Below are 72089 nucleotides of genomic sequence, written 5' to 3'. Positions count from 1 at the left end.
TATTTGAACAATACTACTTTTAATCAACATTTAATCAAGCATTCCCTTATCATTAAAATGGATTTAATATATCATTTATAAGGTTGTTTTAATAGATATCAAAGTTAATCTAGGTTAAACACAAAAAAGCTTATATCTATCTCAACCGTAATGTCTGAATCACAAAAAGACAAATCTAATATAACATAAAGTTCATATAAAATAGCCAAAAAGATGACTCGTCATTTAAGAGAAATATCAGAGAAGATACTGATGAATGCCCTTTGAAATATTGCAAGGAGATAAGTTAAACTACATAGTGACAGAAAAGAAAATGCTAATGCCTTAAACAAATTCAGGCATTATATCACTGGGTATCTAGTGTTTGTCCATATTGATCATGCAACCATCAAATATCTCATGAACAAACCTTTGGTAGCAGGCAGGTTAGTTAGGTGGTTATTATTACTACAAGATTTTGACATTACAATAATGGACAAGCCAGGAAAGGCCAATGTGGTAGCAGATTTTCTTTCAAGGCTTACATCAAACTCTGAACCTATCATTGATGATTCATTTCTTGATGAGCGCCTATTTTCTATTATCACTTATACCCCATGGTATGCAAATAGAAAACTATCCAGTTTCAAGCAAAGTTCCTCCCTATTTTTCCCCAAAGGAGAAAAGGTTGCTGGTTGAAAAGAGTTTTCCATATTCTTGGATTGCAGGATGTCTATACTATACTAGGCCAGACTATGTGATGCGCAAATGTGTTAGAGAAAATGAAACCTATGATATTATGCATGCATGTTATTATGAGCCCTATGGAGGACATTTTGCTGGAAAACGGACCTCCATGAAGATCCTCAACACTGGTTGTTATTGGCCAACCCTTCACAAGGATGCCACTAAATATACCAAGAAGTGTGACCGCTATCAACATATAGGGAGACCAACTAAATCTGATGAGATGCCTCTACAATAACAAGTAGTTATCACTCCATTTGTTAAGTGGGGAATGGATTTTATTGGTCCTATTGATCCTCCATCTAATGGTAATTCTTATATCCTTGTTTGTATTGATTATGTTACCAAATAGGTGGAAGTTAGAGCTATAAAACATGCTAGGGATAATAAAGTTGTAGAGTTCCTTTATGAAGAAATTTTTACTAGGTATGGAGTCCCCAAGGAGTTAGTAATTGATCAAGGGCCACAATTCAATTCTACTTTAATAACAACCCTGATGAATGACTATAAAATTTGTCATAAATAGTCAACTTCGTACCATCCCCAAGCCAATGGCTAGGCAGAGGTCACAAACATGGAGATTGAGGCCATTCTCAAAAAAACAGTAGGTCTCCATAAGAAGTCCTAGGCATCTAGGCTACCTGAGGCAGTTTGGGCTTATAGAATAACATGGAAGGAAACTAATGGCTTCACACCATTTGAGTTGCTTTATGGAAAAATAAATGTTCTTCCAATAGAATTGGAATACAAGACTCTACAGACTACCCTTAACTTGGATATAGATATTGCTAAAGCACAAGAATGTATCAGGCAACTTAATGCCCTTGATGAATATAGAAAGCAAGCTCTTCATCGTACAGAGCTCATCGAGCAGAAAAGGGCCCAATGGCATGATAAACATATCAGAAATAATAAATTCTCCCCTAGAGATTGGGAATTGTTATATGACTCCAAATACCAAGCTACTCAGGGCAATTTACAGACATGTTGGATGGGCCCGAACGAAGTTGTTGAGGTCTTTGACAATGGTGTTGTGCGACTCACCACGATAGATCCAGTTCATTTCAAGTTGTTGGTAAATGGCCATAGGCTTCGCCTTTATCACGAACCTAGTTCTAAACAGGAGTTTCTACAACAATTCACAGATAATCCAAATTTCAAATTTTCTATAGGAAACTTTGGCAGGCTTCCTAGTTTACCATGTGCTGAATAAGGTTCTATTTTCCTCCTTCCTAATAAAGTTTTCATGTCCACATGGAAACACTTTCTTCTTTCTTCCATTGTCATTCCACCTCATCTCTATCTTTCACTTTTTCATTCATCGTCATTTTGTTTCATTCTTTGGCTTTGTTGTTACATTGCATGCTTATCGCCAATCACATCAACACAGGTAATTATTACTTATCATGCATCACAACTTCAGACCTACGTGTGCAAGTATTTTTCTACTTATTAATCTTAATTGCATTTAATTTGAGTTATTTCCTCATCATTACTTAATATCATTTATTTTCCAACCTGCTTGTTTTGACATCCCTAACCATGTGTGGACCCATGTGAAATTTTGGTTGGGGGGAGGGGCTATTTGATGATTTTTTATTTTTTTTGCAAAGTGTGAAGTAGAATTATGAAAATTCGCACATTAGTCACCTTGCAAAAAGATTTATTTTAAGCTATCCTAATCTTAGAGTCATGATTTTTCTTTGAAATATCCTTCTTGTCACCCTGTTGTCTTTAGCTTATACGTGTGATAAATGAAGCGCTATAATTAGCTCTGTAATATGTAAAGATTGGGGGTAGCAAGTTAAGAAAATTTTGTTAAGTTTCAGAAGGAAGACAAGAGTCACTTTGATAGAATATTGAGTCTGCAGAAATGGGAGGACAAACAATCAGACATGAACCGATAGACCATGAACTTCTTTCAAATGTAGACTATTTGCCATTATTTCAAACAAGTGGGTGGTTGGATTACTTTTTTAAGCTCGACAATCTTGAAAATGTCATGGCCTATGAGTTTGCATCCACATTTCAATATGGGGAAGCCATGGTATGAAGGGTCAAAGTAGTATCCATAGAAGAACACATAGTTGAGATAACCGGACTACCCGCAGTTGGAGAAAAATGCTTAGACACCTTTGATGCAAGAACAACAAGGGTTGAATTCACACTTCCAAGAGATCCTCCATTAATGGTTACCAGACAAGGTATAAGTAGGACATCTCTGCCAGTAGAATGGGCTCCTAGAGTAATATACATTATTAATTATCTTACCTGTGAGGGTCGTCAATCTCTTCTACATGTTGTACATTTTAAGCTTCTCTCTCATCTCCGCCATGGAAGACACATAAACGTTCTAAGTGTTTTGTACCACATGTTGAAGAAGATGTCTACAGAAACATAAAAAGGTAGGGAAAAATTTGTGTCCCACCATTGTTTGATTAAGTTATTAGTAGAGAGAAGTGTACAAGAAACAAACCCTGGTTTATCTTGGGATAGTTTTCTTAGAGGGAACAAATTCAAAATTTGGGGTCTGCATCTTGATCTAGTATTTCTAGAAAGAAAAAGTCGAGGACATTAGTATCATAAGCCTCCTCTTCAAAAGACCATAATGATTAATCTTTTTTTGAAAAAAATGCAGAGAAAACAGAAACCCTAGCACCCTCACCCCCTTCTAAAAAGCAGAAGGAGGAGTCTGTAAAAGTTAAAACACCATTAAAGGAAACATCTAGGGAGCCAGAAGAAATTTTTATGCAAAGGGTGTATAATGTTGAAAAGGATAGTCCTCCAAGACCTAAAGTCTAGAAAGCAAAACCCTCATCCATAGTTTCTCCTACTGCCAAAGCAAAAAAAATGCATTCCAAACCCACTGATTCACCTTTAAGGCGTAGTCATTAGAATTTAGGCAACTCTAACAGAAAAGTAAACATAATTCCCCAGCAATGACACCAAAAATGTTGGTTCCTAAATAATGCCCTACTAATTAAGACACATTTTCTTGACCGAAAGGTTCAATTCTCTGCATCATTCGACTACTAATTCATTAATCAGAAGCTCATTCACTTGTCTACCCAAGAATGTATACTTTAAACAGGTCTAAACTATATGTGCACTAAGAAACTTAATCTACTTAATATGAAACTAATAACTTTATGCAGAAAATGAACTAACCAACTAGTAACCATAAACTTTGTTTTTCTTTGGTTGCAGGAATAGTCATGGAATGGAGTTTCTGTGGCTGCAGGACAGTCAATTGAAAGATTCTAACCAACAAACATAAGCTTGCTAATGAACTTACACAGAATGAAATGAAAGTATATGAACATGGATGCTCCCCAAGTGGGCCCCCTTGGATGAGCCTCCAGAATCTTAACCAAATCTAAAGATTACAAAAGAATCATAAAACACATTGATACTTTTTTACAGTGAATATGGCATTACTAAAATCTCTTTATTATTTTCACCTCTGAGACAAAGTACACTTGGTGCTCAAGTAAGATAAAACTACATTCTTCATCTCTAATCGATGGATTTATAACATATTCTACAACTAACTAACTACATAGTCGATCCACTCCCAACATATTAGGAGGGTGACCTTTATTAGAAATAAAAGCATAGAAGAATGAATCATTCTAGTACTCAATCTCATGCACAAATATAGGCCAATGTTTCCTCTAGATTTCCTCAACAAACCGACACATGTTTTGAAGAAACAACTGCATCAATTGTAACTAGGAGTTTTGTGATAGTTATCACTTCTGGCTTGACTGGTTCAACAATTCTATTTGATCAGGACTGCAATTCTTCAAATCAGCAACAAATATACTTTGTTGACTTGGTCTCTCCTACAACTGTATACACAGAAGTTAGTACGCACAACATATATTTGAACAATACTACTTTCATTCAACATTTAATCAAGCATTCCCTTATCATTAAAATGGATTTAATATATCATTTATAATGTTGTTTAATAGATAGCAAAGTTAATAGGTTAAACACAAAAAGGCTTATATCTATCCCAACCGTAATGTCTAAGTCACAACATGACAAATCTAACATAACATAAAGTTCATATAAAATAGCCAAAAACAAAACCCATCAAATATCACATTGATGATAGTGAGGAGGACATAGATTGCCAACAAACAATTCCAAGCAAGAAAAAGGAAAAGATTGCACAAATTTTAGATAAAAAGACTATCCATACTTGACAAGGAGAATATAATAGATACTTGGTCCACTGGGAAGGATTAGCACTAGAAAAAAGCACATGGATTACAGTGCAAATTTAAAAAGATGGATCAACTTAAGTGGGAACAGTTTGAGGATAGGAACTTGTAGGAGTTGTGTTCTTTTCAACGAGAGGAGAATAATGCAGGGATTTCGTGGGGCCATAACTTTTGACTCAGTTGTCTAATTAAGCTTAACTTTGATGGGGAGGTGTATCATGACGATTTGTTTGGATTTTTGACAAACCTAGTTTGATTGAACCTCAACTCAATGCCATTTTTCAGGGCCAAAATCCTTCATTTGGGCTTTGAAAATAGCATTGTTTTTCCCTAGATTTTAGAAAGTTGATTTTTCAGTTATTCTCAAACTCATGATTGTTATTAGTTTAAAAATTTAGCATTGTGTTGAAGTTATATTTTTTAGATATTTAGAAGTTTTCATGATTTTCTAGATAGATTTGAAAATGATCAAAAATGGCAAATTTTGGATTTTATAAAATCTGTCAAAAAAAGGAAAAATAATTTATTGTTGTTAAAATAGGATTATGTTTTTGATTAATGAAAAAGAAGGTTTTGAAGGGGCCCCGAAACCCTTTACAAGCAAGACTTAAACAAAAAAGCCACGAGAAATAGAGAGGAACATAACTAAAAAGAAAAAACCAGCAGAAAACCGAAGAAAACCCACAAAAGCATCGAAAAGCTAGCAGGCCATCCAGGAATCAGATTTTTTCCAGGGCTTTAGCCAGGGTGCAGCTAATTTCTTGCAGTTCTTTGATGTTGTCTTTGAAGTTGGGAGGGGTTAAAATAGGATTATGTTTCATTGTAATAGAAAAATAATTAGGGAATAATTGTACTAACCCACCATACTTAACTCAACAAAATGCGACCTCTTTTTTTTTTTTTTTTTAATTTAATCATTGTGTTTGATTCAATCGCATACTCTGGGCATCCATCCATTTGGATTAGGCATTCATCCATCCGGGATAAGCATCTAACCATATGGGTTAAGCATTTGTCCATACGGGACATAAGATTTCATCTATCCAATACGGGATAGGCATCTACCCATACAAGGTAGGCATTTATTTAATCAGGATAGGAGGTGCTCTGGCCAAAGACTTAGACTCATCGGGACCATTCGAGTCCTGAGCCACTCACTAAGTACTACACTCTTCTAACAAAAGTGCACCGAGGTCGCCGTCCTTAGGAGTAATTAAATAACATAATAGAAGCTTGAATTCCGCCTCGAAATTTGGCTTAAAGCCTCGAGAAGTCAAGTGAATCCATACGGGATTCCTTCCGAGTATGCATTGAATTACTTTTGCCATTTTATTATACTTATCTTTCAAATTAGGATTCCACTCAATCCTTCTTTACCAAACCTAGACCCCACCCACGAATGCCTGAGTACTAGGGACAACTCCGTCCCAAGACTGCCTACATACCCGTTTCAGCACGAGATCAAGGCGTAAAGTATGTAGTTCTATTTTCTACTCTATGGTTTCATGTAAACTTATTAGTGGGTATGCAACCCTTTCTAGGGTCAATGTCCTAGACAGTTTCTCTGCGGTTGCTACCCACGGTGGTAGCACTTAAACAAAGGCTCAAGATGGCCTATTGTTTGTGACCTGAACAACTACATGCTAATACCTATCATAAGCATCACCCTTGACCAATTGTCAATCGTCAACAACTCTTCGAGATTATATCAATTTCATAAAAGTATTTCACTCAAATAACCTTAAGGGGGTTTACTATGGTTTAACTCAGCGGATGAAAAATCATTTAAGGATTATCTTATTAGATTATCGATCCAAGGGGGATTACCCGCCCCTTGGATTTTAACTTCCAAGTGTCCCTTATTACTCCCCGACGATTTATAGGGACGATGCCACAAACGTCATTGATGCAGTTTTATTAGGCGCTAAGTGCAGTAGTTCAACACGATGGCATTACCCATAAGCGTGACCTAGAGGCATTGTATATACCGAACACTGCTAGGTTTTGGTTTTTCGGACTTCCTTTATTTAGTTTTCTTAACTAAGAAACTTATGAAAAACATGCTTGGAAACAATTATGAATTGAACATGCATAATTAAACATTGAAAAGCTCAATTAATTGAAATAACTACTTGATGAACTACGTAGAATAAAAACCATAACTAAATTATTTAATATTCAAAACTAGAATATATGACTTGCATGAAGATGAAGAAAAAAATGCAATTAAGTAATTTGCATGAAGCAAGGATAGAGTAAGTTACATGCAAGGTTGAGAAATACCTTGATTTCTATCATGAGAATAATCACTTATAGAGTCACTGGACCCGAAAATAGTAATTAGCTTAGACATTTGGTTCGAATCATATTAATATGAATTAATTGCCAAAATGCCAACTAAGTGCCCCAATGGATCTTAAATGGATCGAACAACTCTAATTATATAATTTACAAATATAAAATTTACTTAAGATAAATTAATTATGAATTTACTACACATTAATCCCCGATATTTATAAATTTTTCTAAGTTAAATTTAATAACTTAAAATTTATACTAAGAAAAGAATTAACAATTCCTAAATTGAAATTTATACATTTATATTTATATATAAAAAATAATAATAATAAATATATATAAAAAAAGAAGATAGGCAAATCTTTGTTTAAGGGTTAGTGGGGAGTGGGGCCCACAGGTCCCATCACCACTGCGGGTCTGCGGAAGTAGGCCCGCAGTGATGAGGGGACCCTGTGGTCCCCTCCACTACCCTGTGGCCACTGCCATGACAGTGACCGCAAGGGAAGTGGAGGGTACCACTTCCCTGGCGGTTACATTAACCACCTCCACTACCCTGCACGTTGTCCGATGCCCATTTGAAATAGATTTCGAAGGACATGATTTTTACATTAAGTTTACTTGCAATATTAAATATATTCATTTTCGTTTGGAATAAATTATATATATGTGTGTGTGTGTGTGTGTGTGTGTGTGTGTGTGGTTACATTCCCAGATTTTTTAATGTATATAAAAAAGAGTATTTATGAAAATAAGAACAAGAATTTATTCACAGGAATAAATTGAAATGGAGAGATTTGCTTCAGAACTGAAATAGATAATTAAGTTATCACAGAGGTAGGTAAAATGTTTTAAACAGTAATCAGAAAATTAATATTCACAGAGAGAGGGCTTTCTGAGAGGAAAAGAATAATATTTCCCATAGTGAATAATGAACACAACGAGGTTTATATTTTATTATCAGACTTTTCTGTTCACAGAGAAGTAAAATTTAATTAAAGGATGAGATTTTACTTTCAAATTTCCATTCGAAGAGCCAGAGAAAGAATTCAAGAGAAGAATAAATATTAAGATTCATATCATTTAATCACACATGGAAGATTTTTAATCTCAAAAAAAGAATTTTAAATAAGGGAAATATGGTTTTTGGATAGATCTAAAATCTTTGGAAAAGCAAAAAGCAAGATCATGTGCATATTTCCTAAAGAAAATAAAATAAATAATAAAGCTATCTTTTACATGCATTATGTGAAAGTATTTTATCAATATTTATTCCTAAATAAGAAGAAAAGATTTACAATAAGGGAAGATCTAGAAACTATATTTTGGATAATACCATTTCTCATATGTGAATGTTAAATAACAAGAAGACAACCCGGCTTATCGAAGCTTGATGTTGAATCCTCCAGCTATCCTTTTTTATCCTTCCTTGCAACTTGAGAGAAATCTTTCAAACAACAACTTAAAAATCCTGCAACGAAAATGAGACTACCAAAGAAGATCCTACTACTAAAAGCTTGGGAAATTTTCTTCAAAACATAATCAACTCCCTTCTTTGAAACTTGCATACAATTTTATAAGAAAAATCCCTCAATTCCACTATTTAGAAAATTTAATTAAAAAAGAGATTCTTTTCCAATATTGGACTCATGCAAATTGATTAAAAACTTAGTGGTGGAGTTACATGCAAGGTGGTGGAGATTCCTCTAGAAGCTTCTAATTCCTCCTACAACATGTGCCATAATTGGGAGTGGGAAAAATAAATAAAAATAAAAATAATGCCTTTGAATTATACTCTCCAAGTATGTGTGTGTGTGTGGTTATTAATATTTTTATTCTTTTATAACATTTATTCAATCATTTTTAATAGCTTAACCAAAAAAAACATAATAGAATTGTATTTAAATCAAAAGTGATAAAGGAGGGTTGTGACATCCTCCCCCCCTTAATTTGTGCATCGTCTCGATGCACTTATTGAATGAATCCAAAAGAGTCTATAGTTCATGAATAGTTTAAAACAAAAAAGGGAACAGTTGTTGCATTTCCTTAGTATCTTCCCATGCGGCATTCTTTTCATCATACTGGTTCCATTGTACTTTGCATAGATCAACCTCTCTATTGCGCAATTGGCACTGGCACCTCTACAAGATTTTGAATGGCTCTATCATTATTCCTCCCATTTCTTGGACTTGTAAAGCATCCCAATTCAAAATATGTTTCTCATCAGGTACATAATTGTTAAGAAGAGAAACATGGAAGACATCATGGATTCGGCTCAACTAGGGAGGTAAGGCCAACCGGTATGCAACTGGATTAATCCTTTCCAATATCTCAAAGGGTCCAACATAACGAGGTGCAAGCTTAGTCTTTTTCCCAAACCTTATGGAACTCTTATGTGGCCTAACCCTTAGGAATACTTTCTCTCCCAACTCCCTTGGTGTCCTGTTCTTGTCTACATAACTTTTCTGCCTATTTGAGGCTTCCTTCAATCTCTGTCTAATTTCCTTAGTTTTCCTTTCCATCTCCTTCAACATATCTGGCCCAACAATTACTCTATCTTCAAGACTATCCCAACTCAAAGGTGTTCGACATGGTCTACCATACAATGCTTCAAAAGGTGTCATTCCCAAGGATGTTTGATATGTATTATTGTAAGCAAACTCTACTAGAGGTAGTACTCTTCCCATTTCTTCTGTTGGTCCATGCAGTACATGCGAAGTAGGTCTTCCAAAATTTGATTTGTCCTTTCTGTTTGACCGTCAGTTTTAGGATGGTTGTTACTACTTATCAAGTTGCCATTAGTTTTATGTTCAAAGTTACTCTATATACTCTAGTCGGTTACCTCTACCAAAATATTCAGTCGGTATGCACAGTCCAATCGGTTATAGAAGAAAGTAGTCAAGAGCCCAGTATGCACTGAGCTGTCTACCGAGTATCATTCCATATCTACCAAGCAACAAAGATGACACACCGAGTTGATATACACTGAGTGAAACGTGTTACATATGGAAACGTGTTACAAGATCAAGGAACATCTAACCATTATCACATTGGAAATTGCAATTAAAGATTGTGTATGATTTTGAGGTCATCTAACTAATGAAATATTTTGCATGGTTATTCATTCGATAAATCATGTTTGTAGGATCGAAGCAATGAATGGATCACTGACATAAGAGATCTATTTATACAACATGGATTAAGATCAAATGTACATGTAGCATGACAGAAAGGAAGATATAGAAATATATGAAGTGTAGACGTATAAAAATGACCACATTTCTAAATGAATATTTTATGTTCATTTTTCTATTTGATTAAATTCAATTTAATTAAATTATCCACACTCTTCTATTTAATTAAATAAATTATTCAATTTATTTAAATTAAATTCACTATACCTATTTAATGAATAAATCATTTTATTCAATTAAATCCCCCTAGACACTTTTAATTAAATTCAAATTTAATTAAATAGTTATCCCAAATTGAATAAATCAAATTTATTTAATTACAACCAAATTGAATGAAAATCATTTAATTCAATTAAATCCTATTATCCCCCTATCCACTTGCAAAATCCCAAACCCCTTCCTAATCCCTTCTAGAATCTTCTAATCACTTCTAATTAACCTAACCCTCCTCTAAATTTTGTCACATCCCTAAGCAAAGGGAAGTCACTTCTCAAAAACCTTAAAGTCTTTGATAACCATTGAAGGTTTTCAACCTTCAACCACTAAAACCCTTAAAGTCTTTGAAAACCATTAAAGGCTTCCAATCTTCAACCACTTAATCCCCAAAGTCTCCAATAACCATTAATGGTTAATTCAAACCTTCCCACATGGTTAAAACATTTGTTTTGACTCAACCTCTATCCAACCCAAGGGTCTCATCAGGCCTTTAATGCTTTGACCCTGATTATCTCTTAATCATTTGCACAAAGGTTTATCCTTGGATTAACTCCTAATCCAGTGGGTAAGCCTAACTTAGACTTTACCCTTAGCCTTTAGATAACCATGAGGTCTTCTCAGGCCTTTAATGCCTCCAACCTCTTTTCTCAACCCAATCCTATGTTGACACTTGTCACCATTTCATTGGTACAAATTGTGCACATGGATCCCCAACTTTCAAACCTGGCCCTTGATTAAACCTTTCAATCCTGACCATCCATTGCCCTGTTTGTGCTATAAATAGAGCCCTCATTCCTCCATTCTTAACAATCATCTTTCAAATTTGAAGCATCACACTTATGCTCAAATACTTTCAAGCTTTTTCATCATCTTTATGCTCTTCATTTAGCCTCTTTTAGATCTAATATGCATGCTTAGATTACTTTCTTTATCATTTTAGTTCAATCATAGACTAAATATAGTATGCTAGGATAGTATTCATACTAATCTTGTCATCTTATAGTTAGTTTATTGCATTTTAGCATCATACATAGCTTACAACACATCTCATACTAAAATCAATCAAAAGCATCTCTCGTTCTCATATTTGCCATCCCTATACCATTTTGCTCAGTGATCTGAGAGCAAAAATGTTGGTTTGAGGGACATTGTGAGATAGAGAACCATGGGACCCTCCTTGGGAAGCTGAGTAACACTATGTTACTCCATAGCTTGCATCAAGAAGTCCTGTGTGTGTGTGTGGACTAGTATTTTGAAATATTTTCACATATTAAGTTTTATCAGCCCACTTTTCCCGCATACATGAAGTAAGACATGTGAAAGCACTAAGTGTTATGACTGTTACAGAGACACCAAGGTCACCGAGAAGGATTTCAGAGAACAGTCAAAGAATAGAGTAAACAGAAGGGTTTACCGAGTTACTATATGGGTTACCGAGGTATGCTATAAGCAAGGTAATCTTATTCTGAGCACATAGGATCTGTTATAACATTAAAGATGTAAAGTTGTAGATATTTGTAATGATTTTATTGTAATATTTTGAAATTGTAAGAGAAACCTTTAACAGGGTAAAAGACTCTAATCAAGTTTATAAATTGTAAAGCCTTTAACCAGGTGCATCATTTAGATTAACTGTTGTAAAATCCTTTAGCAAGGTAGATCTAACAGATCTTGATACTCCTAACAGGGTAAGCTATCAGAAATAGCTAAACATGTAGCTCTAACCGAGCAACCTTTATTATTGCAGTAGTGAAGTTGTGAGTGCCATCCCCACCGCAGTTTTTCTCTCTAACCAAGAGTTTCTGCATAACCAAAATATATGTGTCATGGAGTGAATCATGTATGATTGTTATCTATTTGTTTTAGCTTTATATTATGTTACTACACTATTCGGTTAATGCATAACAGTAAAGTTATTGTTGAAGAAAAGTTTTGAAGTACTGATTCACCCCTCCCCTCTTAGTACATTAGCTTTCCATATTGGGCCTAACAATTGGTATCAAAGCTTCAATCTTGGAAAAGGGTTTAACTACCTAAAGAGAAAGATCTTATCAATGGAAGGCTATAAACAATCTCGGAGGATTGTGTATCTGCAAGAAGAGCTGGATCATGCTAATCAAGTGATTGCAAACATGCAAAGGCAAATGCAAAAATCTCTGAAAGTGAGAAGAAGATTATCTGATGATTTGCAGGACTCTCAAGAGTTAGTGGAACAAATTGAGACATCATCTAAGAATAGTATGTCTGAAGAGACTAAAGAAATGATTGGAGTATTGAAAGAAAAGAACAAAGCACTGGTTGATCAACTAAAAGCAATGAAAAGAGAACATGAACATTTCAACACACAGATGACTGAAAATCTTGATGCATTGAGGACAGCCGAGGATAAAGTAAGAGATCTAGAAAGAGAGAAACAACAACTTGAAGCCTTAGTATTTGATAACAATGATGAAATCACAAGTTTGACTGGAATTCAACAAAACTTGTCAGATCAACTAGGTTATGCACATCATGAAGCAAATTTGAAAGATGGTGAGAATCAAGCATTGAAACTTGAAGTATCAAGGTTGACCAATGAACTTGAAACAAAGAAGAAATCCAAAGAAACACTGAAGAAGAGTTATTAATCATCAAAGATGTTGGATGAGCAACTGAACACAAGACGACCCAACAAAGATGCACGACTCGGTTACAAAGGAAAAGACTTTGTTGAGAAGGGAATCCATACTACCGAGAGAGGAGAATCATCAAAGCAAGCTGGAATCAAGAAGAACATCAAAAGAAAGAAGCCTATTTGCAACTACTATGGAAATCAAGGTCACATTGCCAACATGTGTCAAATCAGAAAAGGTAAGCAACCGAATGTCACTAAGTCCAATGGTTATTGTTACAATTGCAATAAATATGGTCACACATCTAATCAATGTAGGACAAAGTCTGTTAACAATTATCAGAAGGCAAAATTCAAAGGGTTTTGTAAAAATTGCAATAGATATGGACATAGTACCAAGAAGTGTTGGCTTAAGCAAAAGAACTATATGTGGTCTGCACACCGAGCAAATGCTAGAGGTTACCGAGCTCACACAGATCCTTACCAACAGTATTCTGCAGTACCATGGGATTACAATACAAGGATATGGTGTGAATGTTGCGGAAGATATGGACATATAAGTGCCAACTACTTTATAAGGTTTGGGATGAACAACTGAAGATCATGGAGAAATCCTGGTATGGCATGTTTTCATTGTCACAAAGTTGGACACTTGGCTGGAGATTGTAGAGATCAACCTAGAAAAGACACTAAAGAAATAAAAGACAAATTACAGATGATTTGGAAAAAGAAGGAAATTGTGTCAAATGAAGAAAGCACCTTACCTACCGAGTTAGGTGCACCTATTCCAAATTAATCGGTAAAGCTATGAAGGGACTACATTCTCTCAAGATTAAATCTTAATAGTTCCTATTTTATTATGTACTTAAGTCAAAATCTGCATAGTTAAAGATGTATTAGTAAGTTTGAAATTCTATCAAAGTCTTTTGGAGCACCATACAAGAAACCTGTCAAGTCGGTGAATACAAGAAACCTATCAAGTCAGTAAATGAAGGAAGTTTGGTTACTCGGTTAAAGCACAAAAAAAAGGGGGAAGAAAGTTTAGTGGAACTGACTGCATTTAATGCTTTAACCTAACCTGCACGGAGCTCGATAAGGTATATTGTGTACTTAAAGCATTTACGCGGTCATTTTCACATACCAAGTTTTCAAGAGAGTAGAGCAAAGTGAATCTAAGGTGATTAAACCTTCTACAAAGCAAAATTCAAGGTATTTACATCAATCTCAACATATTGTTAAGTTGGTTTACCGATCTTATCAAGTTATTATTATCTGCTAAGTGTGAAGCGTCTGTCGTTTGAAAATCCTCAAACCCTAAGGATCTTTTGTTAGTTTTATCTGAAATCTACAAATGGCACCTAAGATCCAAGATCCCATCGTTGTTAAGAATGTTGAAAAGCCCTCACTAAAATACTCTTTAACTCCCAAAGTTGCATCTGAACCAGATGACAAAACCCCATTTTCTCTCATCCCGGATAGAGTGTTATTAGTCGAGGATGTGTGATTTTTCACCAAATGTCATGTTGAAGAACTCGGTCATGTTGAAATCAAAGACACCTATGATGAATTGTGCACCGATGGTAAATTGAATAGCAAGTATGAGCATATTAAGATCAAGGGATTAACTGAAGCCCTAACCTATCCCCGTGTGTTCAAACCCCAGTGGGTCAAGTTTTTTCTAAGCAGAGTTCATGATGATTTCATGTGGCTAGAAGAGCAACCGTTTAAGATTACCAAGGAAATCATTCATCTGATCACCAGTTACCCTATTTATGATCATGCCCGAGCTCAAAAGATGATATCATAGAAGGAATTGATCAGTTTAACCGGAGTGGAATCAGATTGCAGAGGACTGAAACTGAATAATGTCACTGATGCAGAACTAAAATTTTCCATTAGAGTAATAGGTTACTGTTTCTTCCAATCGGCAAGGGAAAATAGTGTACCCTGTGCAGCAGTAGACCTAGCATACAAAATTGTGAAAAAGGGAATGAAAATTGATCTATGTGAGGTGTTGCTGAAAAACTTTTTTGAGAATCTAAACACCATCAGGAAGTCGAAGAAGAACAACTCAACTAATACACAAAAGTTTGGATCACTACTTGTATGCATGTTTTTCTATTTTGAAAAATTCTTTCCATCAGTCGGTAAATTTGTTTAGGAACTACACCGACCAATCACCCATCAGATCAATGACTTCATTAAGAAGCTAGGAGATAATTTTAATGATATTATGGATGATTATTTCAGTAAATTTCAAGAGAAAATGCATAACAGGTACCGGATTCCACCCAAGCTAGTGGAAAAATACAAAGATGACATATGTTTTGAAGTAGACACTGATTACTATTATGTGAATGTTGTGGAACCAAGAACTCAATCTTTGTCACCTATGGGTTACAAGATTGATTTTGACATCACACAACAACAAATTGATGCATTTCTCATATTACCAAGGCATGCTACTGAGCTGAGGTATGGAACCTATGAAGAAGTGAAGGAAAAGGTAAAAATGAGCATTGTAGTACCCAAAGCTACAAGAAAGGCAACAAAGATGATAAAGGGATTATCGGAGAAATTCGGAGAAGATTATTCTTCCACACCTGTCAAAGGCACTATAGCCATTACCGAAGAGGAATCTGAAGCCCAAGAGGCAGCTATAACACTGAGCACCGAATTGCCTAAGGGAAAAGTGTTGAAAAGAAAGAAATAGGACACATCAAAGGCCTCACTGACTCCTCCAACAAAGTGACCTAACACAAGAGCATCTACAGCTTCACCGAGTAAGAAAACAAAGAGTGTTACTATTCCCAAGGTAACAAAAACTTACAAGAAATCTACTCGGAGACTCATTTTGGCAAAAGAGTCTAGTGACACCGAATCTGAGGATGCAAGCAAATTTTAGATTGTCAAGAGCAAGAAGGTAAATGCACATAGTGTTGAAATTTTTTGTGCTAATCTGAAATAATATGGTGGAGTTCGAGGATTCTGATATGTTAAGTATGAATCCAGAAATGAAGATGAAAAGAGACAAATTGAGGAAGTTGTCATCTGCATACTTCTGAAATTTCGATTAGTCCCATTAGAAGTCTCTAATTCTCTCCCAAAAGAATTATATGCACATATTGATAACAAGTGGCAATATGCCCTAGACTCGGAGAAATAGATCAGAGAAAGAAGTCTGGTACATCTCTTTCCTGACATGTCAGTAGCCGAAATAAAAGAACATCTGACAACCTACCACACAAAGTTCTTCGTCAAACAAAAAGCCTTGAAACTGATGAATGGGCTATATATTGAATTGGAAAATGAGACAAAAGAAAAGTGGCAGGAAATCTTTAGAAACAAGGATGCCGGTGAGCAAGCTGAAGTTGAAATAGTTGATGTCACCGAGCAAGATCCTGATGTTACCGAGCAAGATCCTGCTGACACCATTCAAATAGATGAAGATATCATGGATACAAAGGCACCAGAATAGGAAATGATAGAAGGAAATGCATATGCAAAACTTGTATCCAGTGAATCAGTCTTGGAACAAGTTCAGCCTTATCCACCAGTCAAGCAACCTGTCACAATCGAAACCCCTTAGGATACAGATACAGGCACTGAAGGTCACAAGTCTACAACAGGAGAAGGAACTACTCAAAAATAGACATCTCAGGATCCTTCTAGCACTGAAAATGTTGCAACTAAGACACCGAGTACCGAGACACAAAAGGACACTATAGAGGCTAAAGAAACCGACCAAAGTGTTGCCTCTACCGAGCAACCTATCGAGGGTCATAAAGCCTCACAAGCCATTGTCTTAGTTCATTTGGTGAAAGGTAAAGAAAAGAAGATGAAAAAGCATAGTTTCAAAGTAGATTTGTCAAAACCAATAGTGTTGCCCAATGTTGATATATCCAAATTAAAGGGGCGAGCACTCATTGATTTCGGTGAACTATGCAAAGCAAAGGCCGAACAAGAGAAGCAAATGGCTATTCAAAAGAAAAATAAAGTACTTCAGAAGGTGAAAGCACTCTTAACAGATATGCTACCTGTAGCTACAATAACCAAAGATGCAGCCATCCACATTCAACTGGATGAACTCCTAACCAAGATAGAGACATCTAGAGTAGATGCATCGAAATATTTGAGCAAGCTAAAAGACAAGGAGCTCACTGCAAAAATGATAGAAGAGGTACAGAAAGCTATAGCTATTGGCAAAGTCAAACTTGTCAAATTTATTACTGAGTTGACTCCTCAACTCAAGCACATTCTTTATTTATTTCAGAAACTCTATACACTTTCTTTATTCATTAAAGACATCAAAAATAAAACAGAAACAATTGAGAAAGAGATCACCGATCTCTCAAATAAGTTGACCACAGAGCCCAATTCTATTCAGAATTTCTATACAAAGTTACAATAGCTCATGGCTCAACAATTGGACCTAAGAAATGAAGAACACAAGATCAGGATGGACATAATGACATTTCTGACATTATTCCTTCCTCATCTTTCATCCGTCCAAGAATAGATCAACCGAGCCACATACTTGTCTACTACACAAGAGGGAAGCACTCTAGATGGCCTAATATCATTATTGGCTGATATTCAAGCATGGAATTCTTTAATGGATAGTGTAAAGGATGCCCTCTCTGTCGCTCTCACCGAAGCACGGACAAAGTACAAAACCATTTTTGACCAGTTGCCACCACTGAATGGTAACTAAATTTTGATGTTTGTCAAAAAGGGGGAATGATATAGTATTCAAAGCAGATATAGTATTCAAAGCATCAAAGTATAATATCAAACAAAAGGAGTGTAATATACAGGGGGAGTATACCGAACAAAGTAAGCAAAGTACCCAAGAGTAGATCACTGAGCATGCAAAATCTGAGTTTTGTACAGTATATCGATAAGGGGAGTATATCTGGATATATTATTGTATATACTGTCAGTATAGTCAAATTTTGCAAGTATATAGATAATTGAGTTATAACTTTGAAAGTAGTTTTTGTCAAACATCTCAACTAATGTCAAAAGGGGAGATTGTTACTACTTATCAAGTTGCCATTAGTTTTATGTTCAAAGTTATTCTATATACTCTAGTCGATTATCTCTACCGAAATATTCAGTCGGTATGCACAGTCTAGTCGGTTATAGAAGAAATTAGTCAAGAGCCTAGTATGCACCGAGCTGTCTACTGAGTATCATTCCATGTCTACCGAGCAGCAAAGATGACACACCGAGTAAAACATGTTACCAGATTCATTGAACCTGGACATACATATGGAAACGTGTTACAAGATCAAGGAACATCTAACCGTTATCACATTGGAAATTGCACTTAAAGATTGTGTATGATTTTGAGGTCATCTAACCAATGAAATATTTTGCATGGTTATTCATTTGATAAATCATGTTTGTAGGATCGAAGCAATGAATGGATCACCATCATAAGAGATCTATTTATACAACATGGATTAAGATCAAATGTACATGTAGCATGACAGAAAGGAAGATATAGAAATATATGAAGCAAGACCTGTGAAAGCACTAAGTGTTATGACTGTTATAGAGACACAGAGGTCACCAAGAAGGATTTCAGAGAACAATCAAAGAACAGAGTAAACAGAAGGGTTTAATGAGTTACTATATGGGTTACCGAGGTATGCTATAAGCAAGGTAATCTTATTCTGAGCACATAGAATCTGCTATAACATTCCAAATGTAAAGTTGCAGATATTTGTCATGATTTTATTGTAATATTTTGAAATTATAAGAGAAACCTTTAACAGGGTAAAAGACTCTAATCAAGTCTATAAATTGTAAAGCCTTTAACCAGGTGCATCATTTAGATTAAGTGTTGTAAAATCCTTTAGCAAGGTAGATCTAATAGATCTTGATACTCCTAACAAGGTAAGCTATCAAAAATAGCTAAACATGTAGCTCTAACCGAGCAACCTTTATTATTGCAGTAGTGAAGTTGTGGGTGCCATCCCCACCACAGTTTTTCTCTCTAACCAAGAGTTTCTGCGTAACCAAAATATATGTGTCATGGAGTGAATCATGTATGATTGTTATCTATTTGTTTTAGCTTTATATTATGTTACTGCACTATTCGGTTTATGCATAACAGTAAAGTTATTGTTGAAGAAAAATTTTGAAGTACTGATTCACCCCTCCCCTCTTAGTACATTAGCTTTCCATATTGGGCCTAACAATGGTATGCAGTGCAAAAATTTAGCTGAGTTCCCAGAGTTGATTGAAGAGTTGTCCAAAACCTTGAAGTGAATCTAGCATCTCTATATGATATGATTTTCTCTGGCATTCCATGCAACCTAAATATTTCCTTAACAAAGCGCCTAGCCAAGGTAGGTGCATCATCTGTTAGATTCCCTGGTATCAAGTGTGCCACCTTAGTGAGTTTGTTAATTACCACCATTATTGTATCGTGCCTAGAAGGTGACATGGGTAACCCTTGCACAAAATCCATGCTAATAACTTGGCACTTGTGTTGAGGTACATCATGTAACTGTAATAATCCAGTTGGATGTCTATGTTTTGCCTTTACTCTTTGACACTCCAAACATTTAGCCACATACTTGACTAAGTCGTTCTTCATCCCTTGCCAAAAGTATAACTTCTTTAGGTCTGCATAAAGTTTGTTAACTCCCAGGTGCCCTAAATAAGGGGCATTGTGAGCCTCTGACAAGACTATTTCCCTTAAGTCTCCTGAATTCGGAATATAGATTCTATTGTTGTATTTGAGCAACCCATCTTTGTCTAATGTATACCCTTCAACCTTAGGATCAGTTGGATCGTATTCTAAAGTTAATTTGACTTGCTCATACCATGGGTCATGTTCCTGCTCATCCTTTACTTGTCTTTTGAAAGAAGTTTTGAATGTTGCTATAGTCATCAAGTGTCTCTTCCTACTCAAAGCATCTACCACCCTATTTTCCTTCCCCTTAATATATTCAATTTCAAAATCATATTCACTTAGAAACTCTAACCACCTTCTTTGTCTAGCATTTAAGTGGGGTTGGGTGAAGATGTACTTTAGTCCTTGGTTATCGGACTTTAACTCAAAGGGCTTCCCTAGTAAGAAGTGTCTCCATTTCTGTAGGGCATGCACAATCATTGCTAACTCTAAGTCATGGGGTGCATAATTGACTTCATGAGTCTTCAGCTTCCTAGATTCGTAAGCTACTACCCCTTCATCTTGGACAAGTACTCCTCCTAAACCTTCAATAGAAGCGTCAGTTACGACTGTGAAGTGTCCATTCGGATCTGGTACTTTTAGAATGGGTGTTGAAGTTAGTTTTCCCTTCAAGATCTGGAATGCCTTATCACTTTGTTTTGTCCACACAAACCTTTTACCCTTCCTCTGTAATGAGGTGATGGGGTTTGCTAACTTAGAGAATCCTTCCACAAACCTCCTATAGTATATTGCTAGCCCCATAAAGCTTCTTACCTCTGAAACATTTTTAGGGATCGTCCATTCTAGTATTGTCTTTATCTTATCTGGATCAACTGCTATTCCTTCCTTTGATATTATATGCCCAAGGTAGTGAATCTTTTGCTCAAAGAAGGCACATTTTGACAATTTCCCATATAACTTATGTTCTTTCAACCTTTGCAAAACAATTTGTAGGTGTACTAAATGTTCCTCCTCATTCCTAGAGTAAATCAATATGTCATCCAGAAATACTAAAACAAATTTATCCAAGTAGTCATAGAGTACACTATTCATTAGGTTCATAAATGCAGCTGGGGCATTGGTTACACCAAAAGGAACTACTGTGAACTCATAATGCCCATATCCAGTCCTGAAAGTTGTCTTCAGAATGTCCTCCTCCTTAATTCTGAGTTGATGGTACCCTGACCGAAGGTCTATCTTTGAGAAAAATTTTGCTCCTTTCATTTGGTCAAAAAGATCCTTTATGTGAGGTAAGGGATACCTATTCTTTATTGTGACCTTGTTCAACATCCTATAGTCGATGCATAGTCTTAAGGTTCCATCCTTCTTCTTAACAAATAAGATTGGCACTCCCCATGGTGATACACTTGGCCTTATTAATCCCTTAGCTAAGAGTTCCTCTAATTGCATCTTGAGTTCTTGTAATTCAGTTGTGTTCATTCGGTAAGGTTCCCTTGACACTGGTTCAGCTCCCGGTAGTACGTCGATAGAAAAGTCAAACTTCCTTTTAGGAGGTAAGCCGAGTAATTCTTCTGGAAATACATCCTTGAATTCTTTTAAGAAAGGGGTATTTTCAAAGGTTGGGGTATTTTCCTCTTTTCCTTCATCAATTTCAACCATATAGATTAGGCCTCCTCTTCTTCTTTCCTTCTTTAATTGCATGGCTGATATGGTTTCTATACTAATGGGGTTAAACTTTCCTTGGATTTTGACCCTTTTCCCCCCATCATCCAAGCATTCAACAACTTTGTTATAGAAATCTACATTAGCTTGATGGTATGTTAACCAACTCATTCCAATAATTACATCATATAATCCTAGGGGTGCCACATAGAGATCTACCCTTGTTTCAAACTGAGGAAATTGTACCCTTGCCCTCGACAAACACTTAGTTACTTCCCTAGTTGCCTTATCCCCATATTGAAATGTCCATGATGACTCCATTTGATTAACTTTTAATGTATATTTTCTTACTAATTCAGGTGAGATGAAACATTCAGATGACCCAGTGTCAATTAGAATTGAAATTGGTTGTTCAAATAGTGTACTTGTAGTTTCCATGGGAACATTCTGGAATCTTCATCTTCAGTTCCTAACTGCTTCATGAATCCTTTGTTGGGGCCCTTGTTGGGGTTGATTGGCCCTAATCTAACCTTGTATCCTGGGACACTCTCTAGCAAAATGGTTTCCCCCACACATGAAGCATCCACCTGGAGGACCCCTCTGCCTTGATTCCTAGGGGGGTCATTCCTTGTTTCATTAGCCCTGGGTGGATAAGTTATCATGTTCTGCTGGTTATTCTTATTATAGTTGCCCCTATTATTGTTTCCCCTATTATTATTATTATTTCCATTCCTCTGATATTGATTAGGGGGTGGTTTTCTTTCGGAAGAATTATCCCTTTGACTCTTGTTGAAGTTAGTGTTCCCCTTGAATTTCTACTTCCTTTTAAAAGTGTGGTTCCCATTATAGTTCTACCCTGCTAGTGTTTTAATCTTCCTCTCTTGCCTTAGGGACTTTTCAAGCACTTCGTTCATGTCTTTGGGTCCATGCATGTCAACCTCTGCCCCTATGTTGGTATTTAGTCCCAAAATGAACTTCCTCGCTTGGCCTTCTTCATCTTTCTAGTACATAGGTATATACTTAAGCAATTCAGCGAACTTATCCCAATATTGTTGGACTGATAGGGGCCCTTGACGAAGATTATGGAATTCTATCACCTTCTCATCAAAGAACAATTGAGGGAGCCACCTCTTGGAAGTGGTGAACAAATTGATCCCATGTGATCATATCCCTGCTATACCCATTTTGCTCCTTGGTGTTGGTCCACCAACTAGCTGCCTCCCCTGTGAGTTGATAGGAACCCCATAAGGCCTTGGTTGTTTCGCTAAAATCTCTTAGTTCAAAATAATTTTCCATTTGATTTAACCAATTCTCACCTCCTTCACCAATTTGCCTCCCATCGAACTTAGGAGGGGTGATTTTCTTTAAATCCTTGGAGAGTTCCAATATGTTATTTTCTTTTCTATTACTCATCATATTCCCTTGATTGCTACCAAGGTTTCCATTTTCAGTACCACTTTGATTTTCAATGTCATTCTGCCTTTTCCTAAGGTCTTGCATTGATTGTTCCAAGAAGTTGATTTTATCTCTTTGTTCGGTTAGAAGGTTGATTATACCCTCGACCCCATCTTCATTATTTCCTAGGTTATGTTGATCCCCTTCATGGTCTTCTTCATGGTTTTCTTCATGATTTTCTTCATGGTTTTCCTTATGGTTAGCTTCCCTTTGTCTCCTAGTGGTAGTACGTCTTCCATTACCCCTTCCTCTTCCTCTTCCTCTTCCTCTTCCTCTTCCTCTTCCTCTTCCTCCTCTTCATCTTCCTCTTCCTCTTCCTCTTCCTCTTCCTCTTCCTCTTCCTCTAGCCATTCTAGGGTTTTACTTGAAAGTTAAATTATGTAGTTAGTTTTTGATTTAGGATTTTAAAATTTAATTTCTACCATTGCAAAACATTCCCTTAGTTGTATAAATTGAAGTGAGCACAAGGCCTAGATTTGAACATTTGCTTTGATACCACATGTAATAACCCACCATACTTAACTCAACAAAATGCGACCCCTTCTTTTTTTCTTTTTTTTTTAATTTAATCATTGTGTTTGATTCAATCGCATACTCTGGGCATCCATCCATTTGGATTAGGCATTCATCCATCTGGGATGAGCATCTAACCATACGGGTTAGGCATCTATCCATACGATACATAAGATTTCATCTATCCAATACGGGATAGGAATCTACCCATACGGGGTAGGCATCTATCCAATCAGGATAGGAGGTGCTTTGGCCAGAGACTTAGACTCATCGGGACCATTTGGGTCTTGAGCCACTCACTAAGTACTACACTCTTCTAACAGAAGTGCACTGAGGTTGTCGTCCTTAGGAGTAATTAAATAACATAATAGAAGCTTGAATTCTGCCTCGGAATTTGGCTTAAAGCCTCGGGAAGTCAAGCAAATCCATACGGGATTCCTTCCGAGTATGCATTGAATTACTTTTTCCATTTTATTATACTTATCTTTCAAATTAGGATTCTACTCAATCCTTCTTTACCAAGCCTAAACCCCACCCACAAATGCCTGAGTACTGGGGACAACTCCGTCCCAAGACTGCCTACATACCTGTTTTGGCACGAGATCAAGGCGTAAAGTATGTAGTTCTATTTTCTACTCTATGGTTTGATGTAAACTGATTAGTGGGTACACAAACCTTTCTAGGGTCAATGTCCTAGACAGTTTCTCTGCGGTTGCTACCCACGGTGGTAGCACTTAAACAAAGGCTCAAGATGACCTATTGTTTGTGACCTGAACAACTACATCCCCATACCTATCATAAGTGTCACCCTTGACCAATTGTCAATCGTCAACAACTCTTCGAGATTATATCAATTTCATAAAAGTATTTCACTCAAATAACCTTAAGGGGGTTTACTATGGTTTAACTCAGCGGATGAAAAATCATTTAAGGATTATCTTATTAGATTATCGATCCAAGGGGGATTACCCACCCCTTGGATTTTAACTTCCAAGTGTCCCTTATTACTCCCCGACGATTTATAGGAATGATACCATAGACGTTGTTGATGTAACTTTATTAGGCATTAAGTGCAGTAGTTCAACACAACGGTATTACCCGTAAGCATGACCCAGAGGCACTGTATATACCGAACATTGCTAGGTTTTGGTTTTTCCGACTTCCTTTATTTATTTTTCTTAACTAAGAAACTTATGAAAAACATGCTTGGAAACAATTATGAATTGAACATGCATAATTAAACATTGAAAAGCTCAATTAATTGAAATAACTACTTGATGAACTACGTAGAATAAAAACCATAACTAAATTATTTAATATTCAAAACTAGAATATATGACTTGCATGAAGATGAAGAAAAAAATAAAAATGCAATTAAGTAATTTGCATGAAGCAAGGATAGAGTAAGTTACATGCAAGGTTGAGAAATACCTTGATTTCTATCATGAGAATAATCACTTATAGAGTCACTGGACCTGAAAATAGTAATTAGCTTAGACATTTGGTTCGAATCATATTAATATGAATTAATTGCCAAAATGCCAACTAAGTGCCCCAATGGATCTTAAATGGATCGAACAACTCTAATTATATAATTTACAAATATAAAATTTACTTAAGATAAATTAATTATGAATTTACTACACATTAATCCCCGATATTTATAAATTTTTCTAAGTTAAATTTAATAACTTAAAATTTATACTAAGAAAAGAATTAACAATTCCTAAATTGAAATTTATACATTTATATTTACATAAAAATAACTATATATAAAAAAAAAAAGATAGGCGAATCTTTGTTTAAGGGTTAGTGGGGAGTTGGGCCCACGGGTCCCATCACCACTGCGGGTCTGCGGAAACAGGCCCACAATGATGAGGGGACCTCGTGGTCCCCTCCACTACCCTGCGGCCACTGCCGTGACAATGACCGCAGGGGAAGTGGAGGGTACCACTTCCCCGGTGGTTACATTAACTGCGTCCACTACCTTGCACGCCGCCCGATGCCCATTCGAAATAGATTTTGAAGGACATGATTTTTACATTAAGTTTACTTGCAATATTAAATATATTCATTTCGTTTGGAATAAATTCTATATATATATATATATGGTTACATTCCTAGATTTTTTAATGTATATAAAAAAGAGTATTTATGAAAATAAGAACAAGAATTTATTCACAGGAATAAATTGAAATAGAGAGATTTGCTTCAGAACTGAAATAGATAATTAAGTTATCACAGAGGTAGGCAAATTGTTTTAAACAGTAATCAAAAAATTAATATTCACAGAGAGAGGGCTTTCTGAGAGGAAAAGAATAATATTTCCCACAGTGAATAATGAACACGACGAGGTTTATATTTTATTATCAAACTTTTCTGTTCACAGAGAAGTAAAATTTAATTAAAGGATGAGATTTTAGTTTCAGATTTCCATTTGAAGAGCTAGAGAAAGAATTCAAGAGAAGAATAAATATTAAGATTCATATCATTTAATCACACAGGGAAGATTTTTAATCTCAGAAAAAGAATTTTAAATAAGGGAAATATGATTTTTGGATAGATCTAAAATCTTTGGAAAAGCAAAAAGCAAGATCATGTGCATATTTCCTAAGGAAAATAAAATAAATAATAAAGCTATCTTTTACATGCATTATGTGAAAGTATTTTATCAATATTTATTCCTAAATAAGAAGAAAAGATTTACAATAAGGGAAGATCTAGAAACTATATTTTGGATAATACCATTTCTCATATGTGAATGTGAAATAACAAGAAGAGAACCTGGCTTATCGAAGCTTGATGTTGAATTCTCTAACTATCCTTTTTTATCCTTCCTTGCAACTTGAGAGAAATCTTTCAAACAACAACTTAAAAATCCTACAACGAAAATGAGACTACCATAGAAGATCCTACTACTAAAAGCTTGAGAAATTTTCTTCAAAACATAATCAACTCCCTTCTTTGAAACTTGCATACAATTTTATAAGAAAAATCTCTCAATTCCACTATCTAAAGAATTTAATTAAAAATGAGATTCTTTTCCAATATTGGACTCATGCAAATTGATTAAAAACTTAGCGGGGGAGTTACATGCAAGGTGGTGGAGATTCCTCTAGATGCTTCTAATTCCTCCTACAACATGTGCCATAATTGGGAGTGGGAAAAATTAATAAAAATAAAAATAATGCCTTTGAATTATACTCTCCAAGTGTGTGTGTGTGTGTGTGTGTGTGTGTGTGTGTGTGTGTGTGTGTGTGTGTGCTTATTATTATTTTTATTCTTTTATAACATTTATTCAATCATTTTTAATAGCTTAACCAAAAAAAAACATAATAGAATTGTATTTAAATCAAAAGTGATAAAGGAGGGTTGTGACAATAATAAAGAAGAATTAATCTAATTTGTGAAGTTTCTTTTGTGTCTCTTTTACTATTGTTTAATGGTGAATGCTTAGTACAAAGTTGGTTACATCATATGGCCACACATATACCACATGATCATGTTGAACAACTAGGACCATATTGTAAGGAAGTTAAGTAGCAAAACAACTTCCTAGACTAACCTTGAGAGGAGGGTAATGCAATTTTTTTTACAAATCCTTGCAATAATTATAGAAACTTAATATAAATAAACATAAATAGCATGCATACTATAAAACAGTGATTTATGTGGGGAAAACCATTCCAAAAGAAAATCTCTACACTCCAAGAGTTGCCCAATATATTATTCAAAAATCAATATCAAATTACAATGTACTTGCAGATCAATATTTTCATAGGAGTATCACCAACCAAACATACATAGGTAACTCAATAGTTATAATCTACTCTTACACACAACCTCCATCTCATGCACCTCATATGTAGGAGTTACAATACATGAAACCATAAAATGGTATTACAAAACCATGGGCTAAAACCAAGCAATATAGTGGCACCCATCTTATATCCAATCCTAGATGACCTATTATGTGTCAAAACACACATCAACACATTATGCCGTAACTTTCGAATCAGGTGTCAAATGGATAATTGGTTTCGTAGTTTGAAAATTTTTTGTCACAACCATCCTTTATCACTTTTTATTTGATACAATTCTATTATATTTTTTTTGGTTGAGCTATTGAAAATAATTGAATGAATATTATAAAAAAATAAAAATGGACCCACATACACACTTGGAGAATATAATTCAAAAGGCATTATTTATTTTTATTTTTATTCCCAATTATGGCACATGTTGTAGGAGGAATTAGAAGCTTCAGGAGGAATCTTCAATACCTTGCATGTAACTCCCCCACTAGGATATTAATCAATTTTGCATGGGTCCAATATTGGAAAAGAATCTCATTCTTAATTAATTTCTCTAGATAGTGGAATTAAGGGATTTTTCCTATATATTGTATGAAAGTTTTCAAAAAAGGGAGTTGGTGATTCATTGAAAAAAAATTCTCAAATAGTTTGTTTTTAGTAGTCATATTTTTAGTTTTGGAGAATAGTTAAGTTGTTTTGAAGAATTTTTCCAAGCTTGCAAGGAAGGATCAAGGAAGGCTAGGCTTGAAGATTTGGGAGGATTCAACAATCAAAAGGCTTCTCCAGGTTCCCTCTCTTTTTGTATTTGATATTTCTTTATGTAAATTTTTATATTTCAAAGGAAATATCTCCTCCTAGATTCTTTAGTTGAATATAGCTTTCTAAAAGAAATCATTCTTAATTGTTAGATAGAAAGGAAATCTATTTTTTTATTAAAGAAATGCAGTGATAAAAATTTATTTTCTTTTTAAAATACAAATGCAAATTTATCTTTCATTGTTAATCTATTATTTAATCTATTTAAAAGAAAGAAATCAGATTCTGTTTTTTCTGTTTTTTTTTAAATCTAGAGAAGATCTTGAATAAAAAAAGAAAAAGAAAAATAAATCATGCTTTTTCAACACCTCTATTCTTTTTTTTGAAAAACTTAAATTCTTTTCTTTCTATGCTTATAATCAATAGTATTAAGAAATCTCGCTATGTGATATAATATTTCAAGTGGGAATTCTTCTCAGATTATTTGTATAAAATCCCTGTGGAAATATTATCTTGTTAATTATTTATTTTCAGAAATCTCTCCCTGTGAATATCAATTTCTTGGAAATCTCATCAAAAAAATTATTATCTCAACATAAGACAAATTTGTTGAATATGATCACTGTGAAATCAAAATTTAAGCATTTACCTATCTCTGTGATAATTTAGTTATCTGTATATTGCTGAAATAAATTTCTCTATTTTATTTCATCCCTGTGATTAAATTCTTATTCTCATTTTTTATAATAACATTCTTTGTATATATATATATATATATATATATATAATTAAATTTATACAAAACGATAATAAATATATGAAATATTGCAAAGTGATTTTTAAGAAAAAAGTGGTTTTCGAATAAAGTATCGGGCAGCGTGTAGGGGAGGCGGTATTTATATAACCGTCGGGGAAGTGGTACCCTCCACTTCCCTTGCGGTCACTGTTACGACAATGGCTGCAGGGGGAGTGGAGGGGCCCACGGTGTCCCCTCATCCCTGCGGGCCTGCACCCGCAGGTCCGTAGGGGTGATGGGACCCGTGGCCCCCACCCCCCACTAACTTTTAAAAACAAAGTTCGCTTATATTTTTTTTATTTAGTTTTTTTTTTCTTTTATTTATATAGAATTTGCAATTTAGGAATTGTTATTATTTTCTTTAGTATGAATTTGAAGTTAGAAAACTCAACTTAGAAAATTTATAAATAATTAGGATCATTGTATACTAAGTTCGTAATTGTAAATTAAAGTATATAATTGGAATCACTCAATCTAATTGAGATTTATTGGGTTACTTAGTTGGCATTTTAGATTCATTATAAGTAATTAATTTATATTATTATGATTTGATCCAAAATTTGTCTATGTCTAAACTAATTGCTATTTTGGAAGCGGTGACTCTATAATTAATTATTCCCATGGTAGGAATAAAACATTCCTTAATCTTGCATGTAAGTTACACTATTCTTGCATCATGCAAATTACTTATACATTAATTGCATTTATTGACGTCTTCATCATCTCCATGCAAGTTACGCGTTTAATTATTAATATGCGAGTTTCATAATTATCATTATCATGCAAGTTATATTTCAAGTTTTGAATATTAAATAATTTAGTTATGGTTTTTATTCCACATGGTTCATCAAGTAGTTATTTCAATTAATTAAGCTTTGCAATGTCTAATTACGCACATTCAATTCATAATTGTTTTCAAGCATGATGTTTTTCATAGCTTCTTAGTTAAGAAAACTAAATAAAGGAAGTCGAAAAACTAAAACCTAGCAGCATTCAGTATTTACGGTGCCTCTGGGTCACGCTTACGAGTAATGTCGTCGTGTTGAACTACTGCACTTAACGCCTAATAAAGCTGCATCAATGATGTCTGTGGCATCATCCCTATAAATTGTCGGGGAGTGATAAGGGACACTTGGAAGTTAAAAACCAAGGGGTGGGTAATCCCCCTTGGATCGATAATCTAATAAGATAATCCTTAAATGATTTTACATCCGCTGAGTTAAACCATAGTAAACCCCCTTTAGGGTTGATTGAGTGAAATTATTTTATGAAATTGATTTAATCTCGAAGAGTTGTTGTCGATTGACAATTGGGTCAAGGGTGACGCTTATGATAGGTATTAGGATCTAATTGTTTTAGGCCACAAGCAATAGGCCACCTTGAGCCTTTGCATAAGTGCTACTACCGTGGGTAGCAACCGCAAAGAAACTGTCTGGGACATTGACCCTAGAAAGGGTTGCGTACCCACTAATCAGTTTACATCAAACCATAGAGTAGAAAATAGAACTACATACTTTACGCCTTGATCCCATGCCGAAACGGGTATGTAGGCAGTCTAGGGACGGAGTTGTCCCTAGTACTCAGGCGTTCGTGGATGGAGTCTAGGTTTTGGTAAGAAGAAGGATTGAGAAGAATCCTAATTTGGAATATAAGTATAATAAAAGGAAAAAGTAATTCAATGTATACTCGGAAGGAATCCCATATGGATTCGCTTGACTTCCTGAGGCTTTAAGCCAAATTCCGAGGTAGAATTCAAGCTTGTATTATGTTATTTTGATTTCTCCTAAGGACGGTGACCTCGGTGCACCCCTACTAGAAGAGTGTAGTACTTAGTGAGTGACTCAAGACCCGAACGGTCCCGATGAGTCTAAGTCTCTGGCCAGAGCACCTCCTATCCCAATTGGATAGATGCCTACCCCGTATGGGTAGATGCCTATCTCGTATTGGATAGATGAAACCTCCTACTCTGTATGGACAAATGCCTAACCTGTATGGTTAGATGCTCATCTCAGATGGATGAATGCCTAATCCTAATGGATGGATGCCTAGAGTATGAAATTGAATCAAACACAAATGATTAAAGTAAACAAAAAAAAATGGTCAAATTTTGTTGGGTTGAGTAAAGTGGGTTATTACATTTTCTTTATGCTCATTAAAACACACTCAAAACACTTACAAAAATATTGTGTTCTTGATTCAAAATTTGACCATTTATGCAAAAACTGAGAGAATAGTGTAACAACATATGAATGTGTACCTAGGATTCCAGTAGATAGTTAAAAACTTATCAAAGAAATATTAGAACTCTAATGTTCAAAACTCTTTTAATATTTTAATGATTTCATTACTCAACTTAGATAAGCATTAGTACATCTCAAACAAATTACAACACGCCACCATAATCCATTTAATATTCAAGTCAACCATAACATTTTAACATTTAAAGGAAATATCAATGCCACTAGACTAGAATATTATATTCAATATCTTGGTTTATATGTCTCCATCAATAAATTAATTAATGTAGATATTTTATTTTGAGCACTAAAAAGTTATCTTTAGTAAATTATTGATGGTAATCACTTAACAGACAACATGATAGAGAGCATCAACCAATCATAACCTAGTCTATTTTTGACAATGCTATATAAGATGAATAAATTCCCCTTAGACATTATAAGGATGAATCATGAAGTTTGAATAAGTGTACCAACATATAAAACAAATTATGACATCATACACTAATGAGCTATTCAACTACTTTATGCACTTATATGAGGTCATGTTGGAACACCTCCATGCCCTTGAGTACATTATCAAACCCTAACTTATCATATGCATTAAAATATAATTCCTTACATTGGAAATTTTGGGCTAGAAATTTTTCAATGCTTGTAAAACTCAATCCAAGGAAAAGATGAAGTATCAATTCCTCCACCTACATAAGAGAACAACTTATGGTCTATATCATTCAAACCACAATAGAATTATCAACCATAATTACAAATCTCTAATTCTCATAAAACGTCTATGCTAGATAGGGACAAAGAAAAATAGCCTTAAGGTGAGCCATGGTGCAACCTCCATCACTCCTACATTTGTAGCAACATTTACTATCACCTCAACAAATTCTTATCATGCAAGAAAAATCAAACCTTGATGATAGTGGGGAGAATAAACAAGAGACACAATGCCTTAACATAGTTCAATGCCAACAAACACTTAGAAGATTGTAAATATTTTTTTCACATAAGTGCTTGGTCAATAACAACCATATTCATATCATCAACAACAAGAACTAAAAGAACATCATCTGGCATAATATGGTGTAGTAATGTCATAGAATATCCACCAACACATATATAATCCCATAGTCCTTGAGAGAGCTATAGAAAGGTGAGGAGATACAAGTAATTAATTAATATACTTTTTGCCATTTTGTTAAACCTATGCATAACATAGTTACTTGTAATATTGCACCTATATATAGGTCTACAATATTTTCTTAGAAATTTGTTTGTGTATTATAACAAAGGCATCTACAATGCAAATTTAAAATGATAGATATACACATTATAGATGTGAAATTTCACTACAAGCTATCTAGACTCACATTAGTTCTAGCAAAGTAATGTACCATAAAATCATTGCACACATCCAAAATTTTAAAATTGGGAAATGTACAAAGATGTGACACAATTAAGATGCCACTTTAATTTAATGACTCTAAATGTATTGGAATGTCTAAGCCTAAAGATCAGTTAATCCAAACCACTTGGCACTCATCAAATGGAAAAAGTGTTTTAAAAACAAAAATAATCATTTTCTTTGTCAAAACCTATTGTTCCACCGCATGACCTGCATTTTTTCTACTATAGTACCTACACTCACCAAATACATTGCCATTTTTTAGCTTGAGGTTGTCAAATCTTCATCAATATGTCAAGAAAACACCAAGGAGGTTAAAGAGGTAAATATTTCTATATATTAGGTTTGAATTTTTTATAAAAATGTAGATTTAAATAGGTTTTAAATCAAGTAAAATTTGTTTTAATTTCTAGGAAAATTATATTTCACCCCAAAATGTATCAAATCTTCCATCACCTCCTCACGAAGACCCTCCTAGACAATAAACACAACAAACATCTCCATCAATTCATAGACATCCCCCAAGAACACAAGAAAAAATGCTAGGGGAAATAGAAAATAACCAAAAATAGATTGATGAATTGATTACAAGGTTGAGAGATCCCCCTGCAACAAATCCTCATAGGACAAACCTTGTCAAATCCACGCAATCCATTGTATCTCATTTAGGATCATTGAGTGGAAAAATTAATTTTTGGTTGGATAAAAGGGAAGAACAAAAGCAATTTTATGCAAACAAACTATCCTATGAAAAAGTAAAGAGAAATAAAATTAAAAAATCCGACTTGTGTGCCCTCTCCACCGATCCACAAACCAATCAACCCTTAGCAATCAGATGCAAGATATTCCCTATCCATTAATGCCACTATGAAGGGATAAAGAATATTTTTTGGGATAGGTGGTGGATGTTCTTTTATTAGCCCCTATGCAATAATTACAAGGTGCCACAATAATTTTGAGGAAACTCTATTGTGAGTTTGTCCTCAATAAAATTTCAAACTATTTTGACTTGCTAGATTTTCGTGCTATATGTGAGGGTTGCTTACATGGAAAAGTGGGGCACAATATGACCCAAACCTAGCATCAAGAACTTTGAGTGGATCATGTGACCATTCCTTTCATTGTGAAGGACACTGTCAGGGTGGACACCTTATACTCCATTAGCTCACTCACTTAGAGCCTTATACAATATGTGATGCCTCTTGTACAAGGTGATGTGGGTGAGTCTTCTAGGCCTTGAGTTCTAGCCCATTTAAATCAATCTTGTGATGTAATTTTCACTTATGATCCTTAGAGTAGTCAGAGTGTAGCTATATAAGATACATCAATTGTAGATGGAATGGCCATGGCATAATCTTTGTTGAATGAAACATTTGACATTGATACTAAGGTAAATTTAAGAAAGTTCATTTAATTTTATTTATTAAATTTTATTTTCAAATGTAAGAGTAACTAAATTAGTAGAATGATTATGATGAAAATTCAATGTCAAAGTGTCCACTCTACTTGCAGTGTTCCCCTAGCCTCCTATTTCATGACTTCATTGACTCCTTATGTAACTAGTAAAGAAATATAATTATTATACACTGAATAGTTGAACATTATGAGTATTTTTCTCATAACTCATTATAGATGTCAAATGATGGATCTTTGAAATTGACACCTTGTAGTAGTGATCATTGACAAACTTTCACCCAGGTAACCTTTATTCATTAATGGTGTTGTAAAACAATGTTAGGTAGTTTTGGTAATTGAATAACATTTGTTTCATTTTTCGTTGTTGACACTAGATAATCCTCCTGATGTTTGTGTTTCATTGGACCGTGGTGTTGCTATAGTAGTATCAAGTTCTACTCATTATCTACACATTTGTATGAAATCCTTTGGGTCTTCTTTCATCGAATTTTATCTTGCAAGCATCCCTTCATGTTTGATGGATAACAATACTTCACTTTAGCCTGAGCTCCGAGGATGTTGACATAAGTTGTAGAATGAGCTTTACGCTTACCAATTTTGCTTCCATGAAGGTTTTTAAAACTTTTCCAACCTTTCAGTTTGATATTCATGTAAAATATGCATGCACCAAGAGATCACATCTACACATATTGAAACATTTTAAGTTGATAACCTTCAATTCTTTGTCTTCCCTCTTTGAAAGCACCATACATTGTAGGCTTGAAAGCTATCACATTGGAAATTGCATCATGACATGATTTTGTTGTAAAGATATTGTTTGGCTATCATAAATTTTCCCACACTCGTGCTTTGAATAGAAAATTCAAGTCCACCAAGCTTATTAAGGTCCCTCCATCCCTTTCAACATCTCAAACTATAACCTGTTATCATTCTCATGTGTTTCTTTCTCTATTTTTTTCATGGTTGGTTTCACTCGTTTGATATCAGCCTCTATTCTCCAACATCTTTCATTTGTACCAAAAGTTTTAGAAACATGCCAAGGGAGAAAATAAATCTCACATATCATGTGTAGGAGATCCCATGTCAAATAGAACATTGTGGTCAACCTGGCTCAATTACTACCTTTTGAAATTATGTATTGTACGATACACCACTCTTTTCTATCAAATATATCACCTTCTAACATGCTCACACAAATCCTCTCAAATGTTGTTTGTTTATAACTAAAACCCACGTCTTGGCTTTCTCAAATTAATAACACGTCCATTTTACTTTGAGTCGCCTTCAATGGAGTATCTCTCATCCATGATGGTTTGTGAAAGGCTATGGAATTTTGACTCTCAATTTACCAAGAGGTCATTACCTCTCAAAAATTAAATGATGGAATGTCAATTTGCAATTAAAGGTCCTAAGATGAGCCTTTACCTTGGTGTTCTTATGGAGTTCCATAGCTCGCCATTATAATCAAGAAGTATATCCTTTGTCATGTAGATGCAAACTGTCTACTTGGTGTATACAGGAAAGGAAGGCAGCAAGATTTATGAAATGGATGTTACACCTACCAATTCAAGTTGCTTGATAGTTTCTATAGCATTTACAATCATTGCATTGTGAGATGACATTTATCCAAGGCATTCTGTAAAACAGTTACCGTGCAAGAATTATATCAAATAATTCACGTGCATTGTCTGTGCTTCCACGATGTGTATTTTCTATACTTCCATATTTTGTCTAAGCATTTTGTCAAATGTCACATGCATTGCCTATCCAATCACATTCTTTGAAGCATTATGTCAGACGGTTCACTTGCCTTGGCTATGCCTCCACATTTTGCATACATGTCTAGCAGAGAAGTTGCAACTACAACATCTAACGAAATTCCTTTATCCTTTATGCTTTGATGAATGTCCATACCATGATCAAAAGCTCCCATTTTGACACAGACCGAAAGGATGCTTACAAAGGTCATGGAATTCAGCTATACACCTACCGATTACATTAGCTTGAAATTTTCTAATGTCTTTTAATAGATGAATTTCATGCCTCCCCTGCAATCATTAACTTCAATGGGGTGACATCTTTGAGGAGAATTCTGTCAAACAAATCACATGCATACTCTTCTCTCCACGTTTGGCATGAAGCGTTCTGTCAAACAGTTCGCTTGCAATTTCTTATTCTACCATATTTTGCATGCATGTATGAAATGCAAACTCCACAAAACTTTAACTAGATCCACTTCCCCTGCTACGAGACAAACCATGAGGAATGCGCCACCCCTCTGATTGGTTGTTCAACTAGATTGCAACGTTGCTAGCTATCAACCCATAATGTCTATTAGGCGGTATGTGACTCTCCATCTTTATCTATTACTAGGGTGTAGCTAGTGATACTATCAATGCCTCTCCCATCGTGGAATAGGTAGACTGGTGGTTGGGAAAGAAGCTAGAACCAACACCTCAAGTGTCACATATCTTTCAGTCACATAGACCTATTTAGAAGACTAACAACATATGCTATATATTTAACTCTCATACTCCACCTCACATCCTAGCCACCTCAGAATCTATCACCATGAATGATGATAAAAGAACCCCTATATCAGTCCCATAATATGTCATCTCCTTAGGGATCATATCCATCACTAACAGTAAGAAATCAGGTCCTATAATCTTCAGTGGTTAAATCCTTTCTGGTATCCAATCCCTCAAAATAATTCACCCACCTTGTCTTATTCCCAGTAGTGATTTCAAGAATTGAATTGATTAAATTTGGATATTCACCATTCTTTGTATACTTAATGCCAGAGATAGTTTTCCGGGCATATGATATCACTCTTTTTTGGGTAGTGATCACAATGTTCTCTATCATCCTCTATTGCCTGCTACAATAATATATTATCATGCTCTTGACCAGATTGTAGGTGCACCTCAGGAACTTAAGACATGGGATTCCATATTGCAGTCACTAGGCGAATATTGATGCACTACCATCACCATATAAGATGGATCCATGTTTGGTGAGGGCAAGGACCCTGATGGATATAACTCTCTTGTTCATCACCTACCTGAGCATGCTTTCATTCAATTTGGATAGGCCGCTCTCTAAGTGAGCGCGTGTGGACAACAAGGTGACACTACGTCTGATAGAGCTCTCTGGAAATTGATATACATCAAGGTGTCCCTCCTTCCTGCTAATGTAGAAGACGTGGAGAGATAAAGTGTTGCATTGCAGATTTGCATTATTACTCATTTTGTTTTTTCTTACAAAAATCCATGAGATTGCATTTTATTTGTACATTTTCTTTTAACTCTTATGGAGAAGGTTAAGAATGTTCCAAAACGGAGCATTTCTAACCTTCTTGACAAAGCAGGCCCACACAAGGTTAGGAAATAAGGTTAGAAATGCTCCATTTTGGAGCATCCTTAACCTTTTTTAATTTTTTTTTCTTTTTGAGGTTAGGAATATGGGTTAAAAATGCTCGAAAGCGGAGCATCTTTAACCATTTCTCTCAAAGACTATGATCTCGACCTCAAAAACCATCGACCACGGAGGAAAATAAAGGAGAAATGAAAATGACATTTTTAGACAGCTTATACCTCCTCAAATGACCATAAATATTAAAATAATTTAAAATATTAAATTATCTTTTGAAAAATAACTTAAATATTTTAAATTTAATGCCCAAACTTAGGAAAGACGTCCATATCTTCCAAACGGTAAGGAATTAAGCTCTGAAATTTGAAACACATATTGATGGTAGGGAAATGAGAAAAGAGAATAATTTGTTCCTCATGAGGATACCTAGGATGAGAGATATTAACCATTTTTGGGCGAGGGACATCAAAATTTGAAAGTTTAAAATATGACAAACTAGAACTGGGTTCAAGCAAAAATTGGCCACATGACACAAAATGATGCTGAGGAAATGTCTATCAAATGATTTCCCTCAATTCTTGGTAATTTCCAAAATTCATTCATTTTTTTATATTTTGACTGGCAACGACCTTGGATCACGTGCTCACTGCTTAAGCATAAACACCTATTGGATCTTCATTCAACATTGAGACTGATTTGAAGTTCAAATTTTAGGTATGCCAAATATGGAGGCAATAGAGAATAATAGCAACTCGTAGACTAAATAAGTCATCATTTAAAACAAATATAAATATTTTCAATTAAAGCCAATTTGGCTATAAACAATTTCCATTTGCATTCAAATTTCTAATTAATAAAAAAAATAACAATTAAATACATTTGAAAACTAAAAACATTATTTAAGTCAAAATAGACCTTTACAATTAAAAATCATATCGACTAAATTTAATTGATGACTATTCATATGGCCTTTATTTTCACTAAATAACTTACGATTGTATCGAATCAATCTTAACCTTTAATTCATATTACTAATCCCAAAATACACACACACACACACACACACACACACACACACACACACACACACACACACACACACACACACACACACACATATATATACATTTATTTATTAAATTCGAAATCTGAAAACCATTTTAAAAATCAATATCCCACTAAACCTCATAATCATTTAAAAATTACAAATATACATATATATATATATATATACCAACATCAGTGAAAGTATTATATCTTCCTGCCAGAGTTTTTTTAGGATCTTGAGCCTGGTAAATCGTAGGTAGAGTCACCCATTGCAAAGGAACACCACTGACTCTGTCATTAACTCGTCGGATGTGGGGTATACTTGCAAGGGTTACTTAGCAAGGTGTTGGATAAGCTGGATTAAGCTGGATAAATGGATGAAATTGCCTACTCGCCTTGTCCCCGGTTTCTAGATGATGCTACCTAGCTCTCCAAGTCCCAACCGTTTCCCATTCGCCTATATATATATATATATGTATGTATGTATGTATGTATACATACATATACATATAATATATATATATATATATATGTGTGTGTGTGTGTGTGTGTGTGTGTGTGTGTGTATGTATGTATATAATATATATGTGTGTGTGTGTGTGTGTGTGTGTGTGTGTGTGTGTGTGTGTGTGTGTGTGTATATATATGTATATGTATGTATATGTATACATGTATATATACATATATGTATACATGTATACATATATGTATGTATACATACTGATGCTTTGCAAAAAAGATTAGAAAATTTGTTTGATAGCAACACACACAAGAGCACAAGAAACAAACGTTATTGCTAACAACAAAAGATTATCCTAAACAGGCATATCAAGAGAGATATTATGCATGAAATAGAAAGCATACAAACATAGAATAGATAAACTATACTCCTCCAAATGTTCATAGTTGTTCCTCCCTTGTTCCTCTCCTCTCCAAGTTCCACATGAGTGCAGCTCTCAGCTTTTAGCACTAGCCATGGATTCCATATGGAGATTTAAGATGGTTGAATATGATAAGAAAATGCTATGCAAGTGTAGATAGTGATGCTATGAAAAAGCTCTATGCTAATACCAGTATAACAACAATACTCTAATGCTTCCTTCTTTGCTTGAGGAGAAGGGTTCTATTTATAGAAGAAACAGGGAAATGAAGGGTTAAGATTGCGCAATCTTAACAAGGGTTAGGATTGAAAGATATTCAATCCATGTGAGACTTTCAACCCAATCCCATGTTGACAAGTGTCACCATGAGGAGGCTTGAGAGGAGAGATAAGGAACATTAAACGCTTGAGGGGACATGATGGTTACCCTGGGGGGTTGGGTTAGGGTTAGGTTAATGGATATTCCTTTTATCCAAGGGATAAATGAATGTGCAAGGGTTAAATGGTTACCTTAGTCAAAGAAATAAATGATTTGAAGAGACCCATGAGTCAAAAGGATGGTTAAGTTAGAGGAAAGTCTCTAACCAAAGGTAAAAGGTGAGTTAACCATAAATGGTTATGTAAGAGCCTTTAATGGTTTCGAAGACTTTAGATGTTAACCATTTGAAGACATAAAGCCTTTAATGGTTATTGAAGACTTTGGAGGTTTTTTAGAAGTGACTTCCTTTTATTTAGGAATGTGACAATGATTAGGATAGGATAAGGCTAATTAGGAGTTAGAAGAATCTAGAAGGGATTTAGGCATGCAAGTGGATTTTGTAGGAGAATGCAAGTGGGAGGAATTTTGGGATTTTCAATTGAAATAAAATCATTTATTTCAATTAAATGGTGTAATTTGCATTTGGATAGATATTTAAATAAATATTAATTTATTTAAATGTGAATGTGAATTTTGGATTTTATTTAAATAAATCTTAATTTATTTACATGAGAAAAAGGAAGATAAAGCATTAAATGCTTGAAGACTTTGAGGGAAACCATTAAAGGCTTGAGAAGACTCTAGAAGGAAGTCATTAAGTTTGAAGACTTTAAGGGAAACCATTAATGGCCTAAGAAGACTCTAGAAGGAAGCCATTAAGTTTGAAGACTTTAAGGGAAACCATTAAAGGCTTGAGAAGACTCTAGAAGGAAGCCATTAAGTTTGAAGACTTTAAAGGAAACCATTAAAGGTTTCAAGTGGGTGAGGATAAATAGAATTTTAAATAAATAGTTTATTTATTTAAAATAGTTGTGCAACTTGCATTTGTAGGAAAATGCAAGTGGGTGGAGGATAAAGGTGATTTAAATAAATGTTAATTTATTTAAATGTGAGAGATGGGATTTTGGGGGATTTAAATAAATATTAATTTATTTAAATGTGAGAGAAGATTTAATTAAACAAATATGATTTATTTATTTAATTAATGGTCTGAATTTGGTTAGGTGAATTAAATCAAATAAATTGAATAATTTATTTAATTAATAGGAGAAAAGGGTTAAGATGAATTAATTAAATATTAATTTAATTAATTATTGATTGATGGTTAAATAATCAAATAAATACTAAATATTCATTTAATTAAGTGGACAGATTTATGTGACTACATTTGCCCCTCTTTGAGACGGTGTGATTTTATCGCGTCGTTTCAAAGAAAGGAAAATAGGTGTGAAGAAATATGCCCCATAAATGTTAATTTAGTGGGTGGTATGCCCCCTCGAGAGATGGGCCAAATTTTTTTTGAAGAATCGGGTGATCTCTCGAAAAAGAACGAGAAGTGGAGGGGAGGTAGAATAAAAGAAATTAGTAATAATGGTGAAAGAATGGAAGAAAACATAGTGAATACGGAGAAATGGCAAGCCAGTGAGCACCCATAGGTTATGCATGAGATACAGTTCAAATGTGGTGTTGTGCTTTTGATTGATACTATACAATTGATCAAAATTGGGTGGACAATTTGGTGCAATTGGTTTAATTGCCCCGGTCGAGTCAAAGCATGACAGTTGATGTCAGTTGTTCGCTTGGACAGGATAAAGTCTGAGTAAGTGAGTCAAAGTGACCTGATGGTGACTTAGACAATTGATGTAATTGCTTGATTAATTCAAGGTATTTGAAGCAAAATACTCGTTGAGACTTAGAAAATTGATGTAATTGTCTGTTATGATTGTGTTTGATTGGTTGATCAATTGATAGTGTGTGCGTGTGCTGGATGGTTGTGGTGAATCATAGCAGCCCCGTTGAGACTAGGTCATTATGATAAATGCCTGATGTAGTCTAGGATTACCATGATCGATTACCTGTTGAGACCCGAAGATACTTGATCAGAGTGTCTGTTGATAGTCTAGGTGTGTGTGAGTTGATATACCTATGTAGACAGAGTAACTTGCTTGATTGGGTTGATGGGAAATGATGTAGGGTATGTGATGCTGATTACCAAGATGGGGAGGGTGAGGGGGGGTTCGATGTTAGATAGAAGAAATGGAGGACCTATGATGCATTCCTATGGAAGAAGAGGAAAATAGAGTATCCATTGTCATTACTATGTATGCATGATATGCATCTATTATGAATGTATGGATGGATGGAATGAAACGGAATGCAATATATACAGATGAGATGGAATGATGATCCACAGTGTTTTATTTTTCATCATTGAGCATGGTAGTATCAATCTTGGATGAGGTAGTAGGAACCAAGGACGGAGCATTGTACCTGCAAACAAGCAGCATAAATAAAGAATAAAGAATATGGACCCTCCATAATGGTTCAGGCACATATGGTCAAGGTATACGATGTAGTCAGCAAGCCATAGTGATCCATGACTGTATTTTGCATAAGATCATGTAGCTTAGTGAACTTCCCACGTAGACACCATTAGTACATGCCCCATAACTTCATTGGAATAATTCACATAAGACATACAAACAATGCTTAGGAACCATCTCGGCCACTCTAATCACTTGTGGATATCCCAGAGTAGTGTAGGAATCGGATATAAATGAATAAATAACCTACAAATGAACCAAGTATTTGATAGCTTAAACAGAATTTTCTTGTCAAAGAAAATGTCATCTTGTCTTTGTTTTGGTAAGGAAGGATGCATCCTTGTTTAGACAGTTTGCATGTTTGATGTTGATTGTTTGGTTGATTGGATAAGTGGTCATCATTTGATTATTTCACAATGTTTGTTTGGTATCTGCTTTGAAAAATGTATGTACAAGGTGTTGCCATGTTTTTGTTTGTTTGATGTTTTCTGATGTTTTTGGATTTTGTGAGATAGTTTTTCAATGTTTTTGGATTTTGTGAGATAGTTTTGAATGAAGAACTCAATGAATCACAAAATAATGTAGAATCCACTTCCATCAACTAGATTAAGGGTATTTCCTCCAATTTAGATATGACTATGAAAAAGTGGGATGCAAGACGCATGAAGTACTATCCTTGATTGCAGATCAATAACAAGCCATGGTTTTGGACTGATGGATGAGTGAATGTAATCGCAACAAGTCTAAAAGACAATGGATCCATAGCCTTTACGAGTGGCGCTTGTTTGCTAGGTTGTCACTGTCGCACTTACCCAAGGTACCACCGGAGTGGTTGTTCACCGTTTGGATGCATGATTTTTCTTTACTATTTTGATTTTTTTGTATTTTCTTCAAGACATTTATCTGAATGTTTTTGGTGTTTTTCTGGTATGTATGGGAGCCTAATGCTCTGTGCAACTCATGTATAAAACTTTTAAAGGTGCATGATGTTGATTAGATCTACTAGCGGTTCTCCTTTTGAAGTAGTCAACTAATATGCCCCGGACCCAAATACAGCAGTAATAACATATGGACCCAGCCAGTTTGATTCAAACTTTCCCGAATGTTCTCTGTTTGGTTTGTTATGAGGATTCTCTCTAAGAACAAGATCACCTACCTTAAATGTACGAAGTCTAACTCGGTGATTATAGCTCCTACTCATGCGCTATTGATAGGCTTTGAGGTGGTTGTATGTAGCTTGTCGTTTCTCATCAAGTAGCTCTAAGTCTTGGAGATGGGATACTCTATATGCTTCATCATCGATGAGATTGTGCAAGGAACACTGTAGAGATGGTATCTAGACCTCGATAGGTAAGATAAATTTTGCGCCATAGATTAGTGAGTAGGGAGTTGTGCCTGTAGGGGTTCAAATGCTAGTTTGATACGCCCATAGTGCTGGATTCAATTGAACATGCCAATCATGATTGGCATCATTGAATGGCATCTTGAGGATTCTTAATATGTTCTTATTTGATGCTTGGGCCTGACCATTTCCTTGTCGGTAATAGGGAGTGGAAAAGCGGTGTTGGATGTGAAACTTCTCACAAAGTTCACGGACATCTTGATTTTTGAAAGGAAGCCCGTTATCTGTGATGATAGACATGGGTACACCATACCGACATATGATGTAATTAAGGATGAATGAGGCGATCTGCTTGTCGGTGACTTGGGTAAGTGGAACAGCTTCGATCCACTTTGTGAAGTATTCAGTAGCGGTAATGATGAACTTATGGCCATTGGATGAAGATGGATAGATTTTACCCACAAGGTCAATTCCCCATTGACAAAAAGGCCATGGTTTTGTGATTGGTTGCAATTCCTATGTCGGTGCATGTATCAGGTCTCCATAAACTTGGCATTTTTTGCATTTTCTAACAAAGTAATAGAAGTCTTTTTCCATAGACGGCCAATAGTATCCAGCACGTATGATCTTCTTTGCTAGGGAAAGACCGCTTGTGTGAGTTCCACAAATTCCTTCACGTGCCTCTTCCAAGGCCTTTGTTATCTCATCTTGTTCTAGACATCGAAGGAGAGTACCATCAAGACTGTGTCGGTATAGGGTTTCAGCAATGATGGTGATCGCATAGATAGGTGTAGTACTCACCATACCATGGGGATTGAGAACCGATAAGGCGACATCATCTCGGATTCAGGGATATCATAAGTGGGAATCCAAAGTTGTTCTACCAAGAAATCATAGTGTGTTGAATTCTGAGGAAGATCTAGGAGAGATGCAATGGTAGACATAGTGTCAACAACTCGATTATGATCTCTGGGTATCTACTCAAAGGTGATAGTAGTAAATGATGCTTTTAAACTGTCCACCATTTGCTTGTACAGCATGAGTTTGTCATCCTTGGACTGATATTCATCTGTTACTTGTCAGATGACCAATTGGGAGTTGCCATATATTTGTAGCTCTTGTAACTTCCATTGTATGGCTAGCTTGAGTCCTGTGATCAAGGCCTCATATTTAGCTATGTTGTTTGTGCATGGAAATGTGAGCTTGTAAGACTTCGGGATGTTGTCACCTTGAGGTGTGATAAACATAATGCCTGCCCCCGAGCCATGCCTAGTATATGAACCATCAAAGTATAGTTTCCATGGTTGTGTTGTTATGATCATGAATATCTCTTCATCTAGAAAATTTGAAATGAGAGGATGATCGCTTATGAGGGGAGCATCGGCCAACTAATCTGCAATAACTTGACCCTTAATAGCCTTATGGTCCACATACTCGATGTCAAATTCACTTAGAATCATCACCCATTTGGCCAAGCGGCCTGCCAATGCTGCTTTGTTGAGTAAGTACTTTAGTGGATCAATCTTTGCAATGAGTTGTACTTTATATGTCAACATATAGTGCCTCAGTTTAGTGGCTGCCAAGATTATTGCTAGGCAAGCTCGCTCAATAGGTGTATAATTGAGTTCATAGCCAACCACTATGCGAGAGATGTAGTAAACAACACACTCTTTCCCTTTTTCATTATGTTGTGCCAGTAGCACTCCTAATGTTGTATTTGTTGCTGATATATAGAGTAGTAGAGGCTTACTCGGATCTAGTGGGATTAGCAATGGTATATTCATGAGGTAGTCTTTAAGCATCTGGAATGCTTGCTGGCATATGGTATCCCATTGAAAGTGGATGTTTTTGTGTAACAGGTGTGTAAAGGGGTGACACTTATCTGCCAGTTGTGCAATGAATCTCCGAATTGATTGTAGGCACCCTTGTAATGTCCTTAGTTGACTAATGTTCTTTGGAGGTGGCATGTCCATGATTGCTTTGACCTTTGCTGGGTTGACCTCAATGCCTTTGCTTGGGACAATGTATCCTAGAAGCTTCCTTGAGGTTACTCCAAAGACACATTTCTTTGGGTTGAGTCGAACATGATATTGCTCTAGTCTGTCAAAGATTTTTTCTAATATTTCCAGATGACCTTCTCTTGTTAGTGATTTTGCCAGTAAGTCATCAACATAATCTTCCTTTATAGTATGCATCATGTCATGAAAGATGGTGGTCATTTCTCTTTGATAGGCTGCTCCTGCATTTTTTAGACCAAAAGGCATTACATTCCAGAAGTATGTTCCCCATGGACATGTGAAGGTCATCTTATGTTGATCCTTTGGTGCGATCTTTACCTGGTTGTACCCTGAAAAGCCATCCATGAGTGAAAACATGACATCCTGCTATTAGGTCCACTATTATGTCGATGTTTGGTAGGGGGAATTCATGTTTAGGACATGCTTTGTTCAGATCTTTGAAGTCAGTACAGATACGGATGCCTCCATTTGGTTTGCCGACAGACACAATATTGGATATCCAATCTGCATAATCAATTGGTCTAATAAAACCAACATCTAGGAGTTTCTTAAGTTCTGCTTTGACTAGTACTGCAATCTGATGATGCATCTTGTGAAGTTTCTACTTGACAGGTTTGGCTCCTTCTGCTACGGTGAGGTGATGCATGACTAAATCTGGATCAAGACCAGGCATGTCTGCATATGACCATGCAAAGTTGATCTAACGCTTCTGGAAGAACTCTACAAACTTAGGCTATTCCTTTAGAGTTAAAAGAGATGCCAGATGTATGTGGTGAGGAGTTTCAGGAGTCCCCACATTGTATTCTTTTATTTCCTCGATGAGAATTGTTGATCGTTCCTGTTGTGTACTAGAAGGGAGAATGTCAAACCTTTCATCCTTCGGCACCTCAAAGAGGTTTTCACCATTGGATACGCTCTTTCCTTTTACTTTTGTGGGATCAAATAGTGCCACAGTGTAGTTTTCACTGGAAGATCCATGTTTTATTGTTATATTTTTGCAGCTGAAAGGTTTTGTATCCACCCCGAAGTATGTTGTGCTATTAAGTTCAATGGGAAATCCAGCTTTGTGATCCTTGCTTGGTATGTTATCTCGTAGTTCCAAAAGTCAATGATCACCTCATCATTTTGGAAATGGTCAAGACATGGGGGATTAGGTTGGTTCCATTCGATGAGTTCAGGATGGATAATGGGCATTACCTCATCGATTAGGTTAAGTTCATTAGATGTGTCGGTGAGGGTTAAGACGTTGTGGTGAAGGTCGTTGATGGTACTCTCCCTATCAGAATCAGGTGTAGGATGTGACGTAGGGTCTGTGGAAGAATTTTCTAGGTCAGGAACCCAAGAGGTCTTTATTTGTGCTTCTCCGTAAATAGGGATGTCTTTGCGGGGTGGAGGTAGTGATGTGTCTTCCTCATCTGAAGTAATAAGCTGGACGAAATCAAATTCCCACTCATGTGAAGCAATCTCTGTGTCGCTTTCCAGTATCCAATTACTATACCATACTGGGATATCCTTTGAGTTAAACACTACAGGTGTGATCGACAGATGTACCTTTTTAGATGAAATGATTGGTGTTGCAGGAAGGATTATGGGGATCAATGAATCTGATACAGGGAGTATTGGTAGTGTTGATTATGTTGCTTTTGCTGAAATTGCCAGTGTTGTTGATACTGCTGGGTGTTCTGATTAAGTTGATGCTGCTAATGGTGCTATTGATGTTATTGTTGTTGCTGATGGGATTGTTGGTTTGATTGGTGGGATGACTGGTGTTGTGGATGGTTTTGCTGGGAATTTTAGCCTCAATGGGGCAGTTGCTATGGTGCACGGTGCTGCTGATATAATCAAAGGTGACCTCTTTAGATTTTTAGGTTGATATATAGGTTTGTTGGGTTTTCCTTTGAATATGAGTTTAGGAAGAATCTCCTTTTGAAAGCTTAAGCCTGTGTTATCTTTGGGCTTTAATTCTAGCTGCAGTCGTTCATGTCTTCCTTGCTTCCAAGGTCCCAAAGAACTTTGACCATCATAACCCATTCTTTGCATAATGAGAAGGCCTTTGCCATATTGATCTGTGGGAAGCTTAGCTTGTGGGATGTCCACGGTGATTGGGTCTTTATATATCCATTCTGCTAAGTCTTCATCTCTAGTTTATTCTTCTTGACTCTTTCCAAGGTTGAAAGGCATCAAAGTGCATGTTGGCTTGACCAGTGGTGTTTGAAGTAATCGTTGAGGTTTACCATGAGTTCTAGGAGAAGTAGGCAGTTGTCCAACACAAAAGAGTTGGCTCAAATTGTACTCCCCATGACCTTCCTTTGCTATTTTCATTTTGAGATTCTCTTGCTTGGGTATAGTGGTTTTTGAACTAGAAAGAGAGGTTGGACTTACGTATGATGTGGATGAGATGGCTTCTCTATTGTTGGGAATGGTAATCTCTGGTTGATGATTGATATTGTGACAATATGCAAAGGGATTTGCATCACCCAAGATTGTAATTTCTACACCATTATGAGGGAACTTGATACATTGATGGTAGGTGGATGGAACGGCTTGCATGGTGTGTATCCAAGGTCATCCTAACAATAAATTATACGGAAAAGAAAGGTCTAGAACTTGACATATGATGTGCTTCACCACTGGGTCTACTCGGATTGGTAGCACAACTACTCCTTTGGATGAACGCTCTGCATCATCATAGGCTTTGATTGTTATCTTCTTACATGGATCCACTGATTCAATTGCATATCCCAATGTTGTGACCAATTGTAGTGTATAGATATTCAGGCCTACTCCATTGTCGATCAAGACTCGCTTGATCCTATGTTGGTTGATAAATCCTTCAATATGGAGTGAGGCATTATGAGGTTGCTGGAAGAATGTATTGTCACTTTCAGAGAAAGTGAGACAAGGTGATGACCTTAGATTTCCAACCATGGCTTGGAACTGATCTATATTTAGGTTTGCAGGGACTGACGCCTCTTGGAGAGCTTGATCCAAGATTATTTTATGAGATGGGGATAGGCACAATATCTCTAAGATAGATATTGGTGCGGGCATTTTATCTAATTGGTCCACAAGGTTATACTGCTTTGGGATAGATGGGGTGCCTTGTGGAGCTGCATTTATGGTAATCTTGTCATGACGTGTAACAACATTGCAAGTGGAGCTGGGATTTTTTATGGTAATAGTTGCAATTTGTTCACTGGCATCATATAGGTGATTCATAGTGTAATTATACACAGCTTGCGTATAATCAGTGGTATCTATGTTTCTCCCTGAAGTGGAAGGTCCCCTTTGATCTTGTGATGGAATTTTTTTTTATAAAATGAGATGATCATTGTTTGTTGTTTTTGGGTCATGTCCTTCGATTTTTATTTCACCTCGGTCAATAAGATCCTGAATAAGATCTTTCAATCTGTGACAATTGCTTGTCTTATGCCCTTCCCCTTGATGGAAATCGCAATGTTTCGTATCCCTCCACCATGAAGGTTTAACTTGAGGTTCGTAATTTGATGTTTTGGGTAAGGTCACCAGATTTTGAGAAACTAACTGACATAACACCATTTCAATAGGTTCCCCTATGGGAGTGTATGTTCGTTTTGGTTTAAAATTTTGCTGACGCTGTCTGGGTTCCTCTTGAGATATATTGTGTCCTTGATTTGGAGGAGGAACTGTGTTATTCTTGGGTGGGGGGGTTTGTCCCGCAAATCGGACCATAGGTTGTGCACTTTTGACAGTTCTTGCATCCACAACCCCATCATTGATGACGCTTTTGTTTTTGTTCCAGAAGTTAGGCTTGTCACTATTGAAGCATGGGTGAGGGTCGTCCTTTGGTTCATTGTATATCTTGATAAGCCCTTAATTGATGAGAGCTCGTTCACATTTTAAACCTTTGGTGATCATGTCATTGAAAGAGTCTGTGTCTTTTACGTCTAGGTGAAATTCCATTTCATTGTTTAAGTTGGAAATAAATATTGACACCAGTTCTTGTTCAGGTAACTGAAGAGAACATATGCTAGACATTTGACGCCATCGTTGCAGAAAAACTGAAAATAGCTCGCTTGGTTTTTGCTTAGAGTTACACAAATTAGCCATGGTGATATCACATTCAATGTTGTGTGAGTAATGTGCCAGGAGCTTTTGAACTAGTTCTTCGAAGGTCCTAATGCCACCTGGTAGTCGAGAAAACCATGATGTGGTTGTTCCTCCCAAACTTTGGGGAAAGAGTCGCATTAGGTATGTGTCCTCGTATGCCACTTCGAGGCAAGCTGAATGGAATTCTCTAACATGATCACGAGGATCTCCTTTTCCTCTGTACTTTTTGAACTTAGGCATTTCAAACCCTCATGGAAAAGGTGGCATATGTAGATTCCTACCAAAGGGATAGGGACAAATATCATTAAGTGAAAAGTGGTTAGTTTTCACACCACTATGAAGTTCTTGGGCGAGATTTTTGACTTGTTGCCGCAACATGTATATTTCATTTGGAGGAGGAGGAGGTGGAAGATTACCTTGATGAAGGTTATATCTAATGTGATCTCGACCTCTTTCATCCTCATTACGACTTTGGCATTTGGCTGCTTGTCTTAGTTGTGCAACATCAAAGTCAAAGGGTAGTTTAGCCTCCTCTTGAGCAAGTCTTAAAAAGTGAGCATCAACATTGCTCCTGAGTATTTCATCAAAAAGTCTATTAAAGAGAGGGTTGTGTTGTGCCCTTTCTATTGCTGCAGGAGTAGGAGTAGTTGGATTTTCATAATTCGCGTTTCTGCCAAGGGCTTCTTGGAATTCATTGATATTTTCCTCCTCTTCCTCTTCAATTTCTTGTTGTCTAGACCTTGATCCAGTATGAGCCATTTTGTTTACAAGTTTTTGTTGAAGCTTGATGAAAATGATGATAAGTTGGTGATGAAATGAACGATTGATGTTTGGTGAAGTGTTTTGTATATGAATCTCTAGCACTAAAGGTATATGGTACCAAAGTTCTTTCTTGAATTTTTTTTGTTGTGTTTGATTGACAATGTTTGATGTGATAATGTTTAGCGAGATTTGAGATGTGTTACAGACCCAACTACCTAGTAATGAGAGGATTCACTCATAGACTAGTTTTAACCTGCATAGAAATGCCTCTTAGGATGAGTTTATCCTAGATGTAGAGACACTCTAAAAAGTGATGTATTGTGTTTGATTCAAGCAATATCGAAATAGAACTTAGGACAAAAAATATATTTTGATGTTTTGAGAGTTGGAATGGATTTGATGAGATATGAATATGATAATGGATGAGATGTTTAACTTCAATAGAAACTTTGTGTAACAAAAGGAATAAACTCTTCCTCTTCTTGTTCAGGGGTTGGTGGTTCTTCCCTAGCTGAGTTATATGTGATACAAATATCTAGAAAGAAGGCAGGATTGATCTTGCCTCCCTTATTTTGATGATAACTCAAAGCTCGATATTGAGTAAAAGCTCTGTGGTTTAATGACTCTTGATCAAACTCGTTTGATTTCCCTTGAAGGTATAGACGCATGTGATGCAAGAAGGTTCTATGAGAGACAAAGATTGTCTATTGAGATAGAAGAATTTCCTCCTTTTGATAAAAGCCTTTGAGCTCAATGGTTTTTTCAAGTTGATGTGTTGATGAAGATTCTTCTTTCTCAAGATGTGAAGAATGGTCATATAGTTTGATACTTTTTGTTGTTGCTCTTTTTTTTTAGATCTTTGTGTTTTTGAAAATATTTGTGTTGGATGAATACTTGTTTTGATTTGAGTATATGATGATTCTTTGACAAGAAAACAAAGAAAGCACACAAACACAAGAATGTTGCCTCAAAAGGCACAAGTAAGTATGGGTCTAGATCAACCCAATCTTTTGAACTTTTTATGACCCTTTCCTTCAAATATATTTTAGGTGTTTTTTCAAAGCCTGAAGTCGGCTCAATTTGCACTAGTCTTGACTCAAAAATGAAAACACTTCAAACACTCTTTATCCCTAAGGTCAAATGGCCAGTTGCGATAATTTCAGCCCACATCTTGATATTTCTTTGACTTTGGTACTACATACCTTATGAATCCTGCCATGGCGGGTAAGGATGTGATATACTAAGCCTTGTGCGATCATAACAAATAGATGATCCCTATGATGGGGGAGTCACCACTTTTATCGGGCTACAAGTAACATTTCAAAAAGCTATGTTTCTAATCAAGGAAATATGTATGGTGAGTATCTTGGGAGCAAAACCTTCTATGCTCTTGCACTGAATTTATCACAAATATCCTCAATCAATAGAATGGGTGGGCTACTACATAAAGGTGTTTAGTAATTTTTGATGTCTTTGGACATAAGTTCATTCTGCAGTGACTCACTTAAGAGCCTTGTAACTTGTGGTGGGGCCCATTTGTCCTTTCAACAAGTTACACTGTAGGAACAGTTATACTTAAGGCTACAGTTTTCGCTCACACTTGATTTCTAGAGCGGCTCGAAGGATTTACCGCATGAGGTCGTTCCCAAGAGTGATGTGTCTTTTGGTAGGCCTCTCTTAAAAAGATGAACTTTTGAGTGTTACTAACACTTTTCTCTTGCACCTAGGACCACAAAAGCCAAGGGGGAGGATAGTGTGTGTTAGAAGTAGGACCACTCTACAGATTTTGCACAAGCATACCAAACACAAAAGACACTTGTTCTTTTTAACCCATCATCGCAATGCGATCTATTTGCTACTTGGAGATGTTTCTCCAACAAACATGGTGTTCTTTTTAGCCAACATAGTGAAATGAAGTGTTCATTTTATCCAAGATTGCAAAATGATTGTTCTCTTTTAAACTCGAAAAATAACAAGTTGATCATTATTTTTAGCCCATATTGCAAGATGTGAATGTTCATTTTAGCCAAGATTGTAAAAATGATAGTTCATTTTAATCCAAGATAGCAATGTGATTGTTTTTCTTAAACTCAAAAAAATAACAACTTGATTGTTCTTTTTAGCCCATATTGCAAGATGTGAATGTTCGTTTTAGCCAAGATTGCAAAAACGATAGTTCGTTTTAATCCAAGATAGCAATGTGATTGTTCTTTTTAAACTCAAAAAAATAACAAGTTGATTGTTCTTTTTCGCCCATATTGCAAGATGTGAATGTTTGTTTTAGCCAAGATTTCAAAAATGATAGTTTGTTTTAATCCAAGATAGCATTGTGATTGTTCATTTTTAGACCAAGATAGAAAAATGAAGACAATGTGGATGACTATCCTAGGATTGATCAATTTTTCCAATTAGAACATGTTAAAGAATTTTTTTTTGCAAATTTGATACTTTCAACACCTGCAACAATATGTTAGAAAGACACTCCTTATGTCCTGCACAAGATGCAAACTCAAAATTAAATTAATCATATTAACACAAATCACACTAACAAACAAATTAGATCTAAATTAATAAAACTAATTTAAATCTAATCAGAAACTAAATTAAAAACTAATTTAAAATCTAAATTAGAACTAAATGAAAGACTAATTTAGAAAAATCTTAATTTGAAGACTACTTAAAAAAATAACAATAAAAAAAATCTAATTTTAAATAAAAACTATTTTAAGAAACTTAAAAAAAATCTATTCTAAAAGACTAGTTAAAAAAATAAAATTTAAACAACTAATTTAAAAGTCTATTCTTAAAAAAGAAACCATTTAATAAAAAAAAAATATTCTAAACAACTAACTAAAAAGGCTTATTCAAAAAAAAAAAAAAAAAAAAAGCTAATTTAAAAGCAAAATTCTATACTTTCACGTCGGGTTCACCAAATGATGGTGATGGAAATAAGGACAAGGCAACAACAAAATTCAATGTTAATAAGTTAGTTTCAACCATTCCAAACATATCAAAAGAGATTTCAAAAAAGCATGAAAGAAGTTTACCAAAACAAAAGAAAGGAGAAGAGCCTCCCTAAGATGCTTCCATGATGCCTTTTGATGCTTCTCCCTTGTTTCTCCCCTCTCAAAGTCCCAAATGAGTGTAGCTCTCAGCTTTTAGCACTAGCCATGGATGCCATATGGAGATTCAAGATAGTTGGATGTGATAAACAAATGCTATGCAAGTGTAGATAGTGATGCTATGAAAAAGCTCTATGCTAATACCAGTATAACAACAATACTCTAATGCTTCCTTCTTTGCTTGAGGAGAAGGGTTCTATTTATAGAAGAAATAGGGAAATGAAGGGTTAAGATTGAGCAATCTTAACAAGGGTTAGGATTGAAAGATATTCAATCTATGTGAGACTTTCAACCCAATCCCATGTTGACAAGTGTCAACATGAGGAGACTTGAGAGGAGAGATAAGGAACATTAAATGCTTGAGGGGACATGATGGTTACCCTGGGGGGTTGGATTAGGGTTAGGTTAATGGATATTCCTTTTATCCAAGGGATAAATGAATGTGAAAGGGTTAAATGGTTACCTTAGTCAAAGAAATAAATGATTTGAAGAGACCCATGAGTCAAAAGGATGGTTAAGTTAGAGGAAAGTCTCTAACCAAAGGTAAAAGATGAGTTAACCATAAATGGTTATGTAAGAGTCTTTAATGGTTTGGAAGGCTTTAGAGGTTAACCATTTGAAGACATAAAGTCTTTAATGGTTATTGAAGATTTTGGAGGTTTTTGAGAAGTGACTTCCTTTTATTTAGGAATGTGACAATGATTAGGATAGGATTAGGCTAATTAGAAGGAGTTAGAAGAATCTAGAAGAGATTTAGGCATGCAAGTGGATTTTGTAGGAGAATGCAAGTGGGAGGAATTTTGGGATTTTCAATTGAAATAAAATCATATATTTCAATTAAATGGTGTAATTTGCATTTAGATAGATATTTAAATAAATATTAATTTATTTAAATGTGAATGTGAATTTTGGATTTTATTTAAATAAATCTTAAATTATTTACATGAGAGAAAGGAAGATAAAACATTAAATGCTTGAAGACTTTGAGGGAAACCATTAAAGGCTTGAGAAGACTCTAGAAGGAAGCCATTAAGTTTGAAGACTTTAAGGGAAACCATTAAAGGCTTAAGAAGACTCTAGAAGGAAGCCATTAAGTTTGAAGACTTTAAGGGAAACCATTAAAGGCTTGAGAAGACTCTAGAAGGAAGCCATTAAGTTTGAAGACTTTAAGGGAAACCATTAAAGGTTTCAAGTGGGTGAAGATAAATTGAATTTTAAATAAATAATTTATTTATTTAAAATAGTTGTGCAACTTGCATTTGTAGGAAAATGCAAGTGGGTGGAAGATAAAGGTGATTTAAATAAATGTTAATCTATTTAAATGTGAGAGATTGGATTTTGGGGGATTTAAATAAATATTAATTTATTTAAATAAATATTAATTTATTTAAATAAATATTAATTTATTTAAATGTGAGAGAAAATTTAATTAAACAAATATGATTTATTTATTTAATTAATGGTCTGAATTTGGTTAAGTGAATTAAATCAAATAAATTGAATAATTTATTTAATTAATAGGAGAAGAGGGTTAAGATGAATTAATTAAATATTAATTTAATTAATTATTGATTGATGGTTAAATAATCAAATAAATACTAAATATTCATTTAATTAAGTGGACAAATTTATGTGACTACACATACATATATATATATACATACATATATACATGTATATATATATGTGTGTGTGTGTGTGTGTATGTATATATATATGTATACATGTATGTATGTATGTATACATGTATATATATACATGTACATATATATATATATATATATATATATATATATATATATATATATATATATATCGCATTATAAAATATATTGAAAACCCCACGACAAGAACAAATTTAAACAACAAATTAAAAAAAACAAAGCAACACTGCCCAGGTGTATTCCCCACAACGTGGAGGAAGGGACCTCCACGACAGTGGAGAGCTCCCCCCATGGTGTGGGGTGAGGAGCCTCCACATGTCATGGAGAGTCTTCCCCCCACGACTGTGGTGAGGGGACACCACAACGTGGTGGCTCTCCCCACCACTGTGGGTTGAGAGGCACCACGACTATGGTGTCCTCTCCCCACAGCATGGGGTTTGGGCTCCACACCCCCCCACAAAATCATCATTTAAAAAAAAAAAAATAGTTTAATTTAGAAAAAAAATAAAAATTCCTCTGTGATATGCAACAAATATTTTTTTAATAATAATTTTTGTTTTTAAATTCTTTCCTCTATGAACTTAGCAGAGATATTAACATATCAGAAAAAGAGTTGTATTTAAACAACAAATTCACAAACTCATTTTGATAAATCCTCTATTCTAGCAAGTTAAAAACCACAACAACAATCTCATAAAATTAATTTGTCTTCCTGGGAATTGTTGAAATTTGAAATCTTGTTTTCTATCTGGTTTTTCAAACCATTTTTTTTTAAATGAACACACAACACAAGTTGGATAATCAACAAACCCCCATTTCTTCTACTCTCAAAATTGGGCAAATTAAAAACCCCCATTTCAAAACAAAACAAAACAAAAACAAAAACAAAAAAACAAAAAAAAAAACTGCTGACAAACAGACACAAATAAACAAGCAGAGTTTTTAAAATTCCAACCTTCCATAGCTTTCCTAGAAAGAAATTTGAGAAGAACTCCCCATCCTTCCAAAATGCCAGAGCTTTCACCCAAAACCCCAATCACCATTAAAGAGGATGAATTTTCCAAAATGAGAAAAGAATCCCTCTTTTTGAAAAATTTCCAAATTATAAAGCAATTTCACCCAAAAATCTATTTTAGGGCACAAATTCACTTTTTTTTTTAAATTGAAAATCTAATTTATTTTTTTAAACATTTACATCACATTTTTAACAATTCCATTATTATTTTAACACAAAAGTCAATAAATATTTTAATAACTAATAACTAAAATTTGACTTTCTTTCTCTTATTTTTTAAAACAAATACTCAAGGCAAAATATAAATTTCCAATAATAATTCAACAATCACTTTAACTAAACAACTAAGAAAAAATGATTCTCTAATTAACCACAAAAGTGCTCTTAATTTAATTTATTCTTAATTCAATTTAATAAACACGTCACACATTAATTGTTAATAACCATACGATATTAATAATTAATTTACTCATTAACTAACACAAGAAGAGAATAATTAAATACACAAAACACATAACACACAACACTCAACTTAAACAAAATAAAGACATGACCCACATACCAACGTCGGAATGATGGCCTACTTGGCGGTCCGACAAGGTTGACAAATGACTAACGACGCTCAACAAGAAGCAAGGCTAGGGGTGACATTGGGGCCTTAAAACCATCTCCTCCACTTCCATCAGGTTAAATTAGGTACGCTCAGACCTGTGGAGCCAGATGGAGTCAGTAACTTGTACCTGCAATTCCTGCATCGTCGAACCACGCATACATATATATACAAACACGGTAAACACATTGGTGAAGGAGAATCGTGACTTTTCGTGTCTCACCGAAGTGAGTGACAGGAAATCATCTCCTCGCACCCTATACACTTTCCACACATACATGACGACATATACATAGAGAAACTCAAATGTGAAGTAAATGTGTTAATCCATCGTTAGTAACACATAAATAAACTTCACATTTCATCATTTATAAAATACAATGCATAAGCAGAGTTAACATCTACTCATTCAAATAAATAGTGCCTAATCAACATCTATTCCTCAATAAGCAATAATGCATAATCATATTCACCAAATCATACCCCAAAGCATCATACCGGAATAAAACATCACAATCATAATGAATCTACCATCCACGTAAGCCACTGAATAGTCAACCATGGTCAACGAGGTCAAAAAGGGTCTGGTTAGGGTAGGGGTACTACAGTAAGGGCTTGAGACTCCATATCATGATTGTGCCCTTCTTGTGGATGAACATCATGATTATTTGTACGTGGTAAGTGTGTGAGGTGAAAAATGATGATGACAAACTATTGCAAAACCACAAAGACCCAACCACAACAAACCCTAGTCCTTCAATAAAACATTCACCATACACCAATAAAAAAACCTAAGAACATGCAAATTAACAAATTGAAGTAATAATACCATTAACATGCCAAGTAGGGTTTGATCTCCATTGTCTCCTATCTCCATTGATCTTGTTTGATATATTTGCTCTCGGATTTTTGTATTGTACACAAGAGCTCAAACAAAGAACAGATTGTGCTTGTGAAGTCGCTTGATTGCAATAAAGCTTGATAGACACATTAGTTAGCTAGCTAGTGTTGTGAAAGAATAAGAGTATCCTCTTATATAGAAGACACTTTAGAAAATGGAGGGATAATATTAAAAGGTGAAAGAAACTGTAATGGTACTTTTCCTCTATGGTTAATTAAATATTAGCAGTGGATTAAATAAATCAAATATTAAAGTTTAACCTAATGTAATTAACCTTTTCACCTAATATAAATAATCTTGACAGTAAGTCAATTTAATTTATTATAAACATTAATATATATATCAATAATAAAACACTGAGATAATAATTTGCAGTAGTGAAATATTAGGGCAATGACTACATGAAATTGATTAATACATATATGTAAATCATGGAGAGGTTGATTTCCTGCACACAGAGGATTAGTTATAGGCCTAGGGTTTCTAGGAAAGGAAGCACTCCATGAGGACATGGTTCCTACACAAAACCCCACATGCCTTCACGGCATGAAATAAACACAGCCCTGGCCAGGACACTCCCAGGTGTACGTTGTACCCCGAGTTGTACACACACTACATGCTCCTTCTCCAATTCCCAATGCCCAACTACCAGCCCTTAACTATCCCCTCTCTTGTGCTCCTTTCAATTTGTCTTGTATAATCTCCATACCTACCCCATTCTCTATTAATTTACGGGTTCTAATAATACCCCAAGGGTGACTGCAAAAGTCACACCCTTTCATTATAATAAGATTTCTTAATTACTTTGATTTATATATTACTTTATTACAAATTCTTTCACGGGAAAAAGTCTCATAACATTTCTCCCCTTGTAATTTAGCTATTTTCCTCAATAGCAAGAGATGCATCTGCATCACAACTCAAATAAAAACACATAATTAATAACTAAAGAAATATCTTTTGAACATATTTATTCTTTATAATATTTCTATTTGTTTATTTTTATCTCTTCTATCAAAAAACTTATAATTGAATAAATTAATTTTATTCCATATGTTTAAGGTCATATATTTCAACTTCATCAATTTTCTCTCATATGACGCATTCTCTTTAACATATACATTTGTAACTTAAATTTATAAACTTTTTATGTCTTAACATAACATTTTACTAGGGAATGACATGCACATCCTATACAATGTAGTGGCTTGTCAATAAAAATCATATATATATATATATATTCAAAATGTAGTCAAAGTTGATAATCATGGATATTTTTATTGCGAGTTGAATTTGTTTGTAGCTTATAGGCAGGAGGCAAGAGGCATTTTTAGCTACTTGAAAAATGTTGCAAAATATAACCTACCGATTTTAAAACATTCCCGCAATAGCACTCGCAAAAGTGGCTATAAGAACATTATATATATATATATATATATATATATATATATATATATATATATATATATATATATATATATATATATATATATATATATATATATATATATATATATATATATATATATATTGTTTTATTTATTTATTATTATTATATTTTTTTCTTGATTTATGTGATGCATCCAGATATGGGCTGTCAAATTGAAGAATCAAACAATTCAGTTTTACACAAACAACTTTTTATAAGAAGATGTGATTTAAAGAAGGATGCATGGCTTTACAAACAGGGTCTTGAGGCCCAAAATTAATAATTTGTTCTTTGTTCGCTTTATATGGGCATTCTTCCATGAGGTTGTGCATTATTACAAGAACAATAGTTGTTTAGGTTGTACAGTGGGAACTAAGATATTTACTTAGAGTATTGAGATTTGTATCAAAAGTTGAGAGTTTATCTATTATCATTTGGTCATCCGTTGGGAAGAACTATATTCTATTTCACTGGTGTCTTGAGTCCTAGACATTTTAGTATTTTACAAGGTATTAGAATCTACTTATTTCTAGAATGATATATTCTTGGACATATTAGTATTTTACATTATCTAAAACATTATTGAGTGATGATTGTTTATGTGATTTGAAGCCTTCATAGTCCGGTAAGCCAATCAACTTTAACTCATGCTATGATTATTTGGAAGATGACAACATGTGTTCATAACTAATAATTCCAGGTATAAGTCACAAGTTACAACTAAGAGTTTTGAACATTGAAATATTATCAATCTCATATTATATTGTTGATATTTTATTTAATTAAAGAGCATGATCAACCTGTATTTTACAACAAAGTTTTTAACTTGGGACTCAATTACCATAATTTGTGTTTTTACAATTTTATTACAAGCTTGTTTACTAGATAAAATTAAGAGAGTAAGCCTCGGGAACCTAAAATATTCTATAGAATAATATGCGATAGCTTGGGACTCCATTTTTAAGGAAGATACCAAGTGTTACAATTTGAAGAAGTAAATGTTGAAATATCATTAGTTGAAACTTGAGAAGTTCATAATTATTTTATAATATCAAAAATATCAGAAAACTTTGATTATAAAATACTGTAGTATGTGTGTGTTGAGTATCACCCCTACTGTTGATTGATGATATCATAAATGGATGTATATTTTTGTATAACCTCGGCAATTCAATAGCTTGGGAAGTTGAGAAAGGCTATGCCCATCCTCACTTTGAAAGGGTTAAGACTATGCCAGAATTAATGACAAATGTTTGATAGCAATCTCTTCTTTTTTTTTCATTCAAAAGTAAAAACTGTTTTTATTTTACCCACTTTTCAATTTGAATTTTCAAACCACAACCTCCATAGTTCAAAACGCCATCATATATTTCACATCCAGAATTAAGGAAGCGAAGCACAAATTTATCCCACCATTTAAAAGTTTGTCTCATTCATCGAGTAAAAATATCTATATTGGAATGCATATTTTCATGGTGAATGATAAGGGTAATGAAGAAGTCTTTTTTTTCATTAAAGATTATTTTGCAAAATTATTTACGAGTTAGAGGGTAAAAATATATTCTTGATGATTTTCTCGTAATTGCTTAAAACTAGTGATTTTGTTTTAAGGTAAAAGGGATGGCTTTGTAATAAACTATTAATTTATAATAAAAATTTTACCATTCCAATAAAAAAATAGTTTTCAAATTTCATTTTAAATAATTCATGGATATGGGTAAAATAAAACTTCTTTATAAGGTGAATTTGAATGTAAATTTATCTCAAGTTGCTAGTTTGCAGTTTGAATGTAAATTTATCTTCAATTGTAATTTATCTGAGGTAAATTTTAATTGTAGTAGGGGCCCGAAATACTTTTCTATGTTAATAAAATTGTGATATATTTTCAAGATTTTGTTTATGGGATAAAAGAAAATTTCTTTCGTAATGTACTACCCTAACATTTATTTCTAGTTTTTGGCTTTGATCCATTTGGCTCTAATACCAAATGTAATGGTACTTTTCCTCTATGGTTAATTAAATATTAGCTGTGGATTAAATAAATCAAATATTAAAGTTTAACCTAATGTAATTAACCTTTTCACCTAATATAAATAATCTTGACAGTAAGTCAATTTAATTTATTATAAACATTAATATATATATCAATAATAAAACATTGAGATAATAATTTGCAGTAATGAAACATTAGGGCAATGACTATATGAAATTGATTAATACATATCTGTAAATCATGGAGAGGTTGCTTTCCTGCACGCAGAGGATTAGTTATAGGCCTAGGGTTTCCAGGAAAGGAAGCACTCCAGGAGGACACAGTTCCTACACAGAAGCCCACATGCCTTCACGACATGAAATAAACACAGCCCTAGCCAGGACACTGTTGGGTGTGCGCTATACCCCGAGTTGAACACACACTGCATGCCCCTTCTCCAATGCCCAATGCCCAACCACCAGACCTTAACTATCCCCTCTCTTGTGCTCCTTTCAATTTGTCTTGTATAATCTCCATACCTGCCCCATTCTCTATTAATTTACGGGTTCTAATAATACCCAAAGGGTGACTACAAAAGTCACACCCTTTCATTATAATAATATTTCTTAATTACTTTGATTTTTATATTATTTTATTATAAATTCTTTCACGGGAAAAAGTCTCATAACAGAAACAAATGGTCAACTAGGATTAAAGGGTAGGTATAAGAAAATAAAATAGTGAAGGGGGTAGGTAGAGGAAAATTAAGAGATAAATGACATGTGTCATGAAGAGAAAAAGCTAATGAATTAATTAAATAAATAAAAATTCATTTAATTAATAGAGGAAGTGGGACCAATTAAATACACAAAATATTTATTTAATTTAGAGAAAAGATAATTTAAATAAATGCAAATATTTATTTAAATAAGGAAAGGCTAGAAGAGGATTCATGAATTAATTAAATAAATAAGAATTTATTTAATTAATAGAAGACTTAGGATAAAATAATTAAATAAATAAAATATTAATTTAATTAAACATGACAATTTTAGATGTCTACAATAAGTAATTATTATGTTATATGTCATTGTATAATTTAATTTATATATATATTAATGTCTATACTTTTTCTCATATTAGATGGAGCTCCAAAGAAGTCTAGAGAGGAGGACAAGTGGGTGCACTTGAAAGTTACCACCATTGTATTCATTTCCATCTAGTCGATAGTCAAAAACAACAAATGATCTATTCCCTTCCCCGAGTAAGAAATGACTACATTAGGGTTAGTTGTTATATGCCTACGTGGGATTTTTTAACGTATGTTTTGTATTATGCATATGTGACAATTTATGTCCATATAGCTTGTTTACAAGCCTATATGACTTTATTGGATATATTTAATAATTTTATCGATAAATAACATTGTATGGCCTTGTGAGTTTTTGGTTATTTCAAATGATAAAATTTTATCCATATTCATACTACAAATAATTAATTGAATAAATGAATAAATACACAAAGTTCATTGTTTGTAATACAAAATTGTTACAAATATCCTAGGCCTCTTTAAGGGGGCAAATCATTTAGACAATATCGGTAGCATAATCATGTGAGTTTTTTAAGTCTTTGATAGATATATTATGGATGGATTTGAGATAAAAAAATATTTGGTAACATAATGAAAATAAACATTATTATATTGCAACCATAAAAGATATATTATTGGGTCTAATTCGCTATATCACATGTGTACAGATCACATTATCATTCAAACTTACCACATCATACTTATCTATTTTATATATGTTCTTACATACTTACCTTCACACTCTTTCAATGTTATGTTCTTTGGTCTTTTCCTTAGCATCATGACGATTTCTACATATATGCATACATAATAGATAGAGATTAATGTTGGGAAAATAGGTGTTGTACACCTTGCATAATAATTTTTATAATTGTAATATTTATTTATGATGTGAGTTTCCCATGGACATGTAATGTATTATTTTATTATTATTGTTGCACCTAGGAGCACCTAGATGGATGTGCAACATGTAGATATTCCTTGGGAATATTCTCGGGACCACTTGATGAGTTGTATTATAACCTTGGGATTATTTTATTGTAAATATTATTATTAGGGAAATAAATCAAATAAATTACCCAATATTAGATGTGGGGTCAAGGGGGTAGGTAGCCCATGGTATTTGCACATGGTATTGTAGCACATGGTTTTGATGTAATACCACTTGGTGGTTTTGTGGGAGCTTATGTCTATAAAAGAACTACAAGGGTAGTTGTTTGGGTTAGCCAGGTTAGCATTTGTAAAGGAAAGAAGCATGGCATGGGATGTGTGGTTACGTGGAGTGCTTGTTGGATGGCTTGTTTCGAAGGCTTTCCATAGTTGTATTGTAATGGATTCATTGTTGATAATACATGGTGGATGATGCTTTTGGAATGCTTGGTCACGTGGAGTGCTTGTTGGATGGCTTGTTTCGAAGGCTTTCCATAGTTGTATTGTAATGGATTCATTGTTGATAATACATGGTGGATGATGCTTTTGGAGGTTGGCTTTTTTCCTCATGAGGATTTTCTAGGGGTATATCTTGTGTCACATTTTCATGGGTATGTTGTCTATTCTTTGCATGTGGATTTTATGTGTTGATTTGATTAAAATCTAAATTGGGCTATGAGGAAATTGTCATAAAGTTGGTTGCAAGTTTCCTTACAATTAATACATTAAAATATAGGATTGTCATAACTTCATTAGGACTATCCTAGCTTCATTATTGGGATTTCTATAACTTTCTTAGGAGAGTCATAGATTCATTAAGACTATATGTTACATTCTTAGGATATAGTGATATGTTTATTAGGACATTCATTATTTTTTTAGGACTATCATAGTTCCATTATGATTGCCATAACCTTGTTAAGATAGGCTTTAACTTCATTAGGATTTCATAACTATCTTAGGAGAACCATAGCTTTACTGAGATTGTCATAACTTCATTAAGGTAATCCTAATAAACATGTACAATAGACATAGCTTTATTGGGACTATCATAACTTTATTAGGACAATCCTAATTAATGTAGGATAGTAAAAGGCTCATAATGAATGATAACAATAATACTCAAATGATGAAAATAATATTGTATTCTATTTTTGTAATATGACCCTAGAGGATGGAAGAAGATTAGTTAAGAAAATTGGGTTGTCATTGTTGGTCAAATGGAGCATATCTTTTGTGATACTACACAAACTTTAAGAAGGTGGTTTTTGACAAAGATCTTCTTTGGAGTAAAGCATCTCAACTTAAAGTCATAGATTGACTTGTTTTACCTTCATGTATGGTGATGGGAATAATGGTAATCATTCTTGTGCATAATGATAACCATTCTTATTTTGACTACTTAGATAGTGACTAGTGTGATAGAGACTTCCCACTATGAATATATTCATCAATACCACATGTAATGACATGTACTCCATGCACCTTGACATCCTATGACCATTGAGTTAAACACATTGATTGTTAATAACGATGCTAAACATGACATCTTGGATCATTCTTTGGAGCATATATTATCAATGTTACTTGTTGAACTAGAAGAGAAAAAGAGTTGTAGGACCACCGCAAGTTAATTTCTTCCTCACATGTTTTTTTTTTTTTATTGGTAATGGGTTGAAGCCAATAAGGTGTACATACCCTACCCCCTTGTGGTATTTGAACTTTTGACCTCTCTTTCAAGAGCACAAGTTCTTTACCACTAGGCCAACTCAAGTTGTACGGTCCTCACATGTTATGTTGCTAGAGAATTTGGATAAAGATTTTAGCCCATCGGATGTATTAAATATCATTCGCCAAGAAAGTGTGGATTTTGTAAAGATATATGTCTCACCACCTCAAAGTTTCCAAAATTTTATAAGAGACATTGTTTTCTTTGAAGACTAGAAAATATTCTAAAGTTTTTTTGTATATTTGTAGAATGAAAATGGTATAGTTATAGTGTAGCCCAGAACATTTGAGAGAGTTGGGATGCAAAATAGGACCATGCCTTGGCATAGATGTACCCAAGTGAACATGTTTGACATTGATGGTTTGGCTTCACGACACATAGAACAAAAAATAGGCTAACTTTTAACTTCACATTGCATGTATTTGACATTGTTTTGGGTAGCATAAATTTTTTTTCCATGGCCAAATGGTTCTGATATTGTTTTGTAGAGGGTTTTCACATGCACCTATAGGTTTAGACAAAACTTTCATAAGTGCCATTGATTGTGAGATACAACACATCAAAGTTTGACAATTTTTTGCACTTAGGGATCTTAAGAGAAAGTGTCAACATAGTGTAGCCCAAAAATATTAGGAGAGTTGAGGTGTGAAATAGGACCATTCCTAGTGTAAAGGTGCCTAGATGGACATGTTGGAACTAATAATTCAACCCAATGATGAACAAAACAATAATTAGGCAATATTGAAACTTTTGATTGCATGCACTTGACACTTTTTGCATAAACTGAAAAAAATTATGTCCCAAGAAAATAGGTTTGAGTCTTAAAAATTTGAGAGAGGGTATTGTAGAGGGGTCTCACATGACCCTTTAGGTTTAGAAGGACGTTTGTATGTGCTGGGAATTCTGAGAAATAGTCGATCAGAGTTTGATAGTTTTTTGCACTTAAAAAACTTAAGAGAAAACATCGGTAGGGAGTAGCCCAAAACATTTGGGAAATCTAGTGATAAAAATAGGACGATGTATAGAATAGGCGTGCCCACCCGATGTGTTGGGACTGATTAAAATTGAATCAAGTTTAGAGGCCCATTTCAAAATTTTGCCCTGCATGTCAAAAAAGTACCTGAATGAGTCAGTTTGAATGGCCTAGTTAGCAAGGGGGTAAAATGGAGCCAGTTGATTTTTAGAGGGTAAGGCTCGGGATTCATGTCCCACGCCTTTCATTTGGCCTATTCAGTGATGTGAAACTTTCAGAATCCAATTTGGATAAGCTTATGAGGTACCCATTTTGAGGGGTGAGCTGGAAGTGCATTTTAGGCACAAATGCAGATTTTATTGAGTAGCCTACTTTGGGCGATTACATCTTTTGCCCTGTTGCTTGTCATGAATAAATTTAAAGTGGATTCAATTCTATGCATAAATGTGAGTGAGCTCGCAAATTTTCAAGTCTTAACGAATCCATTTGCTCAGTTTTTGAAGCCAAATCCATTTGCAGTTTCTATGTTTTGGCAAGTCCTTGTTTCGACAGCTAGTCGGAGCCCTGTTTCACACAAGTGTAAAAGTTGCCTCAGTAAGCGTCATGCCATAATGTTTGTTCCGAGCTAATGTTGGTATAAATGATGAGTTATGTTTCAAATTTCAAGCCTTTATCAATCCGTTTGATCGGTTTTCAAAAGAGCTCATTTTACCATCAAATTCAGTTATCCGCACTCCAGTGTTATATCAGTTAATGTAGTCATTTTGGTGAGTGCGCCGTTTGCATCGTGTCAGTCTGGTGATCAAACTGAGAATTCAAAGATTTAATATGTATTTTAAGGCACCTATGTTTCAAATTTGAGGGCCTACGGAGGTCGTTTGATATTTTTGAGAAAGGCGTCATGTGTTGCCAGGACATTGACTTCATCAGGTCCGCAGTGTCGACAAAGCCAGTTGGGCATTTTCAAAAATTAATATCTCTTTGCTCAGGACTCGTCTTGAGAAACCGTTTGGTAGAAGTCATCCTTGTATATCAGAGTTCACGCCTGTCAGATGGCAAGCTCCAGAAAGGTGTTTTGACAGGTTTGAAAATTACGTCTTTGCGATTAAATGCGAAAATTGTGGCGTAATTGCCTGAAAGTTGAAAAATGCAATTTTATGATCCGAAAATGATGTCGATCGTTTCCAGAGGTGTGTTTAAAGTTCCTGAATCATTCCAGAGGTCAGTTGCGTGAAATTGAAAAAAAAAATTTAGTCGGACCCACTTTGGGGCCCGACCTGACTCATGCCCGCGCATTAATTGTGTGACAAAATGTTTTCATTTTATGGCATTTCAACCCCTAGACATAATCGAGGAATTGATTAATGATATTGGCTTATTCAATGTTGAATGTTCAACAGTAGCATATCAGAGGTTCCGAGTTTTTTTTGTTTTTTTTTTAAACTTATGCAATGGCTGGCAAGAGCCTAATTCCACAACTTTGCCAATGTCTTCCCCTGCTGTAGCAAATTAAAAGGATTTAAAAACAATTTGCAAATACAATTCTTCAGCAATGCATTTGGCAAGTGTGTTGCCAATGCCGTGACTTTTCCTGGCATCTTCCCTGTGCATGGTATGTAAAGTGTGGAGCTAATCCTCTCCTTTGCAAGAATGGTGGAGGAGCAGCAGTATGAATTCTTTTTATGCAATTGCAATGATGGCAAGTAACATGATGGAAGGGGATGATATTAGAAGTCATATAACATTCAGCATTCAAAAAGAAAAATTCCAAATTAATGCAAGATGAGAGGAGGAAATTAGTGTTGATGGAGTTGAAAACCAACAACAAATTGTAACTATTGCAATTCCCCCTCACCCCACGTGATGCTCAGGCAGCATTGAAGTTTCAAAGTAGAGGCATTGCAAGTCAGAATGTTGTTCTCCTCTTGCGTGCCATGTGAGAGGATTGAGTTTTTTTTTTTTAGAAAACAATGCAGTTTGTTGGGTGTAAAACCTCCTTCCCCACGTGAAAGTCTCTGGTCAGTGAAAGGGAAAATGCAATGATGGTGTATAGAAGCCTGCAGTTCCAAATGATCATGTGGTGTCTTCTCTCCTTCAGCATGAATAAAACAGCAAGTCCCCTCTCACGTGATTGGTGATAAAGGCCATTGAAACATGGAATAATGCCAAATGTAATAGTATTCCCCTGCGTGGAGTTATGGAGAGGCAGCGTTGAGAACCAAATGCAATTGGCATGTATGGCGTTGGAGTTTAAAGAGTGCAGCAGATTAGCAAATGAAGGCCAGTCCTCCCTCTTTGTGGCATTGAAAACTTCCTTAAAATCTCCAATAAAATGCACTGGCAGCCATGAAAGTCCCAGAAATTGCTTCAAAGTGCATTACCAAGCAAAATGATATTATCCCACGTTGGTGGTGGGAGGGAAAATTTTAATATTTATAACCAAGGCCTTACCCAAGTAATATGTCTAAGCCATAAAGGCTTTTGACGGAAGGTGCTTGATGGCACCCAAGATGGGCCCACGCGCGAGCACGCATCCTGAGGCGACGGAGGAGATGACTGAGCGGCAACCAGGTGGACCCCACGTAGGAACACTTCCCGAGGCAGACAGACAAAATTTTGCAGAGGAAGGCCGGCTTAACGAGTGAGCAAGTTCGAGATGGATCAACGGTGCGTGCTATTTTGCGAAAGGAAGATGCACGCGAGTTACACCCTGCGAAGTTGCGAAAGTCGGGTGGCGGGTACAGTCAGCGGTCCATCAGGCGGGTCCCGGTGAGGTGGCAGTGATGTGGCACACAACTAGCACTGAGGTGGTGTACACGTGGCGGCCAAGTGGCAGTGACAAAGCAAATGACGTGGCAGTGATGAGGTGTCATCCTAGGTGGCACCCAGTAGACCCCATCAGCCAATCAGACCCCACCACATGGAAAAAGCGTCAAGACCAAATGGAGGCAAAAATCAAATTTAAAATGAATAAATGATATAGTTCTGACTATATTAAAATTCGAAAAATTTAAATGATTGAGCACATTGGGGAATTAATTCGCCCAGGGTCTAAATTTTGGCCAAAATATAAAGTGTTATATGTTTTCGGAAAGCTCTCAGAGTGAGGAATCCGATTATGGGGTTAATTTTGACAAATATGGGATATTTTAGAAGCAGTATCCATGGGAACAAAATTCAGTTAGAGAGGAGACACTTGGCAATTCAGTTGCAGATTTGATTTGGTTCCCTCTCCTTTTTATTCCCAATTCTTCTCAGTTGTAAGGGTTCCAGAAATTTGGAGAATGGCTCCATTTTTTCATGGCTTCCAATTCTGAGTATTCTTCCAGATTGTACAGAGAAGGGCTATCCTTTCAGTAATGGAGTTCAATTCTTTGCTATAGGTGTTCTTAGCTGCAGGTTCTTGTGTATGTAAGGCATGCACAAATTCACATAGAAGTTGTCTCTGGATTTGTATTTTCATTATATTCAGATCAGATCCTCAAGGAGGATGAGATTTGTTATCTCAAGGAGGTAATTGTGATTGTTTGCAGGGATTCTTCAAGGAAGAATTTAAATTCTATAATAAATCATGAATAATGGAATATAGTGTCTGGATTTGATTTTTTTTGTGAGTGAGCTGAGTAATGCATTTATGCAACGCATTAAATGCATGAATATTTAATAATGAAGATGGATTTGCAGTATAAGGTTTCATTTATAGTTTGATGTGTGACTCTGTTGCTCTTGGATAAGGCACTGATCTTACAAGTTTGGGGATGTCTTTCAGATCAAACAATTTAAAAGATAAATCTATTTCCCTTTATGTTTAGGGGTGTGTTCTTCTCATTCCAAGCTTTGTTTTCATTTATGATTTATACAGATCTAGCCAATCTGTAGTGTGTTCCTAATTTGGTGAGCTTGTGGAATGGTTTGTCTACTCATTGTTGATGCAGTCTTATGTTTGTGATTGTTGTATTCAATGCATCAAAAGGGTGTCCCCCCCTAGGTCTAGCAGAACCTGAAGTGCAAGAGGATCATTAGGATCCTATGTTATGTTGTCCAAGCCCTGAGGTGTTTCATTGATTGAGATCGGCTATCTCATAGATAGATTTGCAGGTGTCTTGGGTTATCACTTTTGGTGAACAACACGATGTATTGGCATTAACTATTTAGCCCCATGACAAAAAAGAACAAAAATTAGGCAACATTGTAATTTTTCATTGCATGCACTTGACTTTTTTTGCATCACAAGAAAAATTGACGCCCTAAGAAAATTGGTTCAAGTATTGAAAATGTGAGAGATATTATTGTAAAGAGACCTCACATGACCTTGTAGGCTTAGACAGTACATTTGAATACGATCGATTTTAAGAAATAACCAGTCAAAGTTTGACATTTTTTTGCACTTAGGTTGCTTAAGAGAAAGCGCCAATAGGATGTGGTCCACTTGGGCATGTTGGCGATATGGGGAGAAAAATAAGAGAATTGGTAGCATAAACCTATCCACTTAGACGTACTAGCATTGACATTTTGACCCTACAACAAACAAAACAAAAACTAGGCAACATTACAAGTTTTCATTGTGTGCATTTGACATGTTTTGTATCACCAAAAGAATTGTTTCCGCAAGGAAGTTGGTACAAGTATTAAAATTTTGAAAGAGCTTATTATAGAGAAGCCTTACATGACCATGTAAGTTTATCTATGGTATATTTATATGTGTCATGGATTCTAAAAAACAACATGTCAAAGTTCGATAATTTTTTGCACTTATAACACTTAAGAGAAAGCCCTAGTAAGGTGTGGCCTAGAATGTTTGAGCGATTTGGGGAGTGAAACGGGACCAGTCCTAGTAGAAACCCACCCACTTGGACATTTTTATACTAGTAGTTTTGTGTCATATGAACAAATAGAAAATTAGGCAACATTACGACTTTTTACTACATGCACTTAATTTGTTTTGCATCACCAAAAATATTGCTTCCTTGAGAAAATGGGTTCTCATCTTGAAAATATGAGAGAGATTATTGTATAGGGGTTTCATGTGACCCAATAGATTTAGACGGTGTCTTTGTATGTGCCACAAATTCCAAGTATCAACTCATCAAACTTTGGTACTTTTCTGCAGTTAGAGCACTTAAGAGAAAGCATTGGTAGGGTGTGGCCCAGAATGTTCTAGTGATTTGGGAGAAAATTAGGAGTATCCATAGAATTAACCTACCCACTTATATATGTTGTCACTAATGATTTAGCCCCACAACAAACAAACAAAAAATTAGGCAACATTGCAACTTTTCATTTTATCCACTTGACCTTTTTTGTATCACCAAAAATAATGTTTCCTTGAGAAAATGGGTTTGAGTCTTGAAAATATGAAAGAGGTTATTGTAGATAGGCCTCACATGAACCTTTAGGTTCAGGCAATATATTCACATGTGCCATGGATTCTGAGAAATATCTTATCAAAATTCAACAATCTTTTGCACTTAGGGAACTTAACATAAAGCATTGGTAGGGTGGCTTGAAATGTTCAAGCAATCTAAAAAGTGAAACAAAGCATGCCAAATATAAACTTGCCCATGGAATGTGTTGGCGTTGATGATTCAACCTCACAATGAACTGAACTAAAATCAAGCAACATTGCAACTTTTCACTACATGCACTTGACATTTTTTGCATCACCAAAAAAATTGTTGCCCTAAGAAAATTGGTTAGAGTCTTGAAAATATGAGAGAGGTTATTGTAGAGGGGTATCACATGACTATGTAGGCTCAAACAACATGTTATAATGTTTCACAAATTCCAAGAAACAACCCATCAAAATTTGGTAGGTTTTTGCACTTAGGGCACTTGAGAGAAATTGTTGGTATGGTGTGGCTTAGAGCATTTGAGTGATTTTGGGAGAGAAATAAGACCATACAAAGTATAAATCCACCGACCAGGATGTTTTTCACTAACGGTTTGGCCCTATGATAGTTAAAACAAAAATTAGGCAACACTGGAACTTTTCATTGCATGCACATGATGCATTTTTGCATCACCATAGAAATCGTTGCCCTAAACAAATGGGTTCAAGTATTAAAAATATAAGAGAGATAATTATATAGGGGCCTCACATGACCTTGTAGGTTTAGATGGTATATTCATGTGTGCCACAAATTTTGAGAAATAACTCATCAAAGTTTGACAAATTTTTGCACTTAGGGCACTTAATAGAAAGTGTCGGTAAGGTGTGGTTTGGAACATTTGGGAAATATGGGGAGTGAAATAAGAGCATTCCCAACATAAACCTACCCACCCAAATGTGTTGGCATTGATGGTTTGACCCCATGACAAATGGAATGAAATTTATGCATCATTGCAACTTCTCCCT

This window comes from Cryptomeria japonica, chromosome 4, assembly GCF_030272615.1.
Source record: "Cryptomeria japonica chromosome 4, Sugi_1.0, whole genome shotgun sequence".
NCBI lineage: Eukaryota > Viridiplantae > Streptophyta > Pinopsida > Cupressales > Cupressaceae > Cryptomeria > Cryptomeria japonica.
Note: the sequence above shows the minus strand (reverse complement) of the source record.